This window comes from Sphaerodactylus townsendi, linkage group LG13 (genome assembly GCF_021028975.2).
Source record: "Sphaerodactylus townsendi isolate TG3544 linkage group LG13, MPM_Stown_v2.3, whole genome shotgun sequence".
Taxonomy (NCBI): domain Eukaryota; kingdom Metazoa; phylum Chordata; class Lepidosauria; order Squamata; family Sphaerodactylidae; genus Sphaerodactylus; species Sphaerodactylus townsendi.
Genome location: NC_059437.1, coordinates 29,526,582 through 29,579,507, shown reverse-complemented (window position 1 = coordinate 29,579,507; position 52,926 = coordinate 29,526,582). Strand labels below are relative to the sequence as shown.

The following is a 52,926-nucleotide window of genomic DNA, read 5'->3' as shown; positions in this document are numbered from 1 at the left end:
TAGTGGTGTTTTTTGTTTGAAGAAATTGTCAAATGTGGAAGTTTGGATTTTCCTTATTTGAATAAATGTTGAAGTTTCATTATACTGTTGTGTGTGTGTTTCAGCTGTTCTCATCTGCCTTGGTATCTTCACACTCTGATAACGAGAGTCTTGGAGGCTTTTCCATTGAAGATGTGCAAAAAGAAATGAAGAGAGGTACCAAGCTGGTAAGTTATTGTTTTTGGAGCAAAACAATGAGATAATTTCACTTAAAAATGAAATTTCTTAGAGTATTCAGAAACTTTGTGCCCCTGCACACTGGTGGCACTGGTGTGGTGTTGTGGTGGTGTGGTGTTAAGGCTATGCCTGAGCCATAGTCATTTTGCCGCACTCCAAAGATTTCACGTTTGGCACCGAAAGATCCCTTCTAACTTAATTGAACATTTTACCTATTTATCATTGACTAGCAAGGCTAATGGATAGAGAGCTATTGTTTGGCAACAGAACCAAGACAAAGCCCAGAAGCAAATTGAGAAGAGAAAAAGTGTAATCCCTTTAATGCTGTTCTTGCAATTCATTAGCTGTCTTCAATAACAGGATAGGCTGCATTATCAAATAACTTTCATGTTGAAGTTTCTTGAAGCATAAAAAGTTTGGTGTTCTGCAACCTGATACATTTCCTCAAGCAAAATCAGATTATGTTAAGAATCTTGGATTCCCTTTGCAGTTATGCTGAACTATAGGTTTGTTTCTCTTAAAGGTACATTTCTGATAGTCAGTTAACTGAGTGATACATGTGCAATTCTGATTCATTTCCTTGGGATTTGTGCAAATAATATAAATGACAGGTTTGAACAGATGAGTCTATCTTATTCCTAGTCAGCTTGTTGGTCCATTCAGCCGATTCTGGCTAGCAGCATCTCTCCAAGGTCTTCTCTAGACCTGTTACCTGAGATCCTTTTAAGCTGGAGACACTGGGAATTGATTCCTGGTTCTTCTAGGTGCAAAATATGTCCTGTACACAGAGCTACAGTTTGTCCCCAGACATGCTAAACTGATCTTATTAATATCTCCAAAATGTTTGTTTTGGTTGAAAGGTCTGGAGCTAGTTTTCAGGAATGTGAAGTCACATGTTGGAGCAGGGTGTAATTTGATGCTTTTAAATCAGATTGCTGATCTAGAAGATGATCGTGCTGCCTCTTTCCAAGTGATTTAATGTGTATAAAGTGCTGTCAAAATATAGCTCACTTATGACAACCCAGTAGGTTTTTTAAAGCGAGAGACTAACTGAAGTAGTTTGTCATTGCCTTCCTTGCACAACAACCCTGGTGTTCCTTGGTGGTCTCCCATCCAAATTCTAACTAGCGTCAGCCCTGCATAGCTTCAGACATCTGTTGAGTTCAGGCCAGCCTGGGTCATCCAGGTCAGAAACCAAATTCTGACAATGCCACTAGTTGCTGCTGCAGCTGAGTACTTATATACTGCTTTTCACATGAATCCAAAGTGCTTGATAATCCTGAGAAGTAGCCTGTAAAGATAGCTCAATTATATCTCCATATTTGTTGATCTGAGATTTCTGGGCTGAGAAGTGACGGCTTGCATGAAAATCCCTGTTGGATTCAAAACTGAACTTCAGTAAAAATTGTAGATTCACAGCTATGTCCTTACCCCTTGGTCCTATTTGTCAGACACAAGCAAATAGAATGTAAAATAAACAGGAATGCAGTTTCTGACTGAGTGGAGCTACTCAGAAGCAGTCACTGTAGAACACACAATTTTTCTGGGGTTAAGTAACTGTTTCTGCTGCCTTTAATCTGCATGATTTAATCTGCATGACTTTTGAATTTGAAAAATGCAGTACAGAAGAAGCAGTTATATCAAGCAGCCATCTTTCTCTCTGAGATTTCAATTGTCTTTGTCAGTGAGACCAAAAGTACTAACACTGGTGCTAATGAGACTGTCCCTCTCTTTCAGATGTGTTCGTTGTGCCATCGTCCCGGGGCAACCATTGGTTGTGATGTAAAAACCTGCCACAAGACCTACCACTACTACTGTGCATTGCATGATAAAGCTCAGATTCGAGAGAAACCTTCTCAAGGCATTTACATGTAATTATTGTTTGCGTTTTTCCTTTTGTTGTTGTTTAATGATAGTTAGGTTTGAATGATAGTTTGCTTTCTGTGCTAATGCTGTCCCATTTAGTTGTTGCTGGTGTACCAAAATAGCCACCTAGCATAAATGCACTTGAATATATTTAAATGATTCTATAGTTTGGTGGACTTTAACTTATTCCAATGTTCTACCCCCAGGATATTGTGTCGAAAACATAAGAAACCGGCCCACAACTCAGAAGGTAAAATTATTCAACATATATTGTTTTAAACAGCTGTACTGCATATATTCAGTTGAAGGAAAGTTGAGTAGAATGGTGTCGGAAAATTGGGGAACCACACAGTTTAGTAACATGGCATGCTCAAAAACAAGAATGGGCACAATGCCATTACAAAGGGTGGTTAGAAGATGCAGCAATCCAAATTTATATTGGTGCTCTATGAAGTAAATGTGTGAATAATGTGTGCTGCATACTCTAAAATTGACTAAACAGGATGCATGAGTCAGTGTCTTTCAAGAGGAGAAATAGCATTTGGGTTCAGAAGTGAAGAAGCATTGGTTTAAGTGTTCTGAGGCCATAGGTAGTGCGTTTGACTAGGAGACGCAGGTTATCCTGAAATATGAAATAGATGTGAATGAGGACAAAATCATAAAGCTTCAGCAACCAAAGTGATACTCTAGTATGAAGCTGCTGAATTGGAATTAATACATGCATTTGACTGTTAGACACGGTTGTGGTGGAGGCTGGCTAGTTCATTGACCTTTATTTATTTATCAGTTTTATATACCACCCTCCCCTGAAGGGCTCTGGGCGGTACACAACATATAAATCGAAGTAGAGCACAGTTTAAAACATAACAAATACAACTATAATAACATATGTATGGCTCTAAAGGATTAAATAGTTAAAACCTCCATTTAAACACAGCGTTACAGTATATAATGCCTCGTGTCCGGCAGCTAAAACCCTCCCGAGAGGGGAGTGGTAGGTCCCTCAGATGTTATGAGGACCATCAGAGAGGGGAGATCCCCAAAGGGGAGGTGCGCTGCATCAGCGGTTTATCACCAGTTGTACCCTCTTTGGTGGGGTAACATGCCTTTTAGGCTTTTCATTTGTCTCTTTCATGGTAATGCAACACATCTCCTTTGGATTGCAGCGCCTTCTGTTCTCATTTGTAATAATTTTCTTCTCATTGTCATCTGTGTATGTGTTCCCTTTTCATGATTAACAAAGTGGGTTCTGATGTGTAAAAGCTTCTGCAGCACCAAACTTGGTAATCTCTGAAGTACCACAATGTTTTCTTGCTTTGGCTGCTGCAGACCAACACAGCTGCCCCCTGAAAGTTGTCACTCTGACATAAGCCTTTTTTGCACTAAATAATACTATCCAGGTATGCAGAGGTATCTTCTCAGTGATTGCTGTACAGATGTTTGAGGCTCACCTTCATTTCCTGGTGAAGATTTGCAAAAATATATACATGCATTTTTCATGGTTTTCAAAGCTGTTGTCTGGCTGTTCTCTTCATAAGGCTTTGGGGACAGATTGTTAACCGAAAAGAAGAGGGTTGGAATGAAAATATATAGGTGGTTGCTTGCTATGTAGTCTGGTTTATGCTGCAGTATGGTCAAGATACTGTACCACGTGACAATGTACCCTCCCTGTGGATCTGGAACTTCTGACTCATCAAAAACAGATCTTTTGGAAGCATTGTAGTCACTAGACTTGGGTAGCTAGTATACCTAGAAATTCCAACTTGGCAACTTCACACTGGAGTTTTTCTTTGAAACTTCCTGCTGAAATGTGGCCAGTTTTAAGTCAGTTATATCCAGGAGAACACTTTTGGATTTCAGAAATTTATTTATTAATCTAAAATATCCGTATTCCCCCCTCTCTCCTTTTGAACAAAGTGCAATTAAAATACAATCTAATAAAGCATCAAAACTAAAATGCGAGATATAGCAGAGCAGTAGTGAACTACCAAAATAAACTAACAGCAGATTTGTGGTTGATAACTGGTTTATGAATGTAATGATTATTAGTGTGGAAGAACATCTGCGGCAGTAATATCTTCACCCACTTTTAGAGTGCCAGAGTATGGCTGATCCAGTTCCTCTTAGAAGGGAATTCTGCAGTCTCTGTTCTACTGTTGTAAAAACCCTGTCTTGGTAACCACACATGGCATCCTCTCCAAAGATGGCGAAGCACTCAACAGTTGTTTCAAGATGGTCTTTGGTATGGTTGATGCCATACAGTAGCAGGTTTCTAATCTGTTCAAGGCTTTCAGAGTTAAGAGGGCATCAGGCCCATAAACCAGGTGGGAGCTAATATAATATATATGCAAAATCAAAAAAATTTCATCTTTCCTAGTCTTTTAGATGAACTTGCTTTTGCCTCTTTCCTGAGATACCTTTTAATTAGTTTGTATCAGTTGCTGCTAGCTTTCAAATAAATGGTTTTAGTGGGATTTTTAAAGAAATGTACTGACAGTACTGTTTTCATATAGATACTAAGTGACTTCTCATATTGCTGGTTCATTAGTTTTATGGTGATTTTGTTGTTGTTTTTGGTAAGGGTTTGAAATCCTTTTTTTGGCTTAATATTAATGTATTAAGGAAGGGAAAGAACTTCTGGGTTTACAACCCAAATCTTGAGCTTGTAAAGAATTGTGGTGCCATTATGAGGAGCCCAGCAACTTGTTTGCCCCCATTTTTAGTCTGCTCACCTTTTATTTATTTATTTATTTTTATTTATTTTTCGAACTTATATTTTTTTGAATTTATATACCTTCATCTATTTAGGCTCTGCGTATCTTTGTACTCTACAGGACATTTTGTAAAACCATTGTAGCTTATGAAGTTCCTTTTATCTTGTTTCAAACAGATTTAGGTGAAAGTCTTAATGAACATGAATTGGAACCATCACCTCCCAAAAAGAGGGGGCGCAAAGGAAGGCCCAGAAAAATGAGTCTGAAAGGACAGTCAGAAGACACTCGATCAACATCTTCGCATGGCACAGACGATGTAGAAAGCAGCTCTTACGTAAGCAATTTGTATGCTTAAACTATTGCACGAACGTCGGTTTCTTTTCAACTTGAATGTGAGATTGTTTAGCTGTATTCTGTTGAAACCATATATGTTGTCCTGGCGTACTATTTTAGAAAAGTGTTTTTCTTTCAGAGAGACAGATCACCCCACAGAAGCAGTCCCAGTGATACAAAACCTAAATGTGGATTCTGTCATGCAGGTGAAGAAGAAAATGAAGCTAGAGGGAAGCTTCATATATTCAATGCCAAAAAGGCAGCTGCGCATTATAAGTGCATGGTGAGCAAGCAGCATTCTCCTAACTCTCTGGCAAAGTCATGTTCTCAATAAGCAGACTTTCAGCTGTGAGCAGAAGATTCTCCAGTGTCCTGGGCCAAAGCTCTGTGTCTGTCTGAAAGGTCCACTATACCTTATGCAACTACCATTTGCTCAGGACCTCGCTTGTCACTATTTGTCCTTTTGAGACAGGTGGTGATAGTGCAGTGAAGGACAGGCAACCAGTTCACTCCCCAGGTTTCTTGGCTGCCCTGAGTGGAATCTCAGAACAGACCCACCCACTTGAGGCTTTGAAGTTGCACGCGACCTGAGTCACTGCATTTCTAATGCTACCTCTGCATCTCTTTTTAGTTGTTTTCTTCTGGCACTGTACAACTGACAACAACATCAAGGGCGGAGTTTGGTGACTTTGATATTAAAACTGTGCTTCAAGAAATCAAACGAGGGAAGCGAATGGTACGTTCTTATGGTTTCACTCTGAGCTGCATGTGAATATTGGCTTCTGGCTATGCCTGCACAAATTTAAATTGCTTCAAAATTGTTTATCATAGCATCATTTCCCTGCCCGAGGAACTCTGGGGATCCTTGCTTTGTGAGCATGCTGATAAAATGTTCTGTCCTGTATCTGGGGTATGTGGTTTGGTGGATACATTCAGCTGGTTGATGCCCTTATCTTAGGCCCCTTCCGCACACACAAAATAATGCGTTTTCAAACCACTTTCACAACTGTTTGCAAGTGGATTTTGCTATTCCGCACAGCTTCAAAGAGCACTGAAAGCAGTTTGAAAGTACATTATTCTGCATGTGCGGAATGAGCCTCACATTGCCCTCATACAGGCAAGTTGCTTGTATCTTGCTGAAACTTCTCTAAGAGCATAAGTTGAAGAAACCTGGAAATTATGAGAACTGTGACGTGACAAAAGATGGATTAATGGCCCAGTTAACATTGTCCTTTCCCCATAACAGAAGTGCACACTGTGTAGTCAGTCTGGCGCAACTATTGGATGTGAAATCAAAGCTTGTATCAAGACTTACCATTACCATTGTGGAGTGCAAGACAAAGCAAAATACATAGAGAACATGTCTCGAGGAATTTACAAGTAAGCACCCTGTTTGTTTTTGTCTTTGACCAAGGACTAACAGATATTGCTGGAAGCTGATGGAGCAACGGGCTCTGCAAATGAGAAAGAACTTGTATTCAGCGCCTTTTACTTGAGATGGTATAAAAGTGTCAGTAAATTCCCTTGAAATCTATAGACCTCTTCACTAGTGTAGGCTTGACACAAGATCCATCAGGATTATGATGGGTGCTTTTTTAAATTAAGTGGGCAGTGACAAAGTTGGTGTGTGTATACAGACCTACTTTGTTTCCACAAGCTGTTCATTTAAGTGGCAGATGATGGCTTACAGTTTTATAGAATATCTAGATGTTCTTTGCAATCCTGTCATTAACCTTGTAAAGTGGGACACTGTCACTCCCACATTACAGATGGGAACCTAGGAGTCACCATCCTGGCTTCCAAATGCCATCAGTGCAGCTCTTGGAAGCATGCTGTGGCTGTTGCAATCCTTTCATATGCCACACTGATGACATCTGGAAGCATGGCAACCACTAATTTCTTCTCTCCTGGTCTTTTTGAACTGGATTTCCATTGCCATCTGCATTAGGGTTTTGCCATTTGAGCTGCTATTTTTTTTTAATTAAACAGCAAAGTACAAAGAAGTCCAGCTTGTGAGTTCATGGGCATAGTGATACTTGAACTCTTGGTTTGTAAACTTTTTTTAGGCACAGAAACCAAGATATTACGCTTTATTGTGCTGTTCCCAAGGATAGCTGTGCATTCTTCAGGCACCTACACAACTTATCCAACAGATATTCTCTGTGACTGCTATTAATAGTGGCCACAAGGGGCACTCTTTGATCACTGTGGTTACAAATTCTACCAAGTCAGTATTGATGACCTTGGTGATTTTACTGCCAGCTGTAGCCTCAGACCCACTCCTTTCTTACTTTTCCTTGTATGAGCATTTCAGCTTGTTACCAGGAATTACTTTAAACAGATACTCTCCTTGAAAGTTACTTTCATTGTCTCTGCACAGCCTTTCTTTGGATTGGCCAAATCCTGGAATTCGGTGCAGAATTCTTCCTGAAAATTGGTCTGCTAATAAAGAGCTGTCCTGATTTAAGCTGCCTCAATTGCTCTAGGTCTAATGTTCCTGAAGGCTACAGTAGCAGTGCCTGTGAACTGGGTTAAGACCTTTAGAGTATGTTTAAAAAACTGGCTAATAGTTGTGATTTATTGTTTAAAGAAAAAATATTTTAGTCAGAAGAGAAGGTAGAGCTACTGAAGAGCACTGTATAAGTATTCAGATAACATATTACTTAGAACTGTACTAGGGAGAGAAACAGAGACTAATGTATACATAACCGCAGCGATTTTAAGCAGAAAATCAAAAGTCAGATTTTTGCAGGTCGTGAATGTCTATTACTTTTATTTGCACCATTTCCTAATAAAGAAGAGATGGTATTTTAAATAGCTTTAATTATTACCAGATATTTCCAACCAGCATTTTCCTAACTTATATGCTTCTGAATGCATAAAGAATACTTTCCACAGCCTTTTCTGTAACTAAACAAAACGTTTCTCTGGGCGATTGCAGTGGTGGTGTGGGGAAGATTTCCTTTGTTCTATTTTTTTTTTCCAATTGTATGTTTGCTGCTGCCAAAGTTGTAAATTAGTTTAGATGCCCTAAAGGGGTTGGGATTTGTGTGTAATCTGAATACGACTTAACCATGCAAAAGATTCACTGGATTAGTCTAGGAAATGGTGACCTATAATTTCTCATAGCCATTCTGTTGGACTGTCTCTAAGAACAAGAAAACAAATGTATTCTACTGAAAGGAAAGGGAGGGTCAAATCAGGGCTAAGGTAGTTTACAGCTCACATGTGACTTAGCACTGATACCTCCTGTTCCCCTTTTCCTCTTCCCCTTGAGTAGGCATTATGGCAGCCTAGGGACTTACAGGGGCTGCTGGAACAGAAGAGTAACCCAGCAGCTCTGTGCTTCTGGAAATGTGGGACACTCCAGCTAGTGAACAAAGAAGCCAGCTGAATGGCAGCTGCTTGGCTAAATAAAACTACTGGAAACCACTCTGAGCCTATGGGTTACAAATTAAATAAACAGATCTGTAACTTGATTTTTGTGTGTGTATTGCATGGCTTTGCATCATTCTCTAGGCTTTACTGTAAAAACCATAGTGGGAATGATGAAAGAGATGAAGAGGATGAAGAGAGAGAAAGCAAAAGTCGTGAAAAGTCTGTAGCTGACCACAGTGGAGTTCCTCAGCAGCAGCAGCTCAATGGAAACTAGGTATGGAAGCTCTCAGCTGACAGCCCTCTTCCTGAGATGCCGCTGTACCACTGACCTAGTTGTTAAGAGTGGTAAGACATTTTAAACTGAGCGTAATGCCAATAAATTAGTTTTTTTAATAAAAACTGGAGTCCTGTTGCACAAGAACTGGGGTTATTTCTCAAATTCAGCTGACTTTGTAAAAGAAAGGCCCTTGCTTCTGCCAATAAACATAGCTGTAATGTCCAATCTGGTAATATGCTTTCCTCTTTTATTTTTCTGCTATCTTAACATTTACTCTTTTCCCATCGTCTTTTTATTTTTAAACAGGTTCAAGGGACAGAGTAAAACTGGGAATGAATAAAACATCCATAACTGCTAATGTTTTTAGAAAAAAATGCTTTAAGGTCAGATAAGGGTTGGTAACTTTTTTTACCCTGCCCAACTGTTAGGAAATGTCCTTGAACTGCCTGAAACGTTCATGTGTGTGAGCCATCAATAAGCGGCAGCGTTTCTTCATGTCAATATAATGTAGTTAGTTGTCTGCAGTGTCTGGAGAAAAACAGCAACCCTGAAATACTATATAATTGATATGTAACATGTACAGTGTCAAAGCTGAGGCAGATGTGGAAATAGTAAATTTTCTTTTCTAGACCGAATAAGAGATTTGGGCTATGTGAATTCAGTGGATGGATTTGTGTATCATGGAAAGGTCTTGGGTTTAATTTACAAAGTAGACTTGCCTCTGATGGCAACAAGTTGGTGAATGTGTGCATTTTCACATTGACCTTCGCACACAAACCATAGAGAGGAGCTAGGAGGGAAGGTGCTCCCCCCCCCCCCACCTTTTGGCAGAAGGACCCAGTCAAGAAAAGAACTGGAGCTTCAGAAGTATGCTTGAACCATTTACTAGGATAATGGTTTCTACTGCCTAGCATTCCTGGCTGGAGATCTCTTGAACAGCTGTTGACTAAACTGTGAGCTTCAGTACTCGTGCCAAAGGGCTGTAGTTCATTCTTTTGACCCTGGTCATCCTCCTTGGCCTTGTCCCTGCTTTACCTAGAACCTGTCACATTTTACAACTGAAAATGATAATGTTCATGTCTGGAAGCTACAACATCCCCTTCACATCACTTCTTAGATTTCAAAATTACTGCTCAGCTCTCACTATGGAAATTAGCCACCTTATTGGACATCATACCTCAATATATATACACATACACACACACACACACAGAGAGAGAGAGAGAGAGAGAGAGAGATCGATCCTGTATGCTGTAAGAAAAATGCGGAATAACTCTGGATTTTCTTTGCTTTTTGGTTTTACAAACAGAGGTCAGTATTTATTTTGAGTCTTGTGACCACTATATGAGAATGTTTTAGTATTTGATTATGGTTTCCTGGGAGATCAGCAAGTTGAATACTGTTAAAAATCTGAGTGTTCTATTGGAATCTGATTAGCTTGATATTATGCCAAGGCCAAACATCTTGGTTATAATGGTATTTCTTAACTCTAGTAGTTTCTCCCATTGGTCTAGTAAAAAAATATTGTTTTATAAATACAACCAAAAAGTCATACTAGTTAGCAAGCTAGCAAAACTCACTTCAGATTTTATTATCTTTTGAAAATATAAGGCAACGCAACAAATAAAAATGACAGTGCAGTTTGACAGCAAAGTGACAGACATTCACTTGCAATGGACACTGCAGATTTTCATGATACGATTCTGTTTCTGAAGCCTTGTTTAATTTTGTGGGATTTTAATTTTTAACCTTTTATTGTCCTTTTGTATAATGCATTTCATTATTGTCTAAAGGGACTCAATTGTTGTATAATAGAACTTCAGAGACTCTCAAGCTGGAATTCAATCCATTTGGTTTGAAAATTTCCTGGAAGAGTTCAGATTTAGCAGAAAAAATGTGTATAAAAATAAATCTGTTTCCTGCTGTTATGCTGCTGACCAATTTTTTAAAATTTTGTATTGTAATGGTCAAGATTAAAGGCGCAACTTGTACTGAAATAGATTTTTACCAGGGTGAGTGCTCTTTCAAAAGCATGAGTTGTTTTTGGGTTTTTTTAAAGCCATGTAATTGTTTTAGAATACAAACATCTCTTGTTTTTTATTCTAGTCATGTCACTATTATGAAGGTTTGGGGCAAGCTATAACATGTTCCAAGCAAACAAGGAAAATGTCAGCAAAATTCAAAATAATTTTATAAGCCAAGGCCAGTATGTTTAAACCGGGGTGGCCAACCTGTGGTGCTTCAGATGTTCATAGACTACAATTCCCATCAGCCCTGCCAGCATGGCCAATTGCTTCAGCAGGGGGTTTGATCAGAGGTAATTCTATGATCTATAATGGGCTTTCCTGGAGATAACCTCAATAACCTATTATAAAAACTTTTTGAAGGTCCCAGGGCTCTGAGCCACCAAGTTGAGCAGCCTGTATAACTGTTTCATTTGAACTGAGAAAGCAGACAAGATTGTCTGTGATCCCTTTTTTGCTGATTTGCCATCTCTAGAACACAGGTACTAGTTAGCAATATCTCACCCTCCCTCCCTTTTGCTGTTGAAAGGTGTGCACCTAGTAGCTCTGCCAGTTCAGTCACTTTAATTGTAACTGGCCACTGCTGAGTTTGCCAACAAAGCAACTTGATCCTCTGCCTTGCCGTTGACTACCAAACAGAACATGTATTTGCTCTCTGGTGCCTTGTGACATTTTGATGACTGTTGAAAATAGTATCCAATTTGTGGTGCTCTAAAAGCTTACCATGGCATTTATTTTAAGTGAAACAGTGCAACCCTAAAAAGAGTTCCATCCTTCTAAGTTCACTGAAATTAGTGGACTTAGAAGGGTATAACTCTGTTAGGATCTCACTGTGCATGTGTCATAGCTTTTGTTGGCAGGTGTACTAATTCCAAGTGCCTTAAGACGTATGAACTTGCGTGTTCACACAGCATCACCCACAGGGCAGCCATAGCCATGGGGTGATTCTTAAGAGTCTGCTGCAGTGTATTTGTTGCTTGACACAAAGAAATCTGTCTAAAACTGCATGTAGTTGGTCTGTGTGTGCTATCCTGTTTTGCAGCTCTGACTTTCTGGTATAGCCCTCCTCCCCCACCAGTATATCACAAATACTTCACCATTTTATGATCTTACCATTAAAATGTAGCATCTCACCTGCTGTCTCAAATATACTGCTTTTGTTGCTAAAACTAATGGCACCTTTGTACACAATTTCCCCCTCAAAAATAGGTGTACTTTTTATCTCAGAACTGAGCATGGAGGGAAATGGAAAGGAAAGATAACAGGCATTTTTCATTTTCAATGTGTCTTTTCCAGACAGGGTTTCAGATAATATATCTGAAGCTCAAACTGTGGAAGTAGTTAGAAGATGTATGCCTTAACACAGCCAGGGGAGGCTTTATTAATCCTCCAGTTCTCATCTGGAATAGCAATCATAGAGACTTCTCTTTACCCCTCTCCTATGTAAAATATAGCCACACTGTCTACCCAAAGCAAGGTATCTAGTCTCATTTTGAAATGCCTTCTGCAACTGAATAGGAGTGCTGCTTGCAGCATGTATTGTACTCTTTTACCTTGCTGGCCAAAGACTACCACAGTACATTTTTAATATGCATAGGACAATAAATGGCAACATGCCTGACTGTTTTGCTGAAGATTGAGTACCTATTCTCTGGCATGTTTCATAGTGTCAAATGTAGATCGCTTACCTGGCTCCATCCCCATTTTCCAAATGAATGTAACTGCTTTTCACAGGAAGCAGTTCAAACCAGCTTGAGGACTGAACTGTTTATGGCATCAGGACTGGAACCACAACAGCGCAGTTCTGGTCATAGCCAAGCCTCAGCCAGAGTTAAGCTGAACATTATTTTCTGCCTAGAAATAAGACGCCAACAAATCACCTTACTCATCGCAGTTGGTGAAAAGTGGGATTCTGTAGCCACCTGCAGTGCACCTCTGGCCAGGGCTCTCTGTGTGTAAGCTGTCTACATTCGTCATAGAACATGTCCCATGTATTGGCCGATTGTTCCTGTTTCTTCTGGGTGGCTGAGCAGAAAAGTGAGTACTGATGGCCTTCTTGCCCTGACCTGCTTACATACAATTTTTTTTTAAAAAAGGTTTCTTACTGTGATAAAGCTAGAGAATCTCTCATAAATCACAATAATTCAAACAAATGCCATTTTGAGGATTTTTAAATCTACAAAAAAAAAAGCTGTCCCTGGAATACAAAACAAAATTCTGCATAGTTGAAAATAATTATGGCTGCCCTTTCCAATTTCTAGTTCAAAAAGCTTTCAATCATGGAAAACAAGGACTGCATCACGTTGATCACGTTGATATCTGTCACCTGACATAGGTTTTGTTCTGGCTTTGCCGGATTTGTATTGGCATTCATGCATACTGATCTTCAATAAATGATTTGTAGCTTGTTTGTTCTGTTTGAAAATATCTTAAGGTCACAACATATACCAGGTTATTTTTGCTTCTGATTTTATTTTGTCTTCTTGCTGAGAAAGACTGATCAGAATCTTTAAGCAGATGGAGTGTTTCAAATCTTCTGGCTGTTAAGGCGTACAGGACCTTCATTTTTGTGTATTCATGCTTGAGAGATGCTGACTAATGGGAACAATTTCTCATGTACTCATTTACAAATACAAAGATTATGTACCTATAATTTCAGTAGGAAACTCTGACTGTCAAGCCCAGGTTGAAGTGTAATTTGAAATTAAAGTAACTTTCCATCCTGTGATGTTGAATGGGGCTGAATGTGGAAGACACATTTCTGTGTGGTGTAGTGGTTTAGGAGTGGTGGACTCGAATCTGGAGAACTGAGTTTGATTTCCGCCTCCACATGAGGGGTGGGACTCTAATTTGATGAACAGGGTTTGTTTCCCCACTCTTCCACATGAAGCCTGCTATGTGACCTTGGAATAATCACAGGTGTCTGCAAATTCTCTCAGCCCCACCACCTCAGTGCGTGTGCTCAGTCTACATTCCTCGTTTCTGGAGATTTCACTGAGTTTCCCCCAGCCAGTGTTCTGAAGTCTGTTTCATTTGGGGAAGGGGAGCTGGCTTCAATATAGTGTGCTGAACAAGCAGAAAGATACCTGGTGGTTTACACATGGGGCTGAGACTTGCAGTCAAGTAAATGGGGAGGACAGCCTCTAACGATCCAACCTAACTCCTGCAGCATGTGGCTTTGTGCCATGGAAACCCACTCTGCATCTCACAGTCTTTGCAGTGGTAAAGGTTATGGTCTCTCAAGAGTTTCTTAAGCCTGCTTAAGCTTCTGAATTTATTTTTGACCCTCAGTCCTCCATACAGCAGATTGTACTGCTTTGAAGGCATCGTTTAAAATATCGGAGATTATTTTTTAAATTAGAGATTCCACTGTATTTTTGTAAACCATCCCTAAAGCTGCATGTACAATCTTCCACAATTATTTAATTGTAGCACATTTAAAACAGAATATTTTGAAAATAAATTTGTTCACAGTTTTTTTTTTCAGTTGTGCAAGGTTAGTGTAATGGCTGATGTGTCAAGGTAAGGTAGAGGAGACCACAACAACAAACAAACAAAGAACCTTTAATGGCATTACAACATTATATACATAGATCCACTTAACCCAATAGAGGGAAGCTAAAATAAATGGACAGGTAGAGAAGGCTGATGTTCAGGGATATATAAAGCGTTGTTTTATATACAGGTCCAAAAATTTGGTGACTGCATCGTTTACATCACTACTGGAGCTGTCCAACAGAAAGGTGATCTTTTGCAAGTCGGATGCATACTCTCTTTTGAGTAGCAGGGGGGTGACAGGTGTTTGACTCTAGGTCCTGTGTAAAAGTGGACAATAAAGTAGAATATGATCTATAGAGTCTACACAGTTCCCATTGCATATGCATAGCCTTAGGTGGTAAGGGGTTTTAATGTATCTCCCTGTCGATCTGACTGATGGAAGAGGAGCATTACAGCGGGCCAGCATCATTATCTACGGAGCCTGGGCGCGGTTATCTGGAGTGCAGGTAATGAGCCCCCCCTTATTACCAGTGTGGAGTGATGCCTGGGGCTAAAGGAGGAGAGCAAAGTCCTGGAAGCCTTTTCGAATAGGGTCTGGCGTTCCTGGTCCAAACAACCTTCTCCTCAGCAGCTCCACAGTCTCTTTAGAATGCAGCATGGCCAGATAAGCCAAAGAGTAGCCTAATTTGTTGATTTTTGTTTCTATAATGCCCCACCATTCCGAGTGACAAGAAGTCTTGAGGGCTTTATATGACAAGGAGGCTGCATCGCGGTTGAAACAGATGCGCAGCCAATATTTGAGCGTGGCAAGCCATGCTCTTGTCTAGTAGAGGAGACCTGTGTAGAAACCCACAGTCTGATGCTTGATGGGTGATCTTGGATCACTCACTCAATCTTAACTGCCTGACAGGTTTGTGAGAAGATAAAATGTAGAAGGGTGAACTGTGTATGCTACTGTAAAGTTTTTTGGAAGGAGGGATAAAAACAGTAGATAACGCAATCCTAACTTTTAAAAAAATGTTGTCCAAGTCTGGTTAAAACTGGCTATCATGGGTTTTCCATGCTGCATGGCCATTGTCTGTTAGTTTTTGCTCCTAACGTTTCACCCACATCTCTGGTTGGCATCTTCAGAATGTGACATGCTTCTGAAGATGGCAGCCATATGTGAAGTAGAAACATTAGGAGCAGAGGTGGGATCCAGCAGGTTCTCACAGGTTCCCAAGAGTAGGTTACTAATTATTTGTGTGTGCCGAGAGGGGGTTACTAATGGGTGATGTTGCCACAGGATTTTGGCCTTAGTTACGCCCCTCCTCTCAGCAGTAGCACGCAGAACTTGAAGCAGTCTAGCAGGAGGTGCACTGGCATGCGTGGCAGCCTGCGCCTGCGTGCATTCGTTTCCCGCCCAAGGACCGGCGCAGTGGCTGCGTCCTTGCCACAGCCTCGGCCAGGAATGCCCCGCCCCCGGAATGCCCGACCACGCCCCCGTCGTGCCCCGCCCAGCCCCATTGGAGCTACGCCTAAGTTTGAATCCCACCACCATGGGAACCTGTTACTAAAAATTTTGGATCCCACCACTGATTAGGAGCAAAAACTAACAGAACATGGCCGCACAGCCCAGAAAACCCACAACAATCAGTTCATTCTGGCTGTGAAAGCCTTCAACAATACATATAGTTACAATATCTACATCTTAAATTTGCTCAGGATCAATGTTACCTTCTTTTTGCTGTTGCAAAAGAACTTTATCTGTGAAAAATAACTGCTTTCAAAGTCCTGATCAACCCAGTCTTTAGTAACTCATGCATCATATTCCACAGAGTGGTTATTTTTTCTTCACATACCCCTCCTCTAGTGTACATATGGTATATTCAGAGTATTACCAGACACATTCTTTTCTCTCCACCCACCCAGATAATCTAATTATTTGATTGCTACAGTGATTATACAGGCTGTTTTTAATTGTGTTTTGGGTTCAGTATACTCTTTTTCATGTGAAGCCTTATTGCCTACATTTGTCCAAATAAGCACATTCAGAGGAGAGTAGTGTAAAATCCCCACTCTGACATGCGATTGGTTATTGCACAATTTGTGTTACCAGTTTCTATCGGATTTACAAGGGAGGATGCTTGAATCAGAGAAAATTTCCTTTTCTGATTTTGGAACCACTTTTCAGACTTCTACACATTTCCCCCCTAATGAATTAGGAGACTGAACAGTTCAATGCAAGTCAAAAAGAAAATTATGGTAACAAATGGGGTCCATTGACAGTAATTAGAAGCAACATAACAATCCAGTTTTAAGTACTACGCGGCTATAAAATTCTTGCATAATAGAATATTCCAAATGTCCTTTATTAAAAAATTTCATCATAAATCCTTTGGCACTACACTGACAGATAAATAGCTAACTTTGTAGCAATTCAGTAAGATTTACAGTCTTTCATTCCACCTCTTAGAGCAGAGGTGGACAAATTGCTGGCTGGGGCCCATATCCAGTTTGCAGGAGTTTTTCAATCATTGCTCAAGCACAGAGTAATTTGTTGGGATCCGTGGCCTGGCAAACTAGCAGCAGTTCGCTCATGGGCAGATGCTCTCCCCAAAATTGTCAAAAAACAGTTGAGGCCTGAGTGCCATTAAGCTGAGAGGTCCACAACTGGGTTTCTACCTGCTATTAAGCACTCTAAACTGAATGTCTGCTGTTGCTCCCAGTAGAGACAAATTTGTTCATCCTTGTCTCAGATCATGGGCAATGATGTTATTGGGGGGAGGGGAAGTTGGCAGACAGCCACTTGACCCTTCCTGCTCCCTCCACACCTCCAGCAAGCTGCTGAGGTATAACTGTGGTTGCTGTATAAACAAATATGTAAAAGTGAAACCGTAACTGCTTCCTGTACTTTCAGTTTTGCAACACCCTTTATTATTTTTCAGGGTAATGGACAAAAACATTCAGTTGGCTCTTTCTCATGGCACCCTTCATCTCATGCAGATTTGAAATATCAAACAGTTACCAGGTTCCAAGTTAATAGCTCCAAGTTTAAACCCTGTATTTTTAAATAGCACAACATTACGCCTGTGATTTTTGCAGTATTTTAAATTTCTTCTGAATTGTCACTACAGGCTGGTTAGCCACAACAGCATCTATTTCAGTATGCTTTTAGCACAAGAATGAGTACACCCCACAACCCAGCAAACTTCTCTCTAAAACACTTAGGAATACTATTTCTGACAAAAGGTTGCCAACCTCCAGGTAGGATCTGGAGATCTCCCACTATTACAACTGATATCCCGTCAATAGAAGTTTCCCTGGAGAAAATGACTGCTTGGGAGGGTGGATTCTGGCATTGTACCCTGCTGAGGTCCTTCTACCCCCCAAAGTCTCCAGGTATTTCCCAAACCAGAGCTGGTAACCCTAAATGTGACACTGACATTTCTCAAGAGATGGCAGAGCATGGACTGCTGGAAGAAACTAGGCCATGCCAGAGAACTATAGATAACTTATCTGGAATATATGATCTGAAATTTATATCCACAGATTGACTGACAGTAACCTGTTTAACACAAACAGAGCCTCTAATAGTCTGAGACCCTCATAACTATGGGCCTGCCTATCCTAGTACAACTCCCTGTGCTCCCTTTGGTTATCCTCTAGGAGCCTATTGCAGGTGCCTTGCTCAGTTAGCTGTCATTAGGAAAAAGGCTTCTCAGTTGTGATGCCTACACTGGAATGCTCTGCTTGGGTCCTGAAAGTTTGATCGTTGTTCAATGAAGTATAAATGCTCTTGTATCAAAGTACCACCTTCAATAATGCACAAAATGGTTTTGACAAAGGCAGCAGGTAAAAATGAATTATAATTCTCATATTCATGCAAGACTATATTCTAATACAAAAGCATAACAATTTTTTCAGCTGCTGCACCTCAACTGACCATTCTAACCTCTTCATCTGAGACAGATATAAAATATTCGCATTAAAATATCAAAATGTTAAAATATGTAGCTTGTACTGTCCCATTAATAAAGCACCCCAAACTTGTGTTTACCTGCACAGTTTGGCTTTTACATGCCCTGCAGAAACTAAACAAGTCCAGCAGGGCATTGGTGTCATCTGTGAGTGCGTTCTACAACAAAAAAGGTCTGGCATGTTGAGTACCATGCAATCTACTAACATCTTTTTGTAAGACAGCATAGCTGCCCTTATGTTGCTTTTAATTTATTTATACTATTGTTATGATGTCACTCACCGTGAGACCCTTTGGATGAACAGTGACTACAAAAATATAAAGGAACAGTCGTGGAAGGCTGATCAAAGTATTCATCTTTGTGAGTAACAATAGTTGGATTTCTCAAGCAAGGTCTTGGACTTCACTCAATTACTCTTTAAGGTTACCCTCAGACAGTATGATCCAACCAGATCAGAGACCAGGCAAAAGACACATGAATTAAACATTTCGCCTACAAACTGGCCATTATTCTCAGAGGCAAGAACAACCAGTGACCATGAGAGGCCAGAATTAACATGAAATTAGGCATCTGCACAATGACCACACATTTAGATTATATAAACTGCTGAAACCATAGCATTCAACCAGATTCACAGGATTTTTTGCCCTTTTGGAAGTGAACAAGCCGCAGTTAACAATGCCTTCCAGTTTTTCTGCTTTTGCAAATTGCAAACGCTACATTCATTCTGAAATCCCAGTGATTACTGCACTAATGTGGGCACATCATTTGAGTACATATCATGCTATTTTATCAGCTAATGAACTTCCTGTAACTTCAGCCATTATTTCTGCTTTGGTAGAGCTTCTCTGCCTTTCCTAATCCCACAAATCAAGAGCTGATTGAGATTGCTGTTGGGCAGAGTAATTTTTTAAAAAGCCTCACAAAGTAATCAGGCAGAAAGGCGGAAAACACATTACATTTGGAAAAAAAAAATTATGCTAAGCAAAATAACAGAAATGCCACTAGTGACAGAAATGCCACTAAGAGTGACTGCAGTCTAAGCTCTTTAATCGTCTTGGTTGCCTTCTGTACTTTTTCTAGGTCCTTTTTGAGACATGGGCCCCCGAACTACCCACAGTATTCCAAATGAGGCAGTACTATAGATCTGTTCAGAAGCATTGAAGCGTTGACTGTTTTATCTTTCATCCCTTTCCTAATAATCCTCAAGCCAAAGTTTGCCCTTTTCACTGCTGCAGCACATGGAGTTCACATTTTAATTGGCCCCAAGGTCTGTTTCCTTCTCAGTCACGGTAAGATCTGACCTCATTGGCATATACTTGAAGGCGTGATTTTTTTGCTCCAATGTGCATCAATTCACACTTACCGGCTTTGAACTTTATTTGCCACATCATTGCTTAGTCACCCAATCTGTGGAGATTCTCCTGGAGTTCATCAGCGTCAGCCTTGGTTTTCACCATCCTGAATAATTTTGTGTCACCTACAAACCTACAAACTTGGCCACTGCACAACTCACCCCCAGTTCCATATACTTACAAACATTAAATAGCACTGGCCCAAATACCATTTCTTGTGGGATCTCACCGCTTCACTCTATTGTGAGAGCTTCCCTCCATTTATTTATTCAATTTATTTGCTCTTTGTCTGCTGTTATTTAATTAGTTTTAAACCATAAGCAGCCCTGTCCTCTTACCCCATGACAGTTAAGCTTACTCAGGAGACTTTGGTGAGATAACTTCTCAAAAGGCTTTTGAATGTCTAACAGCCTCATCCAAAGGGAGTGGGGAATCCACCCTTAGGTGCAGTTCACCTGCCATGCTGGCGAATTCGCCCTCCCTGGGGCTCTTACCCTGGTGGATGGATGATCCCACCAGTGTTCAGCCACCCACCACGACCACGCCACCGCTGGAATGTGGCACTAGATGCAGTGCCATATTTCAGCACCCCATCCCCACTGGTGTAGTGGGGGCATATGTCCATTGCTGTCCATAGAGGCTTATTGCCAGTGGGGAGGCTATTTCATTAATCCACACTGCTGGGAAGCCTCTTTGGGGGCAGTGAGGAGGTGCAGCTGCAGCAGTGCTGCTGGACGCCTGGCTAGTAGATGAGGCTGTAAGTATATAATGCTACTGGGCTGTTTTCTACATATTAATTCACTTTCTCAAAGAGCTGGAAAAGGTTGGTGAGGCAGGACTTCCCTTTTGCAGAAGCTATGCTGATTTTCCCTCAGCAGGCTTTGTTCTTCTACGTGCTTAATAATTCAATCTTTGATGACAGTTTTTACTAATTTGCCTGGGACAGATGCAAAACTGGCCTGTAATTTCCTGGTTCCCTCTGGACCCTTTTTAAAAAATGTTGTAACATTTTCCTCCTCTAGTCTTCTGGTACAGTGTCTGATTTTAATGATGTTATAGATGTGTGTCTGTTATTAGATTAGTAATCTCACATTTGAGGGCTTTAACAACTCTGGTGTATTCAATCAGTAGGCCTTAGATTTCACCTCTCATCACCTCAAACTGACTGGATTCTCCCTTCCTGCAAGTAGTGGATGTGGCCTCATAACTTCTACAGTGACCACATATTAAAAGAATTAGCTTCTCTGCCGCCTCCCCAACCTCCTTTAGCAATCCTTTTATTCCTTAATCATTGAAAGGCCCAGCTGCTTATCTGGCTGGTATTGTTTGTTGTGATGCTTTTAGTAATTGGCTCCTAAAATTATCTTCTTGCATGCCTAATTATTAACTTGTGCTTCTTTTGCCAGACTTTGTGCTTCCTTCTGCTCATTGCATTGAGGCAGATCTTCCACTTTTTAAAAGTAACAGTCATAGTTGAACAGTTGTGGAAGTTTATGACAGCTATGGGTGAAGTTGGAATTGTTGCTCTTAGTAAAACATGTCTTGGTAGTTTTTTAAAATTTAGAATATGTGTTAAGTATCCTGTAGGTTTCTTTAAAGGGTAATGGGGGGGGGGGGAATCCTGTGCATATTTGAATAAATCACTATTTTCATTTCTATTAAACATTAGTCAAGGGGAATTAAAAGTAGTTGCATATGTGAGTTAAAATACAAATGGTAAAGCTTTTGCACAGAAATAACAGAACTTTGAGGTAGCTGAACATAAAGATTATGAAAATGAAAGGCCCCAATACAGTATAAATCTTAATTGTTGCCACAAACTAAGTGGCCTTAGTCAAGCATCTCTCTCAGCTTGACTCTCATATATGCAATATGAGGAAAATAAACCTATACCATAACCTACCACACTGGGCTGTTGTAACAGGCATCTTGAATACCCAAAATTGTTATACAAATGCTAAATATTTTTTCTACACCTGCCCCATTTCTTTCAAGTTTCTTTTGGGGTGCTTTTTTTTTGTCTCATTCCCCTCTGTTAGTGGCTTTTCACACAGAAGGTTGGGTACAAACGCTTCAAATAACCAAAAGCCTCTCATGTAGGGTTGCCAGTTCTGGACTGTTAAATACCTGGAGATTTTGGGGGTGGATCCTGGCGACGATCAGGTTTGGGGGAGAAACCTCAGCAGAGTATAATGCAATAGAGTCCACCCTCCGAGGCAGCCCTTTTCTCCAGGAGAACTATCTTTCTTGTCTTGAGTACAGTTGTAATAGCAGATCTCCAGGAGGCTGGAAACCATACTCTCAACTGTGGTCAATCAACATCACGTGTTCAAGTTAAAAATACACATGCCTTCTGACCAAATCGGGTTGGAAAAACCTGACCAGCACACTTCCGGATGATTTCCCCCCCAAGAACTTTTGTTCATAACACTGAGCTGTTTCCCCTCGATGCTGCATCTTTGCTGGTTCCTTATGGGGTGTCTCTCTGGTCTATTTTTAACGTCTGCCTGATCTACTTATCTATTGTACACCGCCTCGCTCACGCACATTCTGCGAAGAGGTGGGATATAATATACCGATAAAGAAAACCATATATATACACACACACATATACATCTACGTGAAAACAACAGCTGCCTTTACCCTCTCTGAGTCTTCTGAGACTCGGTGCTCATATTACTCTTGCCGCAGCGGCCATGTTGAGCGCCGCTCAGAAAGCAAAGGCAGCTGCTGGGAAGAAGCGGCACCAGAAGGGGCGGCGCTGGTCGGGCTGAGGCCGGCGCCGCTCCTCCTCCTCCTCCCTTTCGGAGCAGGCGGCAGGTCCCCGCGCCTTGCGGGCACCAGTGTCGCCGCCGCCGCTCGCGGGTCGCGAGTCCTGTGAAGAGGAGCCGCCCGCCCGCCCGCCCGCCGGCGCCATGGCCGGCCGCAGCGTCGCCAACGCCACCAGCAGCAACAGCAGCCCCTGCATTGTGGTGAGTGTGGCCGGCTGAGGAGGGGGCGCGCGCAGCCCAGGGGCCGGGCCTCCCCCACCCCCGGGAGGAGCAGCAGCGTGCTCCTCAGAGGAAGAAAGGCCGAAAGCAGGAGGGATAGGTGCTCCTACAAAGGAGGTTCAAAACAGACCTGGGAAACGGGTTGTGGTGAGGACGGGGGAGCAGCCGTTGGAGCGTCAGTTTCCCTTTGCAACGGAGCGTGTTTTGTCTTTCCCTCAAAAGGGAAGAGGGTTGACGCTGGAAGTCTTCTTGGGAGGGGAGAGAATCCATTGGAGCCTCCACTTTCCTTCCCCCAGCTCGAATGTGTCTCACCCCCAAATAAATTAAAACTAGGGGTGAGGCGACTTAGTTTGTGTGCGGGCTTAATTGCAACTGAGCTGCTGACCAGTAAAAAGAGGTGGTGCTGGGTGATAAAAGTGTCCCATCACCCCCAAAATGAGGTTTCAACAGAGAGTAAAGCTGTAGTTCACGGCGAAAGGAAAGAGCGAGAGCGTTTGGTTAGGTTGAGGTAGCTTAACGGCTGGAGAGGAATCGAATTTGAACCTCAGTTTATATTTGCTCCCCGTTAAAATGTGTGTTCCTTAAGAGATGTTGAAGCTGAGGGTGGGGCCTTACAACCTGAGGCCCCACCCTACAACCTGAACATCTCTTCGAGGGTGTGTAGGAGGCAGTGGAAAGTGGGGAAGCCAGAGGTTTCTAGACTAAGGGGACTAGAGGGGTGTTGAAGGGATTTTAAAGGGTGGAAGGTGCAGTTTACTCCCTTCCCTTAAGGTGAACCTGTGAAGAGGGGAGGTTAAAAACTAGAAATGTGTTTTAGAAAAAAATGGAATGTGAGGGGTTTTGAGGACAGAATATTTCCTGTATAAGTGCAAGTTTGTGATTATGAAGGAGAGGTATTGTTTTGGTAGGGTTGGAGGTCACAAGTTTCGCTCAGAGGATGGGGTATACCTAGGGTTTTCGTGTATTGTTTGGGAGTAGGTGGAGACCAGTTTCTTAGATAAAGATTGATGGATCATTCCATTTGGAAAATCTGTATCTGTGGGTGAAACACCTGCAGGAAGCATCCAGTATTTATAACTTGATCAGGTTGAGAGGAAAGAGAGTTGTGAAAGTCACCTTAAAGCCTTTTGTTGCAGGAGCCCATTGGACCTTGATGATCACATAGATCGAGGTGCAAAGGAATGTTCTGGCTTGGAAAGGCCTGTATGGGTTGGTACCTGGGGTATTTGAAACAAGGAGTTGTGCGGGAAAGGGATCACTTGAAAAGGAAAGCTTCGAACTATCAGTGGTGTCTTTTATTCTTAGCTGAGGACAGGAAATGGTGTAATACATTGCCCAACTATCCTTCTTGTTTTTAAAAATAAGAAACACCTCGCATGTGTTCAAAAGGTTCAGCAAGGACAAGTTAAGATGAGCTATTTCCTGTTCGTAGGATGTAGGTTTGAAGGTCATGTTTGGGATGATTTTGTTTGCCCTGATTAGTTTAATAGAACTAGTCATGTGTATGTAGGTTGATGCTGTTATAGACTGAATGGCAAAACAGTGACAAACTAAACAATGCAGCACCATAACCTTGACACTGTAATGAAAGTATCCAGTGCTTTGCTTTGGTTTCCTTGCAAATCCTGACTATAATAATGGATTTCAGATTTCAGCTTTTTCTTTTTTTCTGAAGACCTTTCGCTTGCAGACTATATGCTTATGTACTCTGGATGCATGTAAGAGAAAAGAGGGCAAACTGGGGAAATACAGCTTTTGACAGCCAATTTGCTTGAAGTGAGTGTTTACATGAAGAGAGAACAATTAGTGAAAGGAAAGGGAGATTTGGGGACATCACTAGAGAACCTTGCTCATGAGAGCAATTTTTGCACTCAGGCCTCCTGCATTTTAATTCTTAGAAGGAATTCTGCCACTTCCTGACCCATGCTTCTTGCTAAGCTGAAGGAGCATAGAAGAATGGACTCTGAACTGCTGGATCTTGAGTTCCTAGCCTAAGGATGTTTGCCCTAGTTTTATGCAGTGGGGTACCCTGCTCTCAAATAGGCATTCACCACAGCCTTTCCGCTCAGGTACAGTGAAAAGGGGAGAAAGTTCTGGTAGGAGCTTCATCATGAACCCACACAGGTTGTGCACAAACCTGCTGAGAAGTCTGAATGCTGCTGTTTGTGAATTGCAGTTGTATCCATGTTACACTTAAGTCTCACTTGACATGATAAATTATTTTCATAATCTTATTATGTGTTGGTCCATCTCTTTTCTGATGCATGGAGTTATGGACAAGAGTGAGATGTAATTTCTTCTTCTAAGGCATCACATTAAAAGTAAGCCTGACTTTCATCTGTAGCCTAGACTAGTGTTTGTATTTATTATGTGTTTTCAAAAACTCCTAATTCATAATAAGTAATCTTTTACTTAGTTGAATGTTGATGTACAGGGCATACATGATAGCCTTCCCAGTTGCATAATTCAATAAGGGCATTGCTACCTGGAACCATGAGGCCTCAGTTTTCCAGGTCTCCACTGATTCCATCCCAGCCAATGATAAAAGCAAGGCCCTTGTATATACAAAGGTTCTATCAATAGGTTATAGGTCCCTCCTGTTCTTAGAAGTGTAAGATGACTTTTCTGTATTTTACAGGTTGCCTTTTTATGGGGTAATGTTTTACTGTGCAGATCCTTGTTTTGACACCATTACAGACTGTAGGATCATTATTTGTGAGGAAAATATGTAGTTTTTCTCTTTTCCTTTCAGATTGGAGATGATGAACAGGGATATGACCTCGATTTGTTCTGTATACCAAAGCATTACGCAGATGACTTGGAAAAAGTCTACATTCCTCATGGACTTATTATGGACAGGTTTGTTTGACTTACAGTAATGTTTGGGCAGTGCAGTTCGGGGAGGGGAATCCCCCTCTAGAGGCAGTGTAGGCTTATGCTAGTGGATTTGCCCTCCCCAGGGCACTAACACCAGCAGAGGGGTAAATCTGCCGGCGTCCAGCCACTGTGGCACTCTGCAACGTCTGCTGGCATTCCAGAGGACATGGTTGAACTTAGTCAGCCTCCAGAGCCTGCTCGACCTCCCTACATCAGCAGAGTTGCTGGTGCAGATATGTCACGACTTTCATGGTGTATCTTTATTCCTCGCTAAGGGGGATCCTCTGCTTTTTTGCTTTTTATAACTCTTGAGAGCTTCCTACACTACAGGAAAGCCCTCTGGAGGAGGCTGGGCAGCACTGCTCCAGTGCCATCTCCACCCACCAGCTCTGGATTGAGCTGAATAACAAATGCTCCGAGTTTGTATGCTTAAAAAATATTTCCATTATTACTAATCCTTGTATGTGTGTGCTTTTGTTTTGACATCCTTAACTAAGGGCCAGGGACTAGTTTACTTTCCTTAAGAAATGCGTATGTACCGTTCACTCTAGATCTTGCTAAAGAATGCAGTTCCAGTGACAACCCTCTGATTGCATCTTCTGTACCAGTCCAGTGGTGACTTTGCACTTGGCTGATAAACCATTTTGATCCATTATGAGCAGTCCATACCATGACTTTGTATGACTGGCTGCCATAAGTGAAGCATGCTATATTTTTGCTTAGAAAAATCAAGAATTAAAGTTTCACTCTTCTACTTATGGTAGTTTCTAAGCAGCAGTGTAATTATCTAAATAAATAATGCTACATTTGCTGCTGTATGAGAATATTCATAATAAAACTAAGGAAACTAACCAGAATCACTATCAGTGTTGCTTAAAATGTGAGAACAGAGACATTACAAAATAACCAAGTTGGGTTTCAAACTTGGATGTATTATTACTTATTTATTCACATTATAAATCTGGATTGCTATAATCAGGAGTTTAAGAGAATATGTGTACTCATATTGTTGGTTTCATGTTAATACAGCATGTGTAACTTATTTTCTCTTTGCAAAAAAGAACAAAAACAAAAGCTTTGACTCAGTAGTAGAGCATTTGCTTTGAATGCAGAAGGTCCCAGGTCAATCCTCAACATCTCCAGTTGAGAAGACCAGATAGTAGGAGATGTGAAAAACCTCTAAGACCCTGGAGAGGCCTTCCAATCTAAGTAGACAGTACTGACCTGGATAGCCCAATGGCTTGATTATATATAAGGCAACTTAACATGTTGGGATAAAACCTCTTTCATGAAAGATTACTGTAGATGATCCTGATTCTTTGCTTTGGTTATGTTACTTCAGGAATCAGTGGGTTGTACACAAAAGTACTCTTCTGTGTGTGATTGGAAGGGGTCTTACACTTCCAGAAGAGCTGTTTACAAGTTAGTGCTAGAATGGTGGATGAGAAAAGTGAAAACTGTGACCAAATACAATGTTTTGCTTATGGGAGGTTTTGTATAAGCCAAAGTATGAGAACTGTTACCGTATTGAACCTACTTGTGTAAACGCATGCACATACATTTGCAGAACAGTCTTAGCAACTATTCTCTTCTCCTCACTGTTTTTTGGACCCAACATTCTGTTCCACTGTCTCATAAAGTTCAGCTCATTGATGTGATTGCCTGTCATGTTGTTCAAAACACAACTTTTAAGGTGAGAGTGATTATCTATTCCTGGCTGACTTGTTTCCAATTTATTGGGATGGTGCACTCCGAAGACAAAGTCAGGCTATAATACAATGAAGAATGTTAGTTCAGTGTGGCTTTTTAAACTGTGCTTCATATCTTTTGAAAAATTTCCAGTTACTAGGCACAGACATTGATTTGCTTTGGCACACAGTCCTTTGCAAAATCAAGTATGTTTGGCAGTGTTACTATTAGGTTAACCTTGAGAAGTGAGAAAGCAGAAATGTCACTGATCAGTAAATAGTCCTATTCACTGTGAAGTGGAAGTTAAATATACTGTATTGGATGAGCAAGGACTGTTCGTTTGTAACTGGGTATGTGCATTTCTCAGGTGCATCCTCAGATATTTATACTGTTTTAGTAATGTGTATAATGACTATTATTTATGAAGAGACTGAACATTGGAGACTGTCTAGTAAATGGTTGCTGTTCAGCTAAAAATGTGCTATCTTTCCACAGGACAGAGAGGTTGGCACGAGAGATTATGAAGGGCATGGGAGGGCATCACATTGTAGCGCTCTGTGTGCTTAAGGGGGGCTACAAGTTCTTTGCTGATTTGCTGGACTACATCAAAGCTCTGAACCGAAACAGTGACAAGTCCATTCCTATGACTGTAGACTTCATCAGGTTGAAAAGCTATTGTGTAAGTGTGTCAAAAGAATTCTCTTTTTTGCCTTGGCATTCTAGACACCAGAAATTTTTGACTCCTGTCTTTCCCTTAGGATTGGGAGACTCATTGAACTGGGCTATACAGCAGGCAGAAGCAGCAGTATGGCAAGTCTCCTATCTAAGGAAGGGCTGTTAGTTTTATCTTGATTCATGTATTTTTATTGGAGTTAATTGAAAGCACAGATATTTTTGCTGTTCTAAGCAGGCAATGTGTATATTAATAGTTACTATGAAAAGCCTTACAATTGCCTCTTTCCGGTCAAAATCTTAGGATAAGTCACACTTTTCTTCCTGGAAAGGGGCACAGGAATCTCATATTGTACTGCGCTTTGCTCTGCCATTCAGTATAAGAACTACACCTCCTTCCCTCTTTTGAATCAGGATAAGGTGGGCTGTCATGAGTCATTAAGCAGGAGCTCTAGGGCCATGTGTCTGTTAATGTCATGTGATTCTCAATACGGTAACCTTCCGATGCTGCCTCTACACACTTACAAACAATACAGATAGATCAGAAGAAAATGTTTCACTAGTGTGGCTCAGGTTGTTCTTTGCAGTCCAGTATGAAATGCAGGGGTGTATTTAAATCTGACAGAACAAAAAGATTAAAGTACACTCAGAAGGTGAAGGCTAAAATGCCGATCATTCAAGTGTGCTGTTGCTTAAGGCTAAAATGCAGAGTTTGAGATTATCAGGATTTTCAAGTCCCAAACTAATTTTCAGAAACCATTATTTCCTGATAGCTCTTGCTCATGGACACCATGTGATGCACTGACAAACACTGCTATTAATGCATACATGTTCACTTTGGAATATGCCCACACAATAAGAACTCATGATTTACTGAGTACTATACACCAACACTAATCTGCAGGTCATTATTTACAACATAAAGAGAGCCTGCTGGATTAGACCAGTCCAATCTAGCCCTGCATACTGTTTCACATAGCAGCCAACCAGTTTCCCTGGAGGGCAAAATAAACTGGGTATCAAAGCTGAGGTTCTACCCTGCTGCTGTCTCCCAGCATTGGTATTCAGATGTTTGCTGCCTTGTATGTGGAGGCTCCTTTTAGTTGCCATGGCTAGCAGTCTTGGATGGGACTACCTATTTTCGTAGTCATCCCTTTCTCCACTGGCCATGAATTTCATAGTTTAATTACTCATTGAGTAAAGTATTTCCTTTGTCCTGAATCTATTTCCCAAAAATTTCAGAAATATTCACAGTGAAGAAAGTCTCTTGTTGAAGTCTTGCTCGTATTGGAATCATAGATGCAATCATTGAGCTTAGGTGTTAGTCCAATGGGAGTTATTGTCCTTTCTTTTGGAAATTATGTATTTGTTTTTTCTTTGAAATCATCTTCAGTTAGGTTTTTTAAAGCTATCTTTGTTTAATAGGGAGTGGGAATCATTGGTGATTATCCAGTATAACATTTGTATTTAAGAATTAGAAAGGTAACTTGTAGAATACAGTATTTGGGTAATTTGGCATCATACCTCAGTATTTCTATTCCTTTTTTACATACAACTCTTTCTAGTGCTGAGAAAACATAATTTCATAATGTGGTTGACTGTGAAATTTGCAGTTCATTCTATAGAGCTAAAATTGCTGACTGTTCGAAGGTTTTAAAATTAAGCATTGATGTGGCATGAGTGATTGATCTTTCCTTAAGAATAGATGAGAAACATACTGGCCAAGTTGGGGTTCCAGTTTTGTAAATTTCAGGGTGAAATACATATAACACTTCATCCTGTTTCTTGGAACTGTTCACCCACAAGGTGGTAAGTGCTACATAAAGCTCAACAGTGCTCACTGTCTCTCTCTTGGGTATTCTGTGTTCTTCTGCATCTGTATTTTTTAAATTGTTTCTGCTAATCTTTCTGGTGACTCCCATAGCGCTAATACAGGCCTAACAATCCCAGTCTTTCTGAATTGGTTTCATTTTAAGAAACCTTGTTGAAGAACAGGAAACATCCTTTCCCCCCAAATTGCTGTCGTCCCCCCCCCCCCACACTGTGTTTTTGGGCCACTTAGTCAAAGTAGAAGAGGACAGTTGATAGTGGTAGAAAAGGGACACAGCATTATTGAGTGCAGTGTACATCTCTGTGCTTCTCTATGCTTAGCTGAAGAAAATACTGCTGTTCCACTCTAGTGTTATGGATCATTCCAGGTCTTATAACCTTTATTTTTCTTTTCTAAGTGTCACATTTTAAATTCAGTAGGGATTCCTTTTTTAAAATAATGTTAACTTTCTTTCTCTCCTGTTTTAAAATTAGAATGACCAGTCAACTGGTGATATAAAGGTCATTGGTGGTGATGACCTCTCGACCCTAACTGGAAAGGTATGTCCATTTATAGAAAAATACTCATAACAACCTAAGCAGAAACCTGCAAGATCAGACCAGTGGTCTATCTAGTTCAGCATCCTGTTTCACATAGTGGCCAAACACTAGAGCACCAATAGCAGGCCAGTGTTTTATAGTTGCTGTAAAGCGCTCTGCTGTAAGTTACTGCATTTTTCAGCCCTTACATTAAAATAATTATATGTAGTTCATAGAAAACTAATATTTTAGTCAAATAAAGGCAAAAACATTTTAGAAGACATGCACTAGTGTTGCTGGATCCCCTTTGTTCTGGCTGTGTTGGACAGTATTGCACACCAGCACAGTCTTGGCATGCAAGTAGTTTTTTGACACAATCAAAATTTTACCTTTCTCTCATGCTATCAGCTATCCTGTGATGTGTTGAACTGTGAATGAACAAAGGGTTGCTTTGTATGGTCTTAGCTCCCGTGTATGCCTTGCAGTCCCTTACTGTCTGTTCTGAATTCTACTGTGGGACTCACGGTTTTAAAAATGGCTGTAGAGATGAATATTTAACTTTTTTGGTTAGATTATTGATCATATGAAGGTACCCAGAACAGCACAGAAATATCAGCTAATTAGAAACAGCAGGATGTTGCAAGTAATATATTTGATTTGTTATTAACACTTTTCTTCCTAATTCTCAGCCAGCTCTGAATCTTCATTGGGATTAGTAGTTTATTTTTGAACTATAATAAAGTTTCTGTTTGGCATCCAAAAGAATGCACTAATGAGCTCTAGAAACTTAGGTAATTTAACTACAGGGCATAATTTGTAGCCATATTCTCCTGGCTTGTTTCATAGATGAGGCATTTGCTTATATTTGTGTACTGGTTAATTAGGGAAATAGTGAACTGAAAAACAGTCTGAAAATGTCAGGATAAATAAAAATTGGAAACCAAGTTTGACTTAAATGACTCATGGGTTTCTGTTTTTTTCCATCCTCTAGAATGTCTTGATTGTAGAAGTAAGTATTGAGCTTGCATTTACTTTTTTTAACATGTATAATTTGTATTAATGCTATGTAATCAGTTAGTCATGAACCTTACTGCTGCCTTCCAAGATCACATCGTTTCACTTCAGAATAACAACAGTCCTCTGACTCCAGTAGGGCCAGCTCTCAGTAAGGATTAAAATCCTCTAAAGAAGAAAAGGTGTTTCAAAAGCTTAGTATACTCACTTGGGGAAGCAACCACCACATTTTAAACTTATGTGTTTGATAGCTTGTTTTCTAAATGAGTAATCAAGAATGTACGGTTGAACTGCATTGTGACCAGCTGCATTTTTATAAGTGAAAAATACTTTTTGTAAAAGTAACGGAGATACTGTAGCTTTGTTAAACATTCCAGATCCTGAAATTATATCTATGTGCAGGTACATTCCTACCATTACTTTTACTTAAACTTGATAAGGATATATTTTATTTCTGCTTATTTTGCATTTGACTGGTTGTTGAGGTGGGGGGGTATGCGCATGTCTGAGAGAATTTATTTTAAATTACCTTTTCAAGGCTATCTGTTTCTTAATTGTCAGGATATAATTGATACCGGTAAGACAATGAAGACCCTCCTGTCTCTGCTGAAGCAGTACAATCCAAAGATGGTAAAGGTAGCCAGGTATGTTTTGATTGCTATCAGTTCCAGTGCCTTTTTGTGAATAGTCTAGAAATTTGCAAAGATTGGGGTAGGCCTGGTAGGGCTTTTGTTTATATTGCAATAACTCAGTTGTTTCCCCAATTCTTAGGACAAATAAAAACTCTGAGAGGAAGATGTGAACTTTTCAGTATTGTTTGGTCTTTTTCTAAGATTGAGTCTTGAAGACTGTCCTTGCGAAAAATATAGGCTCGGTTGGAAACTATTCCCTCTCTTTCTGTGTGCTTCTGCTAACAAAGAACAAGAAAGGAAAATATTTGGTGGTACACATTTTATTATGAAGAACAAATTTATTTTTTAAGCTAAAAATTACCATTTTACAACAACCACCACCCCACCCCTCGAACTCCTAGCACAGACAGTCTTACAGCAGAGCTGTTGTTTCAGAAGACAAGCGATGTCAGTCAGGATCGTGAGTCCTCTTAAATAGCTATACCTGATGTTTTTGCTTCATGATATTACTTTACTCCTCACAAGCCAACTTATTCTGTATGCTTTTCTTATCAGTTGGAAGCTGTCTTCCTAAACAAACGTATTTAATGTTCTTGCTTTAATTGGATTCAAAGTACTATTTACTTTGTAGAGGTCTCAGTTAACTGAAGTAGCTATTTAAAATAACATTGGATCCCCAAAGCCAGTGAATCCTAATCTGGTGGATTTCCAGATGTTTGGGGGTGTGCTGTGGGCTTCAGAGGAAACTTGAAATGGGGCTGATGTGTGTCCATTGAAGGTTTCCTTCCTTTTTCAGGGGTCTGGAGTTGGTTTTTCAACAGCAAGTGCTTGGTTGTGCTGTTAGATCCAGTCTTACAGACAGAGTTTTGTTTCTCCATAGCTGCACATGTCCCAAGGAACATCCCTCACTGATTTTAAAGGGCTGTAGTAACTGCTTGTTTGTTTTTGGGCAGAGTCTGGTATATTGGTACCCCAATCCATGACTTCAAAAGACCACTTGCTCTTATATGAACCTGCCTGTCAATATCTTCCAGTTAGGCCTTACTCTAAGGCCAGATATATGGTTTATCTGAGACTTACCTTTTCTATAGCAGCATATTAACTGGAATTTTCTCCCTACAAATACCTGCATCGTGCCATAGCCTTTTAAATGCTGGGTTCTTATTTGCCCAGACTTCTGGTTGATTTTTGTTAATTTTGGCATATGTACTTTTTCATTAGCACTATGTGCACGATTTGGCCATTTCTCTTCTTGCCCCATCTTCTGCTTGGGTTAATTTTATTGCATTAGGTTGCTATTTGTGTGTGGGCTATCACTGATTTTTATGTTCTTGCTGCACTATTTTAATATTTGTTCTATTGTTAATCGCCTTGGAAACCTTTATAAATGTGCCATCTTTTCTACCAACCATGAAAACTTCAATTGAGAGGCGGGAAAAAAATATTTTCTAATACATGTAATTCCTTGTCTACCATCAAAGTTTCTTGTTAGTGAAAGTAACCTGACATCTTCCTTTTCCTTATGTAAACAAAGAACCTTAAAAATGTAACGAAAGCTGATCGAAGGTTTGTTTCTGCTGCCCTCTCTAGCTCTTGATTGTTTATTCTGTGATGTATCTGTGAAGGAGATCAGAACTTCATGTTTGTTCATGTAGCAAGTGCAGAATGTATTTACTTTTTTAATATTCTATTGCAATTCATCTCATTTGGTGTCTTTTAACAGCTTGTTGGTCAAAAGAACACCTCGAAGTGTAGGATACCGGCCTGACTGTAAGTGAATTTTATGCAAATGTTAAGGGTACACAAATTTGGGGTATTTGGATAGAGAGAGAGATGTGAAAAGTACCGAAGAGAAGAGCTGCTAGATTTAAAGAGTATCTGTAATCTTATGAAATGAGTAGAGATAAGGTTGTAGTGGGGCCAGCATAATATGGGTCCAGATTAAGTAATGTGATCTGGGTTGTATTGTACAGTCCATAAACTTGCTGTATATATGAGAAGTAATAACTTTTTGTCCACCTATAGTGGCATGTTGTCATCCACTCACCCACTTTGGAGAACCTCCTGCAGTTCTTCACAATCTGTCCTGGTTTTCACCATCCCGAGCAATGTGGTATCATCTACAAAGTTGGTGACTACCCTGCTCAGCCCCAATTCCAAATGAACAAATAGCACTGGTCTCAGTACTTAATGACTCCACAAGTCTGGTTTTCAGACAAAACAGAGGAGTAGAGAACAGTATAGAAGGGCTTTTCCATCACACATTTGCTTTCCTGCCACTGGTTTTGCTCCCTCAGGCAGCTGCTGACTTCAGAATGGGCTGGAAAAGATGAGCCGGAGTTTGAACTTTCTCCGTGCTTGACTGCCAGGTTCCCTGTAACACAAGGATCTGTCAGCCCGTATCCTCTGTGGCTGCTGCCTTCGATTCTCTTTTTTCTAGGGGTTGTTCTATCCCTCCTCCTTTATTTCCACCAAGCTCCACCCAGGGCTCCTGCCAGCATCTCCTGATGAGACAGCTCCACATGTGCCTCATGTAGTGGGTGTGCCTGTCCTGCAATCCTCTGCTCAGAATCCACTCCTGCAGCTTCCAGCACTACTGCTGCTCTCCCTTGGCTCAGCCCCATGTTGCCAAGGCCTCTTGATTTGGGGTTCAAGTGTTTCAGCTGGCCTGCCCTTAGCTGACTCATTCTGAGCCGATGCAGATGTTTGGGCTGCTCCTGCCACAGTCATCCCTGTTTTGGCCAGCTGAGATTTGAGGAGGAGCCCGAAATTGACAACCATCACCCTCCCAACCTCTGACCCTCTCCAGTCCGCCTGGAGGCTTGCTTCAGCCTTACTCCCTCCTCAACTCCACCCCACGTAAAGTTGGGGAGAAGCTCTGTGGCAGATGGCTCTGGACAATTGGCGTATTTCATTCAATGTGTTATGGTTTTAAGTTTCAGAGGGTCACTGGTTAGGTTGGTCTGAAGTAGAACAGCTAGATTCAGGTCCAGTAACACCTTAGAAACCAAGAAGATTTTGTGTGTATAAGCTTTCAAGAGTCAAAGCTACAAGTATGGTTTTAAATCATGGCAATATAGTTTTGGGTGCAGCATTAGCAACTTAAAGCTTGAATGAGCTGCCCAGAGGGTCTAACACCACTGTCCAAGTGTTTCTTACGTTTAACTTAAGGGTAACCTGTTGCTTTTTTTCAGTTGTTGGATTTGAAGTGCCAGACAAGTTTGTTGTGGGATATGCTCTAGATTACAACGAATACTTCAGAGATTTGAATGTAAGTAATTACTCAATTTGTATTTCCTTGTTTAAAAACGATAGAAAGTGCTTGTTTCTTTCCCCCTATGCCTGCACTTGGGAATATCTGTTTCCATGCTGCTTTCAGTATTGGGAAGAGAAGTGCCCGAGTAACAGTAGCCATGGAAGTAAACCTATAAACAACTATGCTGTGTTTATTGCCCAACCAGTCCAGCAACTGTCTTGGAGGGCCTACAAGCAGGGTGTGAAAAGTCAGCTTTCTAATGGTTGTTTTTCCCCTGCAATTGATATTCAGGGTATGGAGGATATGAGTTAGTTCTCATGGCTGATACCTTTTCATAAATTTCTTGTATCACCATGCCCAAGGTTGACACCTCTGCCCCCGCAATTACCACAGAGGATTACAAGCCTAACTGAAGGCACACTGAACCAGCAAGCCCCAAGGCTGGGCAAGTTCCTTGCCAGGTTGCAGCAAGACCTTGATGAAGTCTACTCAGGAGTCAGCCAGCTTGAAGGAGTCTAGCTGACTCTCAGAGGCATGTTCAGCAGTAGAAGGCAACCCACCCAGGTTTCTACCAAAAATGACCCTGACCCAAGGAGCTCTGATAAAGGGGCAGGGAGAACTGGCAGCACTGACTTTCTTAGAGGAGGCTGGGAGGGGCTGCCAATTCTTTTAAAAAGTCCCAGGAGGAAGGCCAGTTTGCTCACCAATCCAACGCAAGCACACGTAGGCCCCGAAGCCTGCCACTTCCCAGGGCTTGGTTGAGGAGAAAGAATTGGCTGAGCCCAGGATTGGCCCTCCAGCGGGGAAATATTTAAAAGGTGTTCCCATTAACAGTCAGGAAGGAAATGCCAGACCCATTCCGAGGCTGATGGGAATAGATAATTGGCAATGGATTAAGAGAAACCCCCTCTTTTTGCTTTGTTCTGAAGCTGTATTTTGGGACATTTGCCCAACCAAAAGCAACCTTGGATTTGGAGGGCGAGACAGCCCTGGACTCAAACCTGACCCACCGTGGAATCTGACACCCCTTTTATTCGAGCATCTTGCAGCAGTGAGCTCCACAAGTTATTTCAACACTTTGACACTTTGCTGTTGTACATCAGTTATGGGGACCCAAAGTCAAAATGGTCTAAAGCTTCCTTCTGATTCACATCCAACACTATTCATTTGATACCAGTTTTGGGATTTTTACAGCTCCATGTTTGCAAATAGTTCCAGTTAAATAGGGTATTTCTTAAGAGAGAATCTGAGTCCCAAGTGGTAAATGGGGGACACATGAGGGCTATTTCAGAAATCACGGGGTACCTTCCTGCTGGAAGTCAAGCATGATAATAGCTTTGGTTGCTTTAAACTTGAAATTTAGCCCGTGATGCTGATGTTGCTTAGAATCACACTGTTGAACTTCACATGAATTTGTCCAGAATAAATATCACCTTCAGGTTCCATTAACTAGAATGAAAATTCTCACACACACGTTGAAATGTGCCCATTGTTTTTTTCTCTGCCTTGGGGAAAAAAGGGTGATCCTTGGAGACTCTTCATAAACAAATCATTATTCCTGAGTAGCATCCTAAAAGAATGTGGAGGGTGTGACTGCCCCTGTAGAAGGAGTAGTTCAGAGTCAAATACCTCAGAGCTTTGGAACTGTTGTCAGTTCCTAAATATAGCTTTCAAAGGAGGCTTCTGGGAAAAGAACGCTATTAACAGTTGCAAAATCTGATTTTTTAAAATGGAAGATTAGCTCTTCATTTAAAAAAGCTCGGAATTGTTCAGTGTTGTATGTAGAATTGCATGATTTGTTGAAGTCGAGTTGAGAAAGGATTATGAGGCACTTTTTACCTTAAAGAACTTTTCACCTTAAAGGTGATCTGTGCCTGATCTTTCCTGCCAGAAGAACCATCTCATTTAATTAAGATATTCTTTAGAAGCATTGATTCATGCCCTCTTGGTGTGTGAAGTTGCTCAGCAGAGCCTTTTCAACAGTGCCCAAAGACTCTGGATCATTCTTCTTCATCCATTTGGCTTCAAATGGCAAAATGCTCTTCATGCTAGGGTAAGGCAATCTTTCACCCTTACCTGGATGGCCCAGACTAGCTTGATCTCATCAGATCTCATCAGGTCACCCCTGGTTAGCATTTGGAGGGGAAGATCACCAGTGAAGTTCACGGGTGCTGTTTAGAGGCAGAAAATAACAAAACCCCTGTTAATCTCTTGCCTTGAAAACTATGGGGTTGCTGTAAGTCAGCTGCAATTTTACAACACTTTCCTCCGCTGCCACCTCCAAAAGAATATTCTGAGCACTCTGTTAATATGAGTTGGAGGTGAGAGACAAAATTTGCCCATATTGCAGTAGGGCAACCCTTCCCTGTAGGACTATGAAATAACCACTTGCTTTTATGAGATAAACTAAAAGGTTGTGCTTAGATACCATGAGGGTGGGGCTGAGCCAGCTCTCTTTCGCTGGTGACTCCAGCATCTGCATAAGAGATAAGTTGGCATCCAGTTCATACCCCATGCAGTTCAGTGGAAACCACAGTCCTAGCCTCTTCTTTGATTCTGTTACTTGGGCAACTGTATCTTGGGGAATGGTCTTTTCAACACACTGATAAAGCTTGAATAACCATGTGCAGAATGTTGCTCTCCCAAGTTTCTACTACTTGCAATTGTTGTGTTTTGTGCATTTCAGCATATTTGTGTGATAAGTGAGACTGGGAAACAGAAGTACAAGGCATGACAGTACTCGATCAAATGCAGGAGCTGCAGGACTTTGAAGCATACATCCACAGCGTCCATCTTTCACTGCCTTAGGCTCTGGTCACCAGCTTAAAATTGTGGAGTGCTCCGGCCTTGTCATTTGCTTGCTATAACTTATTGCATGTACAGTATGGGAACTTTGTCTTGTTGATTTATATTTGAGACAATGGTAGTGCAATTCTGCACTTTCCCCCCCCTTTCCTTTCTTTTTTTAAGATTGCACTATGAATCCACTGATTGTAGCTTCTTCCCCACCCCTCTTGGGGATTTGCTACGTGTTTCAACCCCGGTTTAACTCAGTCATAATTCTTCATCTTCCTTTTAAACACCCTCAGCCCAGAATTGAAATAGTTATAACTACTGTAAATGTATAAGGCGTTTTAAGATGGAAAATCTATATTAGTAATATTTTTTTAAAAAATGAGTAATTTAAGTTTTATATTGTAATAAATGCAGAAGTTGTGGTGGTTCTTGGAGAGCTGCTCTAGCATGGAGATAACGTGGCCTATACAAATAAGGCGGTGGTGGCCACTGTTACAGTTTCTGTGCTCATGAAGGAGTGTGGATGACCTGCTGACTGCTTTTTCTGGAGTTGCCTTACTGAATGTGAGAAATGCCATTTTGGCCTGTAAAGAGAGTGAGTGACAAAGGTGAATGTTTAAGTATTCCATTTAGTTTTCCACCTCCTGGAAGAACGATGGCCATTGCAAACTGTCACATAAAACCCACGGATGATGACAGGAATCCTCAAGGCTTTGCATCCAAGGAGTTCAAGGATTGCACATTAATTTTCTTTTCCCTTGTTCATCAGTTTGCAGGGTTGTCTTTCGTATCTAACCATCTTACGGTATTTTACATTTATGAGCCACGATTGTAATGCTGACTATATGAAGTGCACCCCAAAAAACATGCACTTTAAGGTAAAGGCTGCCTCTGTAAGGGTAGCACTTTTTCCACCTGCTTAAACATCTCTGGCACTTTTCACCAACAATCGCCTCTTTTTCTAGCCATGGAAGCAAACTTTTGGGCCAGGCAGTGATGCTGCTAAGATCCCAGTACCTTGATTAGGTAAAACTACTTTCAGTACCAAGGAAAGATATGTACAATTGTTTCTGGTCAAACAATATTTCAACTTGTTGAAAAAACGTTTCTATTCTGCTCTGGCAAAATAAATAGCAAAAGATTTAACTGTTCATTAAACACCCATGTGTGGAAAAGCAGAGGATGCTTGGCAGTTTATCTCTTTATTTTCCGTGCCTTGTTTTTGTGGTGAGGGTTTTTAAAAAAATAATTCGATTCCACACGGTTTTTTATCAGTAGGTACTACTTCCATTCCAAGATCTGAATCTGATATGTATTTCACTGGGAAACTGCAGCTAATTTGCATGTTTAATTTCCATTTACTTCAGCCATTCAGGTGATCTGCCATTCCTTAGTTGTAGGACATGTATGAATACTACTGCTTCTACACACCAAAGCCTTAATTTCCATTTTTTCTATGGAATGGAAGAAGCAAGAAGGGCTGCGATATCACTGTAGTTTAGGAGTAACTCATGCAATCTCCTGATCTTTGACAGAGACTATTTCCCTGTGGTGCACAAAAAACATTTTACCAAATCCTGTTGTGTTGAAGCATTCAAGTGCCCTTTGCATTCAAGAAACCACGTTCTGTCGCAGTAGAAACAAACTACTCTCAGATGCCTTGTTTGAATGATATTCTACATTTTGTTAAAGTCAAACTTGCATTGCAGGCTCTGAATAATTGGCTGGTTCCAATCAAAGTCGCCTCTGTTCCTCCAGTGCCCCTGTCACCGCTGTCCTTTTTTTATCACTTGTTTGGCCCAGTGCCTATTTGTTTTGACATCCCCCCTTTTCAATGCCAGTCCTCCTAGGGCTCCTATTTGTCTTGCTTGCCTTCCTCAGTCTACAGATTTTCCTGATCTAAAGAACAATGAATAAGGTTTCTTCAGGCTCACTGATTTGCTGCCCAATTCCTAATCTTAAATCCATTTCCTTAAATTTCCTCTCTATTACACTGCCCTTAGATACTTTTCCATGATGCTCCAAGTGTCATTTTAAGTCCTCACTCCAGTAAGCATTAAATTCCACTTAATTAGACATCTCTCACAGATTATATTACACTGCAAGCCCCGCCCACAATTAAAAGTTTGTAGGATGAGTGCTTCTAACACCAGTTCAGCCAGATTAGAAAGGGCATCTGAAATGCAGAATAAGAGGTACATTTGCTGGCCAAGAACAAAGTTAAATATACCCTCCTCACTTTGTTTTTTTAGAGGCTCAAGAAGGCCTAACTGAGACAGGGAACAGTTGAAAATAATTAAAGGGGGTAATAACTAGCTTAATCTCCTTTGAACTGGCCTGTGTTTGCATTCATTTTTCTTGCTCTCTTTTTATTTCATACTTGGCATTGGTGTATGGAGGCTTAAATAATTGCCCCCCCCTTCAGTTTCCTCCTGTATGTATTTGCTTATTGATAGGGCATAAGCATTAGTGGGCCTAGCACTGTATTATGGGAGAGGTCCCCAGTTCAAATGTTTTCTTAGTCCAGCGGTGGCGAACCTATGGCACGGGTGCCAGAGGTGGCACTCGGAGCCCTTTCTGTGGGCATGCAGAAAATCACCACCACCTCCACACACACATCTAGGCTGGCCTGGGCACGATCCTTTACCTGGGAGTAAGCTTGGTTGCTGGCAATGGGGTTTACTTCTAAGTAAACCCTAGGGTCGTGATTCACCCATTTGAAGTGTTGCATGGTTGCTTCACCAAGCTTACTCCTGAGTAATGCACATCTCGGAGCCAACCGTTTTTTCTATACTGAAACCTCAGTATTCAGGTTAAACTACTGTGTTGGCACTTTGCGATAAATAAGTGGGTTTTGGGTTGCAATTTGGGCACTCGGTCTTGAAAAGGTTCGCCATCACTGTCCTAGTCAAACTAGGTGGCCTTTGCACAGCTCTTATCCCGACATCTGCTTTCCACAAGACTTGGACAATAAGACTACCAAGTAGGCCTGTTATAGGGGTTACAAGAGAATATGCATTGAGTATTTTGAGTACTGAAACTGCTTTGTGAATGTACGAGTGTTGCATTCTGGTGTAATAAAAGATAATGTGCGTATGCAAAGGACACCCTGACAGAATCTCGCGCAAGCTTGAAGTTACCCCTGGATTCCGTGGCGATGGAGGAAACGCCCCTGGTCTCCCCGCCTCCCTCCGTCCCGCGGTTCTACGGACAGGAAAGTAGAAGTAAACATACTTTCAACAATGAACGTGGAAACTGCACCGAAAAGCACAAGCCGCTTCCCGGTGCGAGCACCTCCGGTCGGAAAAAAAAGCCTTTCGTCGTCAAATCCACCCGATCAGGAGCAGCTAAGTCTAAAGGGCTGCATCCGTTTCCAGGTCCCTGGTAGAGAGCATAGTCTCCTCGCCAAACTATTTCGGGGAGGGGAGGGGGGGCGTCTTCCACACCTTGGTCCAGTTTACTGCAGTGCATAAAAGATCAACGGTGCCAAATCTTTGACCAGTGCACCGCGGGTAGACCTCGTTCCCAAGTTCACCCGGTGTTTCCCCGAAGTGACCGCTTTCCCGACGGCTGAGCAGAGGCGACCTGTACCAGACCTCCCCTTCGGTCAACGCCGGAGTCTCACTCCTCCCCCTCCCTCCTTTTTCCAGGGGACATGCTCATTTGCCGCCCTTGTGCTCACGGCAAGGAGCGCGGCTGCACCGAGTCCAGAAGCGTTGCAAGAACCAACACCAATGTTGCTCAGACCGGCGTACACTTCATGCACTTTTGGGAACAGAGCGGGGCAGGTGTTGGCTGGTGGGAGTGAGCGGCAAACCCCAGCGCTAAAGGAAGGAGCCACTCCACTCAGGAAGAACTCTTAACGCATTCATTCCCACTAGGATAAATGCCTGTTCCGCCTCGTGCGCTCACACGGGGCGGGTTAGAAATGCAAAGAAATAAAAAAGAGCAGACTGGCAGTGCGGCGATACCGCGCAACGGCGCTTCTTCACGCTTTTGTACTATAGGAAGACGCCTAAAATGACAAGGCTGAACTGGGGAAAGGCTACACAATTGCGAGGTGGGGAGAACATTAATAAGGAATGAACCCTTGCCCTAAACGAGTCGCCCCATTCTCCTCCAGGATAAAGGAAAGTGCACGCCGCAGAATACACGAGTTGTAATTGGGGCGCACAGACTGCGGTGAAGGGGGACTTGGCTTAAGCAGCGGCTACCGCAACTGGGTAATCCCCCTACCCAGGACGGTGCTCAGGGAAACATACTCAGCTCACCTAATTGAAAAGAGCAGAACATCACTTGTCAGGGATTACTGGGGACCAGTGAACCTGCCTTCCCCAAATTGCAAGCCTAGTTACGCCTAGCCACCTTATAAATCATCCTACTCCTAAAAGTGTAGGTCAGGTCAACATCTCTTTTCCTTCTTCCTGTAATAAGGGAAACAGGATGGACTGGACAGCTCGGACCATCAGAGAATGCCGGAGGAGTCACGGGGAAGCATCTCAGAAAGGGAGTCAGATAGACCACCATCTGCCCCATTTTCCACATTGGGGCACCTGGACAGAAGGGTATGGAATGAATCCATGATTTCTTTTGTTGTCACTCTATAAATACAAATAGCCCTCAAGATTAAGAGCTCAGCATCCTGCCTACAGTAAGTTATTTCTGGGAATTCAAAAAGCCAGGCAATGAAGGCATCTTGGTCCTATCCTCCTTGCAGGGAATGGCAATTCAGAAGCACACTGCCTTTGAACAGGGAAGTAACATTTAGCTATTGATTAGATAAAGCCTTCATTTTAAACTCTTCTTACGTCCTGGCTATCATATACTTTGTGATAGTGAATTACACAAAGAAACTGAATTCTGAGAAACAATATTTCAGTTTATTCCAAACTTACATTTCCAATCAATTTTAGAGCTCCCCCCATAAAGAAAAATGCTACCCACTCTCTTTCATTCATAATGTTATACGCCTGACCTATTTCCCCACCCCAGTATTACCCAAAGTTGGCAGTCTCTATGGCTGATTCCGCATGGGCTAAAAACAGCAGTGTGAAAACGGTGTGAAAACAGTATAAACTCTTTTACACCGTTTTAAACCCTTTTACACCATTTTCACACCATTTTCACACTGCTGTTTTTGGCCCATGCGGAATCAGCCTATTTTAGTTGGGGAAATTAGCTGGAGACAGAGAGCAAGAAGGGGTAACTGGGTTTGATAACCTATTGGTTGTGGTGGTTTTTCCGGGCTGTGTGGCCGTGATCTGGTAGATCTTGTTCCTAACGTTTCGCCTGCATCTGTGGCTGGAATCTCCAGAGGTGTATCACAGAGGGAGACTTCCCTTTGTGATACACCTCTGAAGATGCCAGCCACAGATGCAGGCGAAATGTTAGGAACAAGATCCACCAGACCACGGCCACACAGCCCGGAAAAACCACCACAACCAGTTGAATCCGGCTGTGAAAGCCTTTGACAATACATTGATAACCTATTGAAAACTCTCAAATAAGCAGGCAGTTGTATAATTAAAATATGGTTTTATTAAAAAAATAGTAAAACAAGAAATACATTTTAAGCAAATGACACAAACATACAAAGCATACATGAGCTGACTATGACAAAAGGGAACAAGTTGGATAGGGTTCCAATCCAGAAGGGAGGTCTAGGGAAAGCCGTGCTGAAGAGGAAAATCACCAGCGTTTCCAGGAGCAAAAGAGAATCAGTAGGGGATGCATGCGCAGATCCAGACCACACACGCCATGAATGGCCAAAGGTCCAATATTAACACCAAAAAATGGGTTCTGAGGCACTATGAGGTAAGCTAGCAGGAATGCTCGAGAAAGAATTGATCGTTTTTCTGGGGTATGAGCAAAAAGATAGGCTTGCTGAGTTGTTAGGATTCAACAGAATGTCTGGACTTTTCTCCTGAACATTGACTGAATCGCCCTATGGTGACACAATGGGAATTAGCCCCGCTGTTCAGCCAGGCACACCTTAGGGCCGAGGGAAAAGCTCAGCAGTTCTGCCTTCCTGATCAGGCTTGACACACTAGATGGATCCCAAAACTTTCTTGAGGCATCCATTTTTGTGGGGAACAGTGACTTGCTCTTATGCCAGTCTTTGGCCCCCATGCCTTCATAGAACCGTTAGGATCTGACTGCTTACATCACCTCCCATAATGTTATTTTTTTTCTAAGCCCAAAAGCCCCCAAATCCCAAGCTGTGCCTCTTAGGGAAGGTGTTCCATCTTCTTGGCCATTCAGATGGTCCTTTTCTACAGTGTTCCCACTGCTATGATAGCCTTCTAGGGACAATCCAAACTGTACACAGTATTCCAACCATGGCTATACTGTAGATTTGTATAAAGTGTTGCAATTCTTATTTTCAATACCTACAAATCCCCAACATGAAATTTGCCTTTTTCAGTTTATATCAAGCTTGATTGATTAGATAAAAAGCTTGTTCATCATTCTTTATCTAAATGTCAGCAACCAACCAATGAATTAGGAAAGGAGTACACTGGGTCTACCTCTTGCCCACACCTAAGTTAACAACTCCAGTTGCACTTCTCTTTGTGAAGCTCAGGGAAAATTTGTAAGGGAAGCAGTAATGGTCTGGACTGATCCATTCGCACACACCAGTTTCAACAGTGCAACAGATTTAGGTGCTGCAAAATCAATCACTGGTGCTCTGCCCCACAGTGTGTGTATGGTTTCCGCAGGGCAGATTCTTGTACTGACACCATTAAAGATACATTGCCAGAAATCCCTGATGCCCCCCAGTTTGCAAGTGGGTGGGTCTTTCCTCCTTCTGGGTGGCTCCAAAGACAAGATGGAAGGTTGCCTGATTTGGTTTTTGAAAGTTCTTCAAAGGTAATATTGATACTGTGGAAGCTGCTTTCATGGCTTTTGCATTTTAAGAGAAATGCCTGTCAAATGCTGTAGATCCCGGAAGGGGGAGCGGGGTAAGACCTTTCCCCCTCCACTCCTCTCAGGGATCGACGACCGGCTTTTCCCTTAAAATGCAAAAGCCATGAAAGCAACCTCTGCAATATCATTATAAGCAATATCAATATCACATTTAAAGGGTAATGTCGATCTTTACTTTTGAATGAAGAAGAAGAGTTTGGATTTATATCTCCCCTTTCTCTCCTGCAGGACACTCAAAGGGGCTTACAATCACCTTGCCCTTCCCCCCTCACAACAAACACCCTGTGAGGTAGGTGGGGGTGAGAGAGCTCTGAGAAGCTGTGACTAGCCCAAGGTCACCCAGCTAGCATGTGTGGGAGTGCACAGGCTAATCTGAATTCCCCAGATAAGCCTCCACAGCTCAGGCAGCAGAGCTGGGAATCAAACCCGGTTCCTTCAGATTAGATACATGAGCTCTTAACCTCCTACGCCACTGCTGCATGGAGGCACTTGCCTAATGGAGGCAAGACTGGAAGTGGTGTCGGGTGAGACTTTTGACTGGAGCAACATGAGGGGTAGGCAGTCACAAGGCATGTGGCAGACACTGGGGCAGCTGTTCAATGCAAAGAGGCCCCACAGTGGAGGGATTGTGGGACTAGGAGCGCTGCAGAAAGTGCCCCATGCATAATGGGCCACTGATTCCACTCAGCTGAAATCTTGATAGCAGGAGAGTCACTTGGTTGGTGCCCTTTCTTCGTTCCTTAGTTTCCTACCCTATTCTGCAATATAGAGCTACTGATGCTGGCTTATTTTAGATAATAGTTGCATTGATTACTGAGATAATGTATGTGAAGAACTTTCCCAACTCTTAGAAGAAGTGCTATTTAAATACTGCTGATTTATTTTGAAGATGTAGGCAATTAGCTTGCTATATTGTCAATTTTATCTCCACCCATGGAATTAACGCTTTCATTGCCATCATACATTAACTTGCCTGATCAGATCAAGTCTGCCTAGTCTAATACCTTTTGCAGTAACTGAGATAACGTACGTAAAGTACTTTTGAATGTGCACAATGAGCACTTTTAAAATACAACTTGTTTGTTTTGAAGATGGAGCCAGTTAATCTGTTTTATTTTCAACCCATGGATTCACTGCTGCCCTACAATGAACTTGCTCAAGCAAATAAAGTCTTCCTGGACAAACAAACTTTTTGCAATGATAACCAAGATAATATATGTGAAGTGCCTACAAACACTCAGAACAAATGCTATGTAAACAGTGTGGATGTATTTTAAAGATATAATCGGTCACCAAGTTTTTGAGGTAAGCTTCCCACATACCATTCTTTCCATATTGGGGAGTGGGCATTTTGGACTTAGCGGGGAGGGGTTGTAAAAACATGGTTATTGCTCTTCTTGAAATCTCAATGAGATTACTTCACCAACAAATGGGCACAGTTAACAACAATTAAAAGCTTGCATGCTCTGACTGTAGCATATGCACCAATGTCCAGCCTTACTAAAGCAGCAAAGTAATACTGGAGGGCATTCAGACAATCCTATACTCCAGTATTTACGTGCTGCTACAGCACAGTGGACGGATCTTTCCCTCCTGGAGCCATCTCTTTGTGATTCAAAGTTGGCACCACACTTTTAAAAAATACCACAACTCTGGACAGAAAAAGGCAGTGTCAAAACTTTGTCCATCATATACAGCTGCAGTGAGAACTTTTATTTCTACGGATACTTCGGGATTCTGGCAACTTCTTTTTAGGTTATTTGCACCATAGGACCTTGGAAATTATTGACCCATGGTTCTGTTTGCTTTCAGAGAATGTCACTTGTGCAGCCTTCAAACTACTTGTTTTGGTGTAAGACCTGTGGAATTCCATCAAGAGAATAAAAGTACACTGAAGTGGCTTCCACCATCCCCATCAGCTTTTCTGATCTACAATCTGGCACTTTTAAGGCTCCTTCCCAGCACTTTGTGTATGGGGGAAAACTTTGTGTCTACCTGTGTACCCCTTAGTGGCTTAGGCAACTGTGCAATCCTTTTCCAGGATCTATCAACCATCATGGATTATTTTTTATAGCTAACATTCAGATACTTCTTTTAAAAATTCATTCATTCATTGAAGAAGCAACACACACTAAGAAAATGTATCTAAACATACCTGATCATGCAACCTAAGGGAACCGTTAGGAAGCGTCTTGGCTCTGGCAGTGCTTATACTGAATATTCACCTTTCTTGTCTTAATCCTTGAGGTAATGAGGCAGCCCAGAACGGTCTGTATCTCCTTGTCCCTACAAACCATGTTGTGCTGCTACATCTCCACAAGGCACACATCAGTGGGATGGCATTCTAAAAAGAGCGGGTGGCAACGCAAGCCAAGAAACAGGGTTACAAAGCTGCTAGTCCTCTTCTTTTTCCCCCCATCTACCAGAAAAAGGGTCGAAGCTACAAGAGAACAGAACTACAAAAGAATGTTAGTCAACATTCTACAAAGACCCTACAGTCTCAGGAAGACCCCACCCCCAAACGCTTGGATTAATCTATGGTTTGAACAAATAGTTACTTTCTAATCTAGGGTATACTGAAGGAGGCTGGACCTTTTGGAAAACAAAACAAACAATGGATTCCTATACAAAGAAGTAGCTCTTTGTGTTTACTTCCAGAAGTGTGCTTGCTGCATAAGTTCCCGTAACAGCCAAGTTATATGATTCTATCAAGAAGTAACTACAGCCCCACTCTGGCATAGCACAGCAGCAGGTGGCAACTAACCTCAGGCAAAGGCTAATTAACTCTTGGGTAAAAGCCAGCTACGAGAGTAATGTGCCCAAAACCTCAGTGAATTTGGATAATTAAGACGTTCAGACTGGCGTTTTATGATTTACATAATAAGCCTCCAGCAAACATTCTGTGTCCTCCACAGACATGCTTTTGCCTATGGGTGTCTAAATGAGTTATTTTGAACAAGGTGGTCTCACCAAAGATTTACAGTGTTGTTGTTTTTTTGGGGGGGGGGAGGGGGGGGGTTTATTCCTAGATAGCCTATGTACCCTGCCAACCACATCCTTTAAGACTGGCTTAAGACACTAGTGTATTTTAAAAGCTTTCTGTGATAGCTGAACTCCACACTCCTTTCTTTGTCCCTCAAAAAACTGGAGAACATTACCATTTTTGTTGGTGTATAAGAGCTGTTTGGCCCTGATCTTTTCATCCTGAATTTATGTAAGTATTAACTGATTCAGTGTCACTGTTTAGTAAAATGATACCCCCTTGTGTTATGTTTAAGCAAAATGGGTTAGATTCCATCACTTTTTCAGATGTGAAAACTGAGGCAAGAGTGAACATTTTAGATGACGTCTCCTTGAACATCTCTACATTTACATACTCTCATCTAGTGAAACTATTCCTGAACTGGATATCATACTTGTCTTGATTTTTTGCTGCTAGAAGGACCAATTGAACGAATACAGACATCCCTGTATGATTCCCTCCTTTTAGGGTTTCTCTTTAGGAACTTGCTGTCACAATCTAAACTGATCTACATCCACATAAAAGATCTCAGGAAGCAGAGGTTTTGCTGACCACTTCCAAAGGACAGGCCATTGTCCAACTCACACCACAGTCTCTAAATAAAGCACACTGCTTTCAGAACAGTCTATGCTCTGCTAGCAGGTAATGGTTGCTCTAGATACTACAGGCACTCTCAGATAAATATCTCCCTTCCAGCTTTCTCCAAGTCCTATGCTGCTAGCTAGAAGAGACACATTTCTGTGCCTAATCAACACCCACTCTATACCTCACTATCTTCTTGAGCAACCAAATAGGAAGGAACAAAATCTATACCACAGTTTTTATTCCTTTTCACAGTATTTGTTCAGCAGAGGAAAGGAGTGGGTATGACTCTGGTCCAAGATCTACTGGTAGTCAGGGTTGAAGTACTGGATTAGATGGGTCATTGATATTTAAAATAAGAAGAAGAGGAGGAGTTTGGTTTTATATCCCCCCTTTCTCTCCTGCAGGAGACTCAAAGGGGTTTACAATCTCCTTGCTCTCCCCCCGCTCACAACAAACACCCTGTGAGGTGGGTGGGGCTGAGAGAGCTTTGGAAAGCTGTGACTAGCCCAAGGTCACCCAGCTGGTGTGTGTGTGAGTATACAGGCTAATCTGAATTCCCCAGATAAGCCTCCACAACTTAAGCGGCAGAGATGGGAATCAAACCTGGTTCCTCCAGATCAGAGTGCTCTTAGCCACTACGCCACTGTTTAGTCTATTGTACTCACCTGTCTCAACTCACCTGGTAAGACTAATGAAAAATGACTGTAGATCTATTTATTCTCAGCTGGATCATGAACTAAAATAAGAAAACCACAAGAGTTCTTACAAACTGTTCTAATACACGTTTTAGATAAAAGCTGCAAGGTGTAAGAACGAATCAGACTGCTATTCCTTTAATGGCACAATAAACAACAAAAGATTGTTGGAGGTTGCATGTGCTATCTTTTTTAAACTTGGGAAAACCCACAAATGGCAAGATGAAAAGCAAAAACATATAGACGTTGCATCACACCCATCTCTTTGTTCACCCCTTTATTTCATGGACGTATCAGCAAAACAAAAAACCTAAACAGGTGATTTGAACCACTTATACCAAGGGCATAATCCAACTAAAGGCATTTAAGCCCCATTAATTTCAATGAAAATGTTATGCACTTTGTCTGGACCATATCCAGTTCTTTAAATATGGGTTTCATTTTAGCTAAGTGTTGCATAGAGTTGATGACCATGCAAAATTATGCTCAATGAGAATTAACCACGGGGCAGGCTGGAACTGTTAATTACCACTATCTTAAGAAACACATAAGTGGCTCGTGCATGTTTGCTGTGCTCCATTTCACTTCATGTGATGACTGACTGCCAGATCCACACCACTGGGGGGCGGGGACTGCATTTGAGGACAACAAAGTTTTACCCACTATGTCAGATCTGCTGTGACCCCACAGACAGTGAGTGAGTCACTGCTTCATGAAGTCACCAGTGTGCATTCATGAACCAGCCCACAAAGTGTAAAATCAAAATAAGTTTAAAGTTGCAAAGTTCAGCTCACTCTGTAAGGGCAGAGAATAACTGGAAAAAGACAAGGGTGGAACTGTTCCCTGCGCAAATTTTGCTCACCGTTCTGCAGTGGAGAATCAACAACTGGTCAGAACAATTGCCTGAAATTAAGAAGAAAAAGGAAGCAGACTTAATGGTTGAAGACGGGTACTTGTTAAGAATTTTAAATTGCTAAATACAAATTGCTTATAGAGATGTAGGAGGATCTGGTACCTCAGCTCAGCCCTTCAACCCAAGATCTTTCTCCCGGACAGGGCAAAGAAGAATCTGTGAGCTACACACTGTGGCCGCTGACCAACCCCCATCAAGCAAACAAAGACTGGCGTTTGTGGCATCTCCCAACTCCCTTTCCCTCCTCCGCAGCAAAAAATACACCATAATCATATAGAAAAAGAAATCTCCCTCTGTTTGGAGGCCCTTTTCCCTTGCTCCAAGAGACACAGGGGACTTTAGAAATCATCTAATAAAACTCACAGCAGCCTTCCTATCCAGCATTTTCATAATTTCTTTTTAATAGAGTGAAACTTGTGTTCTGCAGAGTTTTTATTGCCCACCAATGGCTTTTGTTGCCATAAGCAAAGGACGAATCACAAGAGTATAAAATTAATACGAACCAACCAACAAGACCCACATTTCAGTATGTTTGATTCTGTTACATTTATGACAAACTTATTAGTTACCGAAAGCCTCTTGCTAGATTACAGGCCATTTCAAGATGATGTCATTCTAACTCAAAGCAATTCATATTGGAAATCTTGACCCTGTGAAAGATTTAGACACAAGGAAAGAATGTCCAGTGTAGGCTGTACAAGTCAATTTGGTTGGTTGACCTCCACACCAACCCCACTGAAGACAACTTTTGGGTCATCCACCAGAATAAGCCCTCACAATAAAAAGATAGTACACTTTCTCTGGAGAGAGCAAAACACGGTTGTGTTAAACCACCTTACGACATCCAGCAACAGGCTTGTTTTTAACCTTTTGTTCCTTATCCATGTAAAATATTCAATCACAACTTTGCATGCCAATCTATATTAAAAATAAAGAAAAATGACCAGGAAAAAATTATAAGTGGAGATGGGTGAGTCACAAGCCAGTGAGACATAAAACATACCAAATGGATTAGAGCAGGGGTGTCCAACTCTGGTGCCCCAGATGTTCATGGACTACAATTCCCATCAGTCCCTGCCAATTGGCCATGCTGGCAGAGACTGATGGAAATTATAGTCCATGAACATCTGGGGCACCAGAGCTGAGCACCCCATGGATTAGAGAGTTTAAGGGGGAGGATTCTTTGGGAAATTCTCTAGCACAATAGTCACTAGAAGAGATGTACAAAAAACCATAAACTGAGGCTTGTGCAGGGGAATTCCCCACCACATTGTGTTCTACTTTGCTATTTTAGTGTTGAGTTAAAATAATCAGCCAGCAATTATATTTTAATATTTTACATATATTTGTGTACATTGAGTACGATCATAATTTTGGCTCTCTATCTCAAAGTATGCATTGCAGTAAAAATTACGGCCTGTTACTTCCTTTTGGAAATAGGGGAGATTATTACCAATTTTGGGAGAACATGTTAGAGCTGCCGTCTTTTTTTTTTTTGAAAGATTATTTTTATACTAAACTTTCACTTCTTGTAATTAACAAAAATATATGATTTGGAAAGCAACCCCACCTTGACAGACACACTCAAAATCTAATTCTAAATCACCACTGTGCTTTACTAGTTTGGTTCAGAGAAAAGTTAAATTTTTAAAAAATTAAGCAACAAATAAAATTCAGATACAATTCTAAAAGTATATTTTCCCACTATAGTATCAACCTGAATAAATGGAACGAAAGCACAACAAATGACCATAAATCCTCCAAAAAATGAAGTTTTTCACAAAAAATAAATATGTTTGATTGGAAACTAGTGAACAATTTTTCAGTTTCTAAACTTCCCTACCAATTCACACCCACCCTGCCGAATTTCACTCCTACTCCCAACAACAAAAATTAAAAATGAGTTCAAGAGCCTGAACTGAGATACCAACAAATAAGCTGCTATAAAACCTGTTTTATATAGTGTGGCTTAGCATCCAATAGTTAACTTTCAGAGTAAAGTGTTATGCTACGTTAGTTCATGTTAACAGGCTTTATTAAAAAAAAGAAAAAAAAAGAAAAAAGAACGCAAGACCTACATTTATTGTATGTTAGAATGCCAGTAAAAGTTTTCCCTCAAAACTGCTGACGAATAACAGTATCTTACTCCGGGGAGGGGGGGGGGAGATTCATATACGGTGGTGTCGCCTCCTCCAGATTTAAAGGGTACACTGCAGACCTGGCAATGGTACTCCTAAAAACACACATTTGTTCAGTACAAGAGCAGGAAGAAAAAAAGAATGTGTTCTGGTTCAGTATTCAGTCAATTCAAGCAGCACACACAATAGTCAAACAATTTTCTCAGCGTTTGGAGGCTCACCAGAAGGCCATCAAAAATTCTGTGGGTTAGAAAATGGTCTCCCGCTTGGATTATGAAATGTATACACTTAAAGAAAGTAAAATACATGAAGGAAAAATGTCAGTTGTCTTGGTTGCCTGCCCCCCCGCCCAACCCCACACAGCTGAACCAGACCAGTTTTGATACACACGTACAAATCTACTACTTAACGCCTGTCACCCTGGCAAGCCTTAAACCATTTCCACCTTTACTTTTTTACACATTTAGAAGTTCTGTACAGAAAAAAAAATCCTAGGCAGCCAAAAATAAATTATTTTAATTACTGTTCGCACAAGGTCAAAATAGATTTATTTTGGTAATTGTGTTTCCTGGAGGCTGAAAAGGAAGACATATTATAGTAAGACTCAGCATTCTGTAGAAATTCACATTTTTCAAGTTATACATATTTCCTGCAAAAAATTATCAGTGGAAACATTTCCATACAACATTCCAAATGGTAGAAATTAATTTACATTTTTTGGTTTTTGCCATTTTCTTGTACATTTCACACA

At 41.3% G+C, this 52,926-nt stretch overlaps 2 protein-coding genes across 4 annotated transcripts in view; both read left to right on the top strand.

Annotated features, from left to right (window-relative positions):
* The window catches only part of PHF6 (PHD finger protein 6), a 20,225-nt gene extending 9,444 nt beyond the window's left edge, over nucleotides 1-10,781 (top strand). The window contains exons 4-12 of one of the 2 annotated variants that reach the window (XM_048514472.1): nucleotides 105-206; nucleotides 1,954-2,087; nucleotides 2,289-2,332; nucleotides 4,973-5,130; nucleotides 5,269-5,412; nucleotides 5,761-5,865; nucleotides 6,376-6,509; nucleotides 8,649-8,781; nucleotides 9,091-10,781. In XM_048514472.1, the coding sequence (XP_048370429.1) occupies nucleotides 105-206; nucleotides 1,954-2,087; nucleotides 2,289-2,332; nucleotides 4,973-5,130; nucleotides 5,269-5,412; nucleotides 5,761-5,865; nucleotides 6,376-6,509; nucleotides 8,649-8,781 (954 nt within the window). In that variant the 3' untranslated portion in view covers nucleotides 9,091-10,781. Of the gene's footprint in view, nucleotides 1-104; nucleotides 207-1,953; nucleotides 2,088-2,288; nucleotides 2,333-4,972; nucleotides 5,131-5,268; nucleotides 5,413-5,760; nucleotides 5,866-6,375; nucleotides 6,510-8,648 lie in introns of both variants that reach the window. The other variant, XM_048514471.1, reaches the window with a different exon arrangement.
* An 11,549-nt stretch (nucleotides 10,782-22,330) lies between these two features.
* On the top strand, nucleotides 22,331-39,073 carry HPRT1 (hypoxanthine phosphoribosyltransferase 1). 2 transcript variants are annotated; one of them, XM_048514388.1, is made up of 9 exons: nucleotides 22,331-22,592; nucleotides 25,363-25,469; nucleotides 27,672-27,855; nucleotides 30,153-30,218; nucleotides 31,189-31,206; nucleotides 31,773-31,855; nucleotides 33,567-33,613; nucleotides 35,038-35,114; nucleotides 37,786-39,073. In XM_048514388.1, the coding sequence occupies exons 1-9, from the start codon at nucleotides 22,536-22,538 to the stop codon at nucleotides 37,831-37,833; spliced, it is 687 nt and encodes a 228-aa protein (XP_048370345.1). In that variant the 5' UTR covers nucleotides 22,331-22,535; the 3' UTR covers nucleotides 37,834-39,073. The 2 variants fall into 2 exon arrangements, with proteins under 2 accessions (XP_048370345.1, XP_048370344.1); XM_048514387.1 differs by lacking the exon at nucleotides 22,331-22,592 and adding an exon at nucleotides 24,475-24,679.
* The last annotated feature ends 13,853 nt before the right edge of the window (nucleotides 39,074-52,926 follow it).

What these genes read in the sequence shown, in the direction of transcription:
- HPRT1 (XM_048514387.1), top strand. Translation starts at nt 24,608, where the DNA reads ATGTTTGCCCTAGTTTTATGCAGTGGGGTACCCTGCTCTCAAATAGGC. An exon ending in ACCACAGCCTTTCCGCTCAG is followed by an intron (nt 24,680 to 25,362) that starts GTACAGTGAAAA and finishes TTTTCCTTTCAG; the next exon opens with ATTGGAGATGATGAACAGGG. An exon ending in AAGATGGTAAAGGTAGCCAG is followed by an intron (nt 31,856 to 33,566) that starts GTATGTTTTGAT and finishes GTCTTTTAACAG; the next exon opens with CTTGTTGGTCAAAAGAACAC.